General features: G+C 42.9%; 1 protein-coding gene across 1 annotated transcript; it reads right to left on the reverse strand.

Moving 5' to 3' along the window:
• Positions 1 to 412: 412 nt before the first annotated feature.
• On the reverse strand, positions 413 to 45,763 carry LOC147611010 (Protein kinase superfamily protein). The gene is made up of 14 exons (XM_086785652.1): positions 43,941 to 45,763; positions 43,670 to 43,730; positions 43,498 to 43,560; positions 43,339 to 43,402; positions 43,118 to 43,211; positions 42,927 to 43,010; positions 42,762 to 42,851; positions 42,463 to 42,490; positions 19,161 to 19,624; positions 18,699 to 18,996; positions 18,389 to 18,450; positions 18,145 to 18,260; positions 17,895 to 17,982; positions 413 to 1,235 (listed from the first exon to the last, which is right to left on the reverse strand). The coding sequence occupies exons 1-14, from the start codon at positions 45,423 to 45,425 to the stop codon at positions 1,029 to 1,031; spliced, it is 3,204 nt and encodes a 1,067-aa protein (XP_086641778.1). The 5' UTR covers positions 45,426 to 45,763; the 3' UTR covers positions 413 to 1,028.
• Between the last annotated feature and the right edge of the window lie 26,326 nt (positions 45,764 to 72,089).

A 72,089-nucleotide genomic window follows, 5' to 3' on the forward strand; every position in this document is an offset into this window, starting at 1 on the left:
ACTTCAACTAAGCCCCACATTGCTAGATGCAATGAGGATCATTTTTTTAATAGATCTTTATTTCATTTCATCTCTCTCTGTTTTATCTCTCTCTCTCTCCCTATATACACACTAATATGGATGGCCAGTTACGGTTATGGTAAACATGTGATATAGATTTACACACATATATGGATGGCCAGTTACGGTTATGGTAAATATGCAATCGTTTCAACTTGCAGCTTGCTCGATACCATCATAAAGGCATATTTGGACTTGTGAATGTATATATTTGGGAAAGGTTAGCTTACTATTTTTTTATAATTAAGAAATTCATCAGAACAAAAGATCATGCTAAAAACTAGGAGCTGAGACTGATAAGAAATAACAAAATAAATTATCTGAAAAGGACTTAAATCTATGACCACCTTGATTTCAACTTGAATGAGTTGTTAAGTTAACCAACAGAAGGGAAAATGCAAGTCAACTTGCATGCATATAACCTTTGCAACTCTAGAGAGTGCTGATTTTTTTCTCGTGACCCCCAAGGTTTGGAAGTACTCCTTGGTATGCCCTGGTGAAGTCCTTCCACGCACACCTCTGAAGTAGAGGGCCTCTGGGAACTGCTCACTTTTGCAGCAGCTCAGCGTAAAAATAGTGCAGCTGCTAGCCTTAAAGTCTCCTAGCACCCCTTTGCTCAGCAAATCGTCCTAGATATTAGACAGGAAGTAGCAGTCTTTGCAACTTTGACAGCAGGCAGAAGCACTACGAAATGTGGATACATGATACATCAAAATGCAATGACAACCTTGGAAATGTTGCATAATTACCTTACAAGGTGGTGCTCAAAATATGCAAATGGAATTGCATCATCAGTACCTGGGAATTGTTACATGCATATTGTACAGGAGGGTAAGCAAATAGAATTATATTATATCATCAGTACAAGGTGGTTAAGCAACACCAAGAGTAAGAGGTCAAGCTGAAGCTCCTTTATTTGTTTTAGACTCCACATGCGCTTTTTGAGACAGATACCAAAAGTGATGTGGCTATGGTGTAGACTTGCGACAGGAGCTGAAAAAATCATGTTGTAGTGCTTCCTTCGCACTTATTCTGTTTCTAGGATCTATTTGCAAGCACTTTTCAAGCAGGTTGAAGAAAGAAGGTGGCACCAGCGGCAAAATATCTGATCTTTTCATGTTTTTCTCACACCAAAGATGCACAGAAGTAGGCTGCACCTTGGACGAGTTCAACTCCTGCATGAGGCATGCAAGAAAGTAAGATCTATGGTGATATACTGTAACCTTTTTATGAAGAAATAGAGGCACATGTCAAGAAAATATACATGAATTGATGGTCGGATAAAACCCCGACACTCTCCAGCCCAAAAATGTATACAATCACCAGCACAATGGCACAACGCAACAGTTCGGACTTTAAAGGTCACAATAGTTGAGCATTAAAACCAATGAGGTGGGAGGTGCCGACTACACAATAGACAAGTTTGAGTCTCAGTTTTTGCCATCTTCCAACTTTAAAGGTCACCATAGTCGAGCGTTAAAACCAATGAGGGTGGTGGTGCAAGTGTCACCAAGCAGACCCCTTGCTTCTAGATTCATAGAATACAAGCTTGGAAGAATAGATTTTCCATCAACTGTGTTTATGCATTGAGCATGTTTGCCTGAGCATGAATTGGACAAGTGAAGTTGTTTTCTTGTGTGAACATTGCCTCCTATTTATTGCCCCATGGGCACGTGGCTTGTACAATGTAGGTACACAGTTTTCATTAAAGCTTGGGCTGACAACTTATAAAACACGAGGACAATCATCAATGAAGGGCACTCCTCTTAATTATGAAGGACCCTAACAAGTGGCAGTGGTCTGCCAACCACTTGGCACCACCCTCCGGCATGGAGGTGGAGGCTGATTGGGACTCAAGACCAACTAATGAGCTCTCTCCTCCCACCATCACCGTTGGTAATCGATTCTCAATATACCATCGCTTTTGCTCCTACTACTACACCAATTTGCAAGGGCAATCACCTCTCCACATTGTAAGTGACCACCTATCCTCTGTTTGCAAAAATGACCAGCCCCCCACTCCGTCGATTTGGTTCAAGGTGCCTTTCCTAATAGCCTCTTTTTCATGTCTGGCCTGTATTCCAAATGCTCAGCTAGCTGTACGGCCAAATCCGAAACTGCTCCAAGGAACATACAACCACCTGTTTGCGCCTGTGGGCCTATGGTGCTCTATTCTTCCTTTGGTGGCTGCACAACCGCTTTCTCACTCCTTTCTTGTGGAGGTATGGTCACTTTGGCATATTAAGAGCCTATGTATTCCTGTTCAAGCATGGAGTGTCTTTCTTGTGCATTTGAGAGCTTATCTATGAGCTGGAAGATCTGTTGGATATCAATGCTCCACCCTCATATTCACAGGAGAAGGTGGCCTAGGAGGCCAAGTGGTTTAGAGACAGCTTGGATTAGATTTGGCACACTGCCAAATAGGCTACATGCTACACTGGACTTTTATCTCATAACCGGCCACACAGAGAGTAGGTAGACTTTACTCATGGACACCTTGACCTGAAGAGGGAGGTGGAGATGATGTGTAGCACTTTAGTATATCTTTATGGGCCGACTCTACACCGTGGACGGTGGCACCAACTATGATTGCGGACCTATGCAATCAAGTCATGGCCGCCCCATTATATAGGCCTAAAGATAAGTGGCCAACCCCTTCTCCACACAGTTCATCCATCGTCGTCACTGTGAGTTTACTCTCTATGTTCTACCAGCATACAGCCTCTGTTTTAGCAAGTTCTGGATCAGCAAATCAAAGCTCCCTTCACAAGAGCACATGAGCTGCATGTTATCTTGTTGAAGACTCTTGAAGACATGTTAAAGGCTTTGGAGAGTTCTAAGAAGACCACCTCAGGATGTCAAGACAATTCTCTGGGCTCCTTGGAGAGTGACAGGGCTGTTTAAGTGGTTCTAATACTCAAAACTTTGAAGAACCAAGGCATTTCAAGAGGGAGTCCCTCTGCTTATGGATGGATACACTTGGGATTAGAGCTTGAGGACTACCAAGAATACATGCCTAAACATCTCTAGTCCTCATACTACGACTAGACCCATGACGGGGGGCGAATTTGTCTCAATAGAGAGAATGAAATCTCCCTTGGATCTCATAGTAGGGTGGGCATTTGAACCAATAGCTCTCCTTGTCCTCCACCTCACTAGTAGTGCATACTTTGCATATATACGTGCATCTCGTGGGATGCCCTCGACTCTACCAAACTCAAACATAAGGCAATGTGGGCAGTTGCAATTCACATGGCATGCAACATGTGGATTTATAAGTACATTGGGCTTTCAATGAACCCATCCTCAAGAATTCTCAAAAAGTGCACGCTGTAAAACTAAGGTTTCGTGGGTGAGTGCTGGTGGGGACACATGGAGCCCTAGCAAATCCAACCAAATGAGACGTTGATCTCTTGTAGTGAGATCCAAAAATGAAAAATCCATGCTACACTAGAGTCTAGAATAGAAGAAGGCAGCCCATCCGAAGGCCATGCACATCAAACTAATCAGCCACCTCAGTGTACCAAGATCTGCCATGTCCATCCTAATGTAACTGCATCAACGACTCAAAGGCCAATCTAAGGAGGCATTGACGACTCAAAGGTCAAGTGTGTGTACATGATGAATATAAGTGATGGTCTCAAAAAGGGCATTGATGACCAAAGGGGGCAGCTCAAACTCTCCTAGCACAATCTCGTGTGGCACAAATAACTTACTACTAATCATACATGAAAGCGTCATCACCTCGAAAGAAAGAAAGTTATGCAACCCTCTCTTCTCCTAGCAACTATTCTCTCCTTTATTGTACTTTTGGATTTCTATAAATTTAAATTTGAGTTTTTACTTTTTATAAGCTACGTTTCATTTACATTTGAAATCTATATATATATATATATATATATATATATATATATATATATATATATATATATATATATATATATATAATTTCAAATGTAAATGAAAACAAACACATGTATGTGCATATGCATTTACATGTATATGTACATATATAGCATATACATACACACACACACTTTTTTTTAGTAATGATATATTACTAGGGGAAACCTCAGTGCGAGGTGAAAACCCACGAAGAAATATGCACTATACAATGATGAATTCGAAAAGGACCCATACTAGAGTTCCTGAGAAACAATCAAAGAAAAGAGAGAAAGTCTGCAAATCAACATCCTGGCTCGCATAAAAACAATGCAATGTCTGTCGCAAGGAGAGCTTGAAGAAGGAGGAGGTGTCTGACATATGTTGTCTGAACATGACTCCGTTCTGATTGGTCCAAATTGCCACACAGCCCAAAACCATACCCAAGAGAAGAACGCAGCATAAGGCCGGGAAGACAATTCCCAATTTTCCCATGCAAGATTTATCATATATAGCAACGGTACTTTCAATTGGTCCCAATATTGCACAAAGAAATCCACCGTTAGTCCATCCCAACCGGGGGCTTTCCATCTCCCCATATCATGCAAAGCCTGCTGTAATTCTACTTCAGTGAAGGGCATTTCCATACTACTCGCATCATCCAAGGACAGTATTGGATGTACATGAACCAATAAGGCTTCCCTATCAGCTTGCATTTGCAACGAAGGGTGTTGCAGGGCAGCAAAGAATGCTGCAAAGTGAGCTGCATATGCATCTTCAAGTTCTTATTTTGTGGATTTCCATCTTCTTGTGTCCATTTTAACCCTCTTAATGTTATCTTTTTGTCGGGCATGATGAAGCTGTCACAAGAATTGTTTAGAGGAGCTGCCCTTATCCCGCAAGCATTTCTCCCTGGCTCTCACTTTCCATTTTTCTAGTTTTCTCTTGTCATTTGCAACCAAATTTTCTTTAGCAATAAAAGAGCTTAAATGAAAGATAGTTTACACAAACACATGTGTATGCATATGCATTTACATGTATATGTACATATACAGCATATACATACACACACACACACTCCTTTTTTTTTAATTAATGATATATTACTAGTGGGAAACCTTAGTGCGAGGTGAAAACCCACGAAGAAATATGCATTGTACGATGATGAGTCCGGAAAAGACCCATACTAGAGTTCCTAAGAAACAATCAAAGAAAAGAGAGAAAGTCTGAAAATCAACATCCTAGCTCGCATAACAACAATGCAGTGTCTGTCACAAGGAGAGCTTGAAGAAGGAGAAGGTAGCTTGAAGAAGGAGAAGGTGTCCGACATATGTTGTCCGAACATGACTCGGTTCCAAATGGTCCAAATTGTCCACAGAGCCCAAAACCGTACCCAGGAGAAGAACGCAACATAAGGCTGGGAAGGCAATTCCCAATTTTCCCATGCAAGATTTATCATATATAACAACAGCACTTTCAATTGGTCACAAATAAATCCATTGTTAGTCCATCCCAACCGGGGGCTTTCCATCTCCCCATGTCATGCAAAGCCTGTTGTAATTCTACTTCAGTAAAGGACATTTCAATATTACTCGCATCATCCAGGGACAGTATTGGATGTACACGAACCAATTGTTGGATTATATCATCTCCAAAGGGTCTACATCATCTTTTTCATGCTTGTATTGGCCATTTATGAGGCCCTGCATTGGCATATCTTAGCAGAGATTATTCAACATTTTTCTACCATTTTTTGGTATTTTCAAGCATTTTATGTAGCATTTTATGCTACTACCATGCTGTCGGCCTGCTACAACTGGCCAACCAGCATCCTGAGGGAGTATATAAGAGCTAGCTCCCTTTCCCTCAATTCATCTCATTTTTCAGCATTCCGTTGAGGTCATTAGCAACTGCTACTGCTTCTCACCATTGTATAGCACCTACGCGCTTCCCTCGTGCTCAAATTTCAGCAATAAACATCAGTTTCCAGCATTTACAGGTCTTGTACCTGGGCCTACATCTGTGTTTTATATTTGCTTCACTTTCTTTCACCAGTAAGGCTTCCCTAGCAGCCTGCATTTGCAAACGAACGGGGTTGCAGAGCAGCAAAGAATGCTGCTCAAGTGAGCTGCATATGCAGCTGCAAGTTCTTGTTTTGTGGATGTCCATCTTCCTATGTCCATTTAAACCGTCTTAATGTTATCTTTTTGTCGGGCATGATGAAGTTGTCGAAAGAATTATTTAGAGGAGCAGTCCTTATCCCGCAAGCATTTCCCATTTTTCTAGTTTCTTCTTGTCATTTGCAATCAATTGTTCTTTAGCAATACAAAGAGCTTCTTCCTCAACAGGTTGTAATGGGTGTACATCAGCCAATTCTTGCAAGAACTGACATTTGACCTTGGCTTCTGTTACTATTTCCCTTTGTTTATACAAAAATTGAAACATCTGAGCGGCTAGCAGAGGTATGATATCCTTCACCATTTGTTGGAAGCGGTCATGTAAGAGATAGCTATTGTTTATTTGCAAAAGGCGTTTGTTATACAAGGGCATATCATCTATTGGCAGTCCAAAATAGAGACCCATCCATAGTGGAGCATGATCTGATATTTGCAATGCATGATCAATCCACATTTTGCAAACAAAATCATCATGCTGATTTGCATTTAACAAGTACCATCTGTCTAACTTGGCACGGTAAGAAAATATAGCCGAATGCAAGAAAGTGTAACCAGGCATCCTTCGTATGACATGTGGCCATAAATCTAGTGCATGTATTTCACCAACCATGTTTGCCTAAGCAACCTTTTCCAAAGCCAAGATATGTGAGCGTCCCAAGGAATTATCTCCCAACGAGGGTGCCTTATTGAAATCACCACAGTAAAGGCATTGTGCAACCATGGATAAGCTCTAATTTCAGCCCATAAGGCAGCTCGTTTGGCTGACGCTGTGTGTGCATAGACTGTAACAAACTCAAAAATTTCCCCATGTAACAAACATTGTACAACCAACCAATGTCCAGTTAGATCATTGAATGCAAGAGTTGGGTGTAATTCATTTTGGACCATGATAAGCACACCGGAGTAATCCCTTGTGCCTGCATAAAATATACTATATCCGGCGAAGTAACCCAATCGACCAATAAATTCATGTTGATTGTGCTCTTGCAAAGATATCACATCTGGCTTCATGCTAGCAATATAAGACCATAAAAGTAGCCATTTTTCAGGTTAGCACAACCCACGGATATTATATGTCATGCATGTGATTGGTGCAATCATGTATATACAATGCAGTGTATGTACAAGGCCATGAAACTGTAATTATAGGACATCGGGCAGTGTTCATGGGAACATCACCCGGATCCAAAACATCATTACCAAGATCATCTTGAAAGTAAGCATCACAATGCTCCCCAAGATAGGACTATTGTCTTGAAACTATGAGAACATCCCAAGCATCAGCAATGGTTATACCATCATCTCCTTTATTCACATAGACATTTGGCTGCTTGCCATCAAACATAGGAACCATATAGTTTCTTTCAGAGGCTTTAAGAGGCTTTTTGGCAAGGTCTATTGGTGTTGGACTCACTTACTCACACAGAGAATCCTGCAAATTAGGGTTAGGTGCAGGAAGAAGAAGCTAACACAAAAATGAGAGAGAGAGAGAGAGAGAGAGAGAGAGAGAGAGAGAGAGCCAAAGTGTGGTAGCCACAAAATGCAAGTCAACCCTTGCATGTGTGTCACATCCATATAATATAGAAGTACAAAACATTATATGGATAGAGTGTCCTTTCACACTTGATATCCAAGGGAAAAAACCACATGGGAAAAAGTGCCCTTGGTTAAGCCCTGTTCACACATAGCGCTATCGTAAGTGAGCATATGCCTACAAATCCCCCCTGTAGTGAAAGTGTGAGCTTGTACAAGGCAACAGATCACTCTCTATATGAGAGTAAGCCCAAAGCTTTGCGGAAAGCTTCAAACTTCTCTCCAGGTAGTAAAGCCTTTGTGAATAGATCTGCAACATTATCCTATGTAGGGCAGTGAAATAAATTGATCTCCCCTGCATATAACCTCTCTCTGACTGTTGACATAGTGATAATGAATCTCAATGTGCTTGGTACGTGCATGAAATACGGGATTTCATGCCACAACCATAGCACTCTGGCTATCAGTGAGAATGGTGGTGGGTGTCTACTGTCACTCACGAAGATTAGCCAATAATCTCCTCAACCATACACAATCTACTGTAGCTGTGAAGACTGCCCTGTACTCAACCTCGCAAGTAGATGTGGCAACACTGGGTTGCTTTTTGCTCAACCAAGTTATGCATGAACTGCCAAGAAAAAAACAATTCCCACTGGTGGATTGCCTAGTATCATAATCACCAGCCCAATCTGAATCACTGTATACATAAAGCTGCAAGCTGCCCCCCCGGGATAGAACAAACCAAGATCAAGGGTACCCTAAAAATAACGAAAAATGCGTTTGACTGCTTACCAATGCTTTGTGCCTGGGCTGTTCATGAATTTGCTCAACAGACACCCCAAAAAATGTCAAGCCTCGTGTTACACAAGTAAATGAGGCATCCCACTGCCTAGCTGTAAATGCCGGTCTCAAAAGGCTCTCCAATATCATGCATAGTTAGCCGTACACCTAGTTTTACTGGAGTAGAAATGGGCTTACATTCATCCATGTGAAACCTTTTTAGCAAACTTTTTATGTACTTAGTTTGCGGCATAACAATGCCATCATCTGTATGCATAAACTGTATGCCGAGATAGTAGTGTAAAGGCCCCAAATCTAACATATCAAATTCAGCTTTCAGATCTGAAATTTGTGCTTTGTTAGTCCCTGTAATGAGCATGTCATCTACATACAAGATGACTATGAAAATATCGCACCGGTTTTCTTCACATACAATGTGCTTTCAACTGGACTATTCACATAACCTTGGCTAGTTAGATGAGCATGTATTTTATCATATCAAACTCTTGGAGCTTGCTTTAACCCATACAATGCTTTGTGTAACCTACATACTTTATGTTCCTCACCAAGAACTACAAAACCAATGGGCTGATTTACATATACCTCCTGTAAATCCCCATTTAAGAATGCAGTTTTGATGTCCAATTGATGCACTTTCCATCCTTTATGTGCAGCCAATGCAATCACTGATCTTATCGTAGTCATTTTCGAAGTAGGAGCAAAAGTCTCCTCATAATCTATTCCCTTTTTCTGAGAGTAGCCTTTAGCCACAAGTCTTGCTTTGTACCTGTCAATAGTACCATCAGACTTCCTTTGGACTTTGTACACCCACTTTGTTCCAATGACATGCTTGCCTTTCGGCAAGTCCACAAGATCCCAAGTATTATTCTTCGTGATAGAAGAGATTTCATCTTGCATAGCTTGCACCCAGTGCTCATTCTCATGTGCTTCTTCATAAGAAGAAGGCTCTTTTGAATCAAAGAGACCACCCATGGCTAATGCAGACTCCCCATGATGCATATTCAATGCATGGCTGGAACTAGCCCTTGTTCTACCTGTAAGTGGAGCTGTAAGTTTGCTTTCTTGCAAAGTTTTCAGCAACCATCTTGGCACCGACTTGGTTGTGTCTATGGATGTTTGCTCTTCCCTGACAAGATCTTCTACTTCTTCCATAGAAGGGGGCTGAATAGCTGGCTGTTCTACATGAGGATTTTCTTGTGTAGGGGTTGGCTGATCTGAATCCCCCCTAATTGCTATGGGTAATAGCCCATCAAACATGTCTTGTATGCCTGTATCATGAGTTTTATACAAGTTGTACATGGGCTGTACTGAATTTTTAGCAAATACCACATCTCTACTGACAAAAATCTTGCGTGTTGTTAGATTATAAAGACGGTATCCTTTGCTCTCATTGATGTAGCCCACAAAAATGCATTTCATTGCTTTATCATCTAGCTTTGTTCGGAGTTGTTCTGGCACATGTGTATATGCCAAACACCCAAATGTACGCATATAATCCACTTTTGGCTTTCGGCTATACCAAGCCTCAAATGGTGTTATGGTTTTCAAAGCTTTTGTTGGACACCTGTTCAACATGTGAGTGGCACACATTATAGCTTCCATCCAAAAATTGTGAGGCAATTTTTGTGCTTTCACCATGCATCTTGCCATCTCCATGAGAGATCTATTTTTCCTCTCAGCTACACCATTCTACTGTGGTGTATAAGGCATAGTACATTGGTGTTTGATGCCCTTTTGAAGCATATAATCCTTGAATGCATCTAACATGTATTCTCCACCTCTATCTGAGCCGAGTGTTTCGACTTTACATCCACACATATTTTCAGCCATTGCTACAAAATGTCGAAAGCATGTAAACACCTCTGCTTTCGCTTTCAAGGGATAAACCCAAGCAAACCTGGAGTAGTCATCAATGAATGTGACAAAATAAAGATGCCCCCCTATGGATGGTGTCCGCATTGGACCACATACATCACTGTGTATGAGCTGTAATTTACTTTCAGCTCTAACAGCTCCATCCTTGGGGAATGATTTTCGATGCATCTTTCCCAAAATACACCCCACATACATGTCTTGTTGGAGACTCAAGAGGCGGCATATTATCAACCATATGATGCTTCTGCACAAGGATCAAACTCTGAAAATTTACATGCCCAAAATGAGCATGCCATAGCTCTGCATCATGCATAGCAAGAGTGTGGGCAGCCACTGTAGCTGTCCAGCTTATACAAGCCTTTGTATCGTGTTCCAGAAGTGACTATTTCATAACCCTTTGATGGGTCTTTTACCAAACACTTTCCATCTTCAAATTCAACCTTTAAACCTTGATCGTTTTTGGCTAAGACGGAGAGCAAATTTTTCTTTATCCCTGGAACATACAACAGATTTTTCATACATATATTGGCACCATTGGTTGCATCAAGTATGACATTGCCAATTCCCTTTTCTGGATATGTGGTATGATCTGCACATGATACAGTGCCGCCATTTGAAGCATAAACCAAGTGTTGAAATACATCTTTGCATGAAGTGATGTGGCTCGAAGCACCACTATCAAAATACCATGATACATCCTATCTATCAGATGCAATGCAAGACATATCATTGTCTAAAGCACTTGGTGTGTCACTAGTTCATGTGACCAAAAAAGTGTACTCTTCTCGAATTACATTAGCCGATTGCTATGCTTTGTCATCAGAAGAGTCTGCTGCTGCATTGCCTACATCTTTCTTTTTCTCTTTTGCAATCCGCTTTCTACATTCATTGATGTAGTGGCCAGACTTATGGCAACAGTGACATTTTTCCTTCTTTTTAGGCTTGTTTGCATCCCCTTTGTCAGACTTTTCACCACCAGAAGAGGGCTCTCCATGACCAGCCTTACTAGACTGTTGTCCCCCATGCCTAAAGCTCTTTGCTTTACCCTTATCCTTGGCTGTAAATGCCTTGTCTCCACCACGGTTGCTAGATAAGTTTGCTCTTGTTTGCTCTTCCTGCAAGAGTAAACCCACCAGCTCTTCAAAAGTGACGGGATCACCACCTCCTCTCATAGAGAGCCTCTCATAGAGAGGTGTGAAAGCCCAAGTAGGAAGGTGGTAAAGAATGAAGAGTGTTGGTGACCAGATGTCTGTCTGGGATAACCTCATCAATGTTGAGCAATTGTTCCTGCAAATCTTTCACTTTGGTGAGATGATCTACCATGGAGTCACCCTCATCCATAGAAAGAAGATCCAATTGCCTCTTCAAGTAGGCAACTCTTGCCTCATTGCGTGCCTGATACATTGCTTCCAATGTGTCCCATGCAAGCTTCAATGTCTTGCAAGACCGAATGTGTGGAATAATAGTCCTTTCACTGAAAGGGCTATCAAGGACATGGCCTATGCATCTCTAGAGTCACATCTCTTTTGCTCTTGTGTGGGAGCAGGTTCTATCTCAGGAGCTGTTTGAGCACCTCCCCTTTGAGGCATTGTTGGCTATATGGTAAGTGGGCGTGTGTCATCACCACACATGATGCCCCAAAGCCCTTTAGCTACCAGCAAATTATAGATCATGAAACTCCAGAGAGAGTAGTTTGATCCATCCAACATGTCCTCCTGGGTGAGGACACCAAATACATCTGTAGCATTTTGAGCCATGTCGACAAAATACACTTGCAAGCAAACCAAGCACCAATGTGCACTGCCAGGCAACCAAATGTCTTGTGCAAATTTTTACCTGCAACCTGAAGAAAGTACAAACCTGCACCAAATTGTCCAATTACACACAATGTGTATACATATGCGACAAATCACCGCTGTAATCCCCAATTACATGCTCCAATCTTAAAAAGGCCCAATTTTTATGCATTGCAATTGCTTCAATGTGCAATCAATTGCCCAATTTTCACAAAAGCCCCAAATTTCTGCAACCGTTGGAGGCTTAATTTGAAAAACCCCCAAATTTCAACCAAAGCAACATGTTGAAGTTTTGGCAATTCTGTAGCAAGCACACTCTATGCAATTCTGCCTCCTGCAATTTACCATGCAAAGGGGGAATTTTTTTGCCAGTCCCCCAAATTCACTGAACCTGCACAAGAATGTCTGATTTTTTTAGTTTTATTTTGTAATATTCCTTGAAATAAAAGTACCTCCGTATGGCAGGCCAAGTGGAGCATGTGAGCCAGACGGAGCAGGTATGGACGGTGGCAGGAACTGCACGAGCAGTCATGGACGGTGGCATCAGACGAGCGAGTACGGACGGTAGCAATGGTCTCTACTGCACCTAGGCGTGTAGGTGCCAGAATCTGAAGCAGCTCGTGTGGTCTCACTGTAGTCTCTTTGGCAGTTGCTTGATAATTCCCTTGGTGCAAACTCAGGCCTCGCAATATTATTTATGGGTTTCACGATATGGTAACACTATGAAATCAGAAAATAAATGTAATAGATAACATGCAATTGAACTTTCACCCATGCAGAGACCTGCAGTGCCCCTGCGCCCTTGTTCGTCCGCGGCTGCGGAGTATTTGATTTATTGAAGTAGTAGGCCAAACCTACTGAATACTACAAATACCTCCGTGCTCTCTGTCAACCTGTCTTTAGGCAGCCTTATTGGACAGACAATTGCTTGTTAAAAATTTAGGTGGCCAATCAATTTTATCCAATGAAGATGGACAGTCAACTCCCAATTCAGACAAGTGTGCACAATCAAGCAAAAAATCCGAGCTGGCATCGAAGTCATGGAAACCATTTTGCAGAAACATTTCGAGGGGCTTGATGACTTGCAAAATAGATTGTTCTTTCCACCAATAAAATTTTGTTCTATTCTGACAACGATGTTCCAACAAGCTCAAGCAGCACAGTGGCCTGTGTAAAGGTAGCAACCCCAAAGCTGGCCAAATCTGTTCAAATTTAAGCATAAGTCTGGAAAGAGAGCTCAGTAATACTTGATTAAAGTGATGCACAGACCCATGAATGAAGCTGTTGGCTGGATGAACCCTTCTCTCAGGATTATCTGGTTTTATTATCGGCGCCATGCAACGACTGCCTCTTGAGCCACAAGTTAATGGTGATCCATGGGTGCATGCTACTATAGATCTAGAGATGCTATCCACTTTCCATGTAATGCAGTCTTTGGCATTACTTTCATTGACACGTCTCAGGGTCAGGATGGAAAGCTGTACACTAAGAGCAGACAAGTAGATCTTAATGAAGATGTTGAGAAGCTGCTTTAAGTGGCAAGAACTACAGCATATTTTCCAAAATTGTGGTTCACATTCATTGAAGACTATCATGTGCGAGAGAAACTAAGAAGACTTGAAGATGTACCAAGAGCTAGATGGAGCATTGAAGACACAATCTGCCCTCTTGTTCCAAGATAAGCAGGAGGCGATGTCAAATGCATTAGGCATCTATGTTCAGGATTACTAAGGTGTAGCATGCCTTTGTAAGGGTTGTGGCATGGGTACTTAGCTTATCTTTAAGAAAACAACTTCTCCATGCGTAAAACCTTGAGAAAATCTGAAAATTAACAATTAGAGCTAGAGAGCTCTCTTGTCTTTTTACATGTCTCAACAATGAGAGAATAGCTGAATTTATAGTTCTTGCCCAAAAGCACTTGAGAAAAGAGCTTAAAAACTCATAGTCTAAAAAGCATCTTTTTAATAATAAAAACTCTTCTCTTTTTAGTATTTAAAAAGCTTTTTAATCTTTTGCTTTCCGAAAGCTAGTCGCATCATTCCAAGCTTGTAAGGCAGCCTTGCTTTGCTATTGTGCCACTTCTCAATGCTTCGTGACCATTGCCACATCATTAGTGTGCCACATCACTTTTTTTTTTCATTTTTAAAACTTTTTTTTTTTGGGAGGAGGGGGGGGGGGGGGTTGCGCGTTGTGTTTTTGCATATCAACAACCTGTATTTTGATGCTTCGGTGACATCCCCCAAACTTATTAAACCTTGCTTTTTTTCTTGCTGTGGACTTAGCTCTTTTCTCTTTGGCTCTTGAGACATGGTTCTTCATGCAAAATATCCTCCTCTTCTCTTGTGCTTGGCTTTGGGGAGCATCTTTTTCTCACGGTTTTCACCCTTCACATAAAGTGACCTTGGGTTTCTCTCTAGCAGATACTCCCACCTCTAGTCACTCTTAGGCAGAAGTTTCCCAGCATGATTCTCTTCCTATCAAGATCAAGACGCACCCATTATATGTCAGAAGATAAACACGTGCACACATACACAGATATGCTCACAATCATAAATCAAATGAACAAATGAACAAATGAATGCACAAACAATTCCTTGGTTTTGACACCAGTTTCTTGGTTTTGACACTAGTTCCTACTGTAGTTTTAGTAATTAGATTCATGTAATCAGTTTTGATTTTCTTCGTTGATAAAATAGTCGTGCCTCTATGAGATGGCTAGTCCCATAGCTCTTGCATACAAGATTTAGTATCGTTCAATCTCAAAGTTGCCCTCGTTTTAGAATTCTCAATTCCCTGTAGTGGAATATAAACCTTGAGCATTCTCCTTTGTTCTTGGTTCCTTGGATGTCAAAATACAAAGGCTGGTGACATCCCCTTGGCTTCTAATCAGTTTTCCTCAGTTGAAAAGCTTCTTGATATGCCTGTAAAACCTATGGATACTCCGCAAAGAAGTTCTCATCTACCTGCTTGGCATCCATAGCCAAATAATTATTGAACTTGACAAGATACTTTGTAGTAACCTTGCCATGTGATCCCCTTCTTTCCTTATAAAAGACAATCTGCTTTGGTTAACCAACTCCCTCTAGCTCTTCAACTTCCGGTGGATACTCGTTCATTGGGATTCCAAAGGTTCGGGACCTTTGTAAGCTCTTTGTGAATCCTCTAATAATTGGATAATGCTAGTCTAAAGCCACATCGTCCATCTTTTCCAATATTTGGAAAGGTGACAGGTCCATAGTATTTGTTGGACAACTTAGGATAAACCTTCTACTTGCGCTTCTTCTTTCGAAGCCTTTCTTTCTCAAACTTCAACAATACCTAATCACCTTGCGTGTACTCCACCACCCTTCTATGTTTATCCGCAATCTTTTTTTGCTTAGCCCTTGGGCCTTGACCTCTCAGTGGTTGTCAACACTTGTGCAAAAGCCATATCCAAATCTCTGACATACTCATCTAATGTTGCAAAGATCTCATCCTTGGTCCGTAGACATGGTGGTAGTACAACTTTGCCATAAACAACCTCAAATGGTGCCGTTCTTGTGGAACAATGCCTGTATTGCTATAGGCAAACTCTACTAGAGGAAGATACTTCTCCCACTCTGTTTTTTGTTCTGCCACATAGCACCTTAACAAATCCAATATGGTTGAGTTTGCTATCTCACTCTGCCATCCGTCTGTGGATGATATGAGAAAGAAAAATCCAATTTCGTCCCCATATTTTCAAACAATGCTCTCCAAAACAAACTAGGGTCTTGGGATCTCGATCACCAACAATAGACGTGGGCATTCCATGACGTCTGAACACTTGTGCCATAAAAATCCTTGCTATGTGGTTTGCCTTGATGGTCTTCCTTATTGGAATGAAATGAGCTTGCTTATTAAACTTGTCCATAATGGTCTAAATACCATCATTCCCAAACTTTGACTTTGGCAAGTCAAAAATGAAGTTCATCGCTATACTTTCCCATGGCCTCTCGGGCATGGGTAGAGGCATAAGCAATCTTAAGAGTCTTTTGACGATTATACTTGACCTTTTGACAAGTCAACACTCGGATGCATACTTGTCAATATTCTTTCTCATGCTAGGTCAATAGAAGTACTGTTCCAATGCCTACGTAGTAGAAGAAATACTACTACGCAGACATAAGGTGGTGCATGTGACTCTTCAATCACTTTTTGCCTCAAATCCTTGGTTACGCATAACCATGTATCCACCATTAAATCTCTCTTTCAAGGAATAGTGATTAACTATCTGACCATTAAATCCTTCTATGCCTTGCATAAGGTGGTGCATGTGACTCTTACTCTTATGCAAACATCGGCCATCTTCATCTATCCGATTCCCCATGTCTTTTTTGCGTTTGTAGGAGAAAATCCTCTCCGAAGAAAAAGTAGACATAAAAGGGAAACTTGTGATTGCTGCCTGTAGCAAACGTCGACTGGGTTGCTTATGATATAGGGATGAGAACATAATACGCACGTGCGCATGCACGCGCGCGCGCACACACACTCACATACACACACAGTCGCACTTGGTAGTAAAAAGACACAGCACAATAGAGATAACAGGAGGAGCTATAAACAGCAGAGAAAGGCGTGAAGCTGAGGTGGGAGCAGGCGGTAGGTTGTACGCAAGTGGCACTGTAGAGGAAGCAATAAGAAGCCAATGCTGCAAAGGCAACGAAGGGGGCGACCAGTACCTGGCCTTGTAGAGGCTGCAATTGTCTCAGAGGCTTCAGAGGGTTGGACCTTATAGGCATATGCTCACTTATGGTAGTGCTATGTGTGAACAAGGCTTAACCAAGGGCACTTTTTCCCATGTGGTTTTTCCCCTTGGATATCAAGTGTGAAAGGACACTCTATCCATATATTATATGGATGTGACACACATGCAAGGGTTGACTTGCATTTTGTGGTTACCACACTTTTGGCTCTCTCTCTCTCTCTCTCTCTCTCTCTCTCTCTCTCTCTCTCTCTCTCTCTCATTTTTGTGTGAGCTTCTTCTTCTTGCACCTAACCCTAATTTGCAGGATTCTGTGTGTGTGAGTCCAACACCAACAATTGGTATCAGAGCACTGGAAGTTCAGTCTCGCCTCTTTGGAAATTCAGTCTCAGACGACCAGCTAGTCCACCGCCCTTGGATTTCTGTCGACCAGACTCCGTCGCTGCAAATTCCTGTCGATCAGGTGCCAGCCATCGCTCAACCCCCTCCGCCCCCTCAGTCGATGCTCTTATTGGGGAGAGGACCGCCGCCGCCCAACTCCCAGGCGTCAACCGTCAGAACTTGTGTCCCAGTTGGCGTCGCTACTGTGCAGCTCTCTGCCGCCGCCCGGTTCTTGGCGGAGCTAGTGCTGCTTGCACCACCACCTCCTCGCCCGCCAGCTGCTCCGGCCGGCTGCCCAGCAGTTCCGTCCCGTCGTCGGACTCCACGCCATCAGCAGTACATGTACTATGCACTGCTCGTCTAACAACTGACATCTTCGCCTGCCAGGTTGGTAATCAGACAACGGCCATTAGTATCTTCGCCTGCCAGGTTGGTAATCAGACAACTACAGAGGTAGCTTAGCTTCAAGGGCCAGCCCTTGGTGCTACGTCAGCCAGAGCAGGGGATTGCACAGTACCAAAGGAGACTAGAGTGAAACCACACGAGCTGCACCAGATTCTGGCACCTACACACTTTTCATGCCTAGGTGCATAACTCCTGCCTTTTGGAAAAGACAAATAGCAACAGGCATGGGTAATAAATTTGAATTGTAGGCAAAATAGCTACCTTGGAGATGCTGGCCTCCCGATTGTGCTCCTTTGCTAGAGTACAGATTGCATCACTACCACAAAACTGTGCTATATCCAGTAATGATCTGAAAAACAAAATTGTAGAAATGTAATTTGTTTGTAATTGAAATGCTGAACACACAGATATGTGCATACTGCACTACCAACTCTTGTCAGGATAAAACATCTGGAGTGTGTACAATGACATTAATAAAGGTTCTAGACAACAAAATGCTTGCACTCCTTACTGTTCAAGACTACTGGAGGATGAGAATGGTGATTTCCCAAGAAGAAGCTGAAATAGACTGACTCCAGCAGACCAGATATCAATCTTCTCAGTCTGAAAAAGAGACTTCAAAAGGACCTGCAAAACAGACTTCGGTGATTTCACAAACTGCAATCACCAAAACCTTTTGCCACCTGGAATAATACAATTTAGGTGCTTTGAGTGTCTAGACAAGAGATTGACCATAATCTAAGCACATGAAATACCTCTGGAGCACGATAGCCTTTTGTACCAGCACATGGCCCTTCCTTTCTCATTTTTTGTATCCCTGCAATACATTGCCATAAACATTAACTTGCAACTCTCAAGCAGTCAAAAAATGAACGTTTATCTGAATTACATTAGACTGTGTAACTGTATATGGGGAGAATAGAAGCCAGCTTAAAAACCAGAAAGACAAATATGGCATTCCCATCATCCCTGATCAACTGCATGTGTTGCTAAAATGCATACAGGCAGTATTGTGTACAAGCACTACACAATGCAGAAAACACTTTGAAACGTGGCTTTCATTACCTCTAGCTTTAGAAAGATGACCCAGATTAGGTGGTTTTATGTAGGACAATTTTGAAACAGGCAATGAACTGCTTTGAGGCAGGCCCTGGTCCAATAAAGCCCTTTGATGCTTCCTCTTTTGAGGAGCGGCAACTCTTTTTTTATGAGAACTAGGTAAAGAAGCAACCGGTGGCTGTGGACTCTGTTGTGTCTTCTGTACAAATTCCCAAAGTTCACGCCTACCAAACCTTGGCAGCACCTGGTCTCCATTTAGTGTATCGCCACTCTGTGGAAGTTTGCCTTGTTCTTTCAAAGGAGACTGCCAAAGACAAGACTTACAATGTCAAGGCACTATAAACAATACATGAATTTGATCAAACCATATGGAGCATATGGAGATGACAGTACAAGAACACATCAGTACTTTACGGAACACATTTTGTGCCATCTAAACCCTGGCTCGTAAAACAAAATAAAACATACCCAGTGTGTATTTGAGTGAGGCCTTTGTCCTTTCAAAACTGTAGCTGCTTCCTTGGCTGAATGAGCTTTCCCATTTGCAGGAGACGTTCTAGCAGCAGAAAACTTAGGAAAAGCATGTATAGCAATATCCAGACCAGATTCGGGTGTGCGTAACTTGGACCAATGATGATTTGGTGTAGCTTCCACATGATCCCGTGCATGCGACAAAGTTGAATATGTTGCTTGGCTACACAATTTTGCATCACGAGTAGGAGTACCAAATGGAGTGGAAGTCTTCTCTTGCAGTTGTCCTGTCTCCGGATGTTTGATCCTAGTTCTACTCGAATACCTACTTGACATGGACAGATGTTCTTGAAGAGAGGCTCTACTTGCTTGATTTGGACTAGCCTCAGTCCCTTGATGGCTTTTATGCTCATGTTCAAACCTGTCAATTCGTTCCCTAGCATGCTTCCTAGATTTTGACCCTTTTAAAAAGGCAGACAACCGCAAGGTTCAAGATTAAATTTCTTCTAAGCAAGGCTACTCATAGAAAGCAGTCCATTCAATACAAATACAAATACAGAAAGAAACACCACAGTGCATCAGTCTGGAAAAGATGGTGTTATGTTGCATGCAAAGTCTCATCTTGACCTTGTGGAAAGGAATTCCAAAATACAAAATTGCAAACACATTCTAAGATGCAAGAAACAATAGAAAATGTTCACAAAAAACATAAATGCAATTATGACTCCGGGAGAGTCTACTCACAAAGCTTCAAACCTTCAACTCCCATCATGCATACCATAGACAATGTGCCATTCCACTCGTCATCCGCACCCAAGAAAGAGTGCCACCCGCCCGCATGCCACGGAAGAATGAAGGAAACAGGAAAAAAGGGGGTCTCACACCCCAAGTAAGGGGAGGAGAAGGAGAAGGCGGAGGGGGAGGGGGACGGGGTGGCAGCCGGGATGGCTGGCAAGGCTCTGTGGGGGGAAGGAGTGGGGCAGCTGACGGGGATGTGCACGCGGGAGGGGTGGGGGGGGGGCACCTAGAGCAGCTTGTATGCAAGGCTAGGGGCTCACGGGGAGAGGCCGCAGAGGGAGGGGGGCTGGGCACAACAAGCACAGGGAGCTGAAACCAGCCTTCAGAAATCTGACGAGCGGTGGAAAAAACACTCGCACACAAAAACACTTCATCACCCATAAGAACCTGGAAAAGGAAAACAAACAGGGGAGCTAGAATGCTCCTGCAAATAGTACAAGGACACCGATTGGCCCCAAAACGTAGTGGCGCCCCTTGCGGTATTTCTTTACTTGATCAAAAATGAGTACAAAGTACAACTTGTCGAATCCTTTACCAATAGGATCCCTTTTAGCTTTTCACCCAGGACTTTTCCCAATAAGAACTCACTTAATACAGCAAAGCATTCTTTAGAGAAGGCGCACCTATACGACACCTCCCTGCTTGAAAAGGTCTTCTCCATCTCAACCATGGATCCCACAACCCTAGGCTGTACCAAACCATATGTCCTTCCTATAGTCATAGCTTGCATGTAACCTCGAGAAAACTATAACCTATTCACATGAATCCAGAGACATGTTCTCCACACGAAACCAAAGACCTGTGTCTGATAAACCATAGACCTGTATCCATAAACCATGTTATGGGGAGGAGATGCAAGGAGAGGCAAAGCACGGACCCATGGTAGGCACCTTAGGAACGCACTCACGCACCGGGTAGGCACGTTAGGCCTTCCCGAGTGCGGGAGAGGTTCCGTGGGTGCCGAGTGCCCCGGGGATTGCCCTCCCCGCCTTGACGCTAAACGTGGAGTCGGGACCGAAAACGGTGGAAAAACGGCCGACCGGCGGACCAGCGAGCCGTGCCGTGCCGTGCCGTGCCGTGCCAACGGCCAAGACGCGGCCGAGCCGGCGGATCATGGATAGAAGGCAAGACCCGAGACGAGGCCAAGGGAGCCGAGCCGGGCACGAACGCAAGTGATCGGTGAGACCCGCAAGGAAAACGATTGGGGGGGAGGGAAGGGGGCTGGAGCAGCTTGCATGCAAGGCTAGGGACTCAGGGGGAGAAGCCGTAGAGGGAGGGGAGCTGGGCGCAACAAGCACAGGGAGCTGAAACCGGCCTTCAGAAATCTGACCGGCGGTGGAACAAACACTCGCACACAAAAACATTTCATCACCCATGAGAACCTGGAAAAGGAAAACAAACAGGGGAGCTAGAATGCTCCTGCAAATAGTACAAGGACACCGATTGGCCCCAAAACGCAGTGGCGCCCCTTGCGGTATTTCTTTACTTGATCAAAAATGAGTACAAAGTACAACTTGTCGAATCCTTTACCAATAGGATCCCTTTTAGCTTTTCACCCAAGACTTTTCCCAATAAGAACTCTCGCTTAATACAGCAAAGTATTCTATAGAGAAGGCGCACCTGTACGACACCTCCCTGCTTGAAAAGGTCTTCTCCATCTCAACCATGGATCCCACAACCCTGGGCTGTACCAAACCATATGTCCTTCCTATAGTCACAGCTTGCATGTAACCTCGGGAAAACTATAACCTATTCACATGAATCCAGAGACATGTTCTCCACACGAAACCAAAGACCTGTATCTGATAAACCATAGACCTGTATCCATAAACCATAGGCATGTATCCTTGCTACCAAAGTCATGTTGCTTCTCGAAAGACCAATGTCCTGTTTCCATGAGAGATAAATCCTCATATGCACCATCCAATCACGATGCCAAAAACCCATAGACCCGCTTCCATCATGCTGGTCTAAGCCTGTCCAGTATGGCTGTGGAGATGCCTCAGCGATGCGGTCTGCTCCATGATGCAAAAAAACCCACCCGCCTGGCTGTCACATGCAAGTAACCTGCTCCACGACCACCAATACCTGGTCAAATTCATTATTGTGTGCCAATCCTCTGCACCGCTTTCCCACACCTGGCGTCCATCTTGACTGCCCAATTGGCTGTCCACCTAAGTGATAGCTTGCCTAGCTGCCCACCTATCTGGTCGCTGGATGCTGGCAGCCCGTGCATATAGCACTCCTGATATCCATGCACTGGCAACAATCCATCTGGCGCCTAGAGCTATTCACAGCCCACCTAACAGCGCCCAACAGCAACCAACAACAACAGTAGCAGCATCACCCTGTGGCAACAGCAACAACAGCAGCAACGGCCAACAGTAGCGATAGCAGCATCAACAGCGGCAGCGGCGGTGGCAGCAACTCTTGGTGGCGGCGGCAGCAGCAGCAACAGCAATCGCCTGGCTCCTGCGCAGCAGCACCACACACCACCTGTAGCCGAACGTGCAGCAACACCTAGTATAATCCAACCGGCAACTCCCACACGACGATCTCCACACAGCCACCTTCATGCTCACCACCCTTCAATTTATAAGGAAAACGATGCGCTTTTTCTCAAAAACGCCAAAAGCAAAGGTTAAACTAAACGCATGTTTTTTCAAGATAATAATAAGCCTTTAAATCATCAAAGGTTTAAAAACCTTATAACTTTTAAAGTTCCTTTTTGTCCCCTTTCACACTTGGGCTGGCCACCAACATGGGTTTCCTTTTCGCATTCAATTGATGCCTGTCCACACTGTGCGTCCCATGCCCGTGCCCACCTTCTTGTTGTCCAGAGGGAAAAACACAAGGTCGTAACAGGGAGCTCTCTCACTATCGAAGATAACTTGACTAAACCAGGGCTTACAAAGGGCACAATGCATATCACTACCCAAAAACTTGCACAACTTGTCTTGTCATGTCATTGGGCACCCTTGTGCGTGGTGCACATAAAATCTTATAACATTCAGCCATACATATACAAACACAAAGAGTTATGCTTCCCCTTCATCTGCATAGGATTATGCAACCAATTTTCTAACAAAATGGTTTGTGTAGAGCTTTAAACTCAACTTGCATATCAATGATGTTGGAATCCATTGGGAATGTTGTTGGAGTCTATTAGCTAGGCCAAGGTAAATTCAAGAAGAAATACATGTGCAAATGTTATGTACCTGCACACTAATCTATGGAGTAGGAAGCTAATCCAATGGGGTTAGAGGACCCCGGGATTAGGGATTAGCAAGAAGATACTTGGCTAGGGTTCTTGGATTGATAAAACAAGCTTAATGGCTGTTTATTGCAAGTTAGCTATTTAAGACGTAGTTATCACTATATAAGTGAGAGCTTGGGTTATTATGAGACACAATTGTGCGGAGGTATGGCTTGGACCAAGAGAGCAACACACAATCTGCCATGCATCAATAAAAACCCATCTCTGAGAGTATAGTGCTCATGCCGCTGACCCTCGGACATCTGATCGTACACCCTGCCAAAGTCCTCATCATGGGCATATTGCTCTTTCATTTCATCGAGCTCATGATGATAAGCAAGTGAAACTGCAGAGACCTGTGGCTTGCGTGACAAAGCATCTGCCACTACATTCTTTTTGTCTTCCACATGCACAATCTGGAAGTGAAACATAGATAAAAAGTTTGCCCAACGCATATGCTTCTCTGAAAGCTTAGTCTGCGTGAGGAAATAGCGCAAGGTCTAATGATCTGTCTCCACAGTGAAATCAGCCCCAAGCAAGTAGTGTTTCCATGTAGAAAGAGCGTGAATTACAGCCAACATCTCTTTCTCATAAACCTGTAAATGCTTCTCAGCATCTTGCAATATTCTACTCTCATAAGCTATCACATGTCCCTCTTGCATGAGAACCGCACCAATGCTACTTCCACATGCATCACACTGGACAACAAAAGCCTTTCGGAGGTCCGGTAACACCAATACTGGGTCCGAAGTAAGCTTTTCTTTGAGCTTTTTGAATGCTGTAATTTTCCGATCAGCCCATCTAAACGGAGTTGCCTTCTTTGTCAAGGCATGAAGAGGTGAAGCAATTTCAGCAAAGTACCGTATGTAACGCCTGTAATAGGAACACAATTCTAGAAAGCTGCGTACATCATGCACGGTCCTCAAATCTGGCCAATTAAGAATTGCTTCCACCTTTGCTGGATCCATACGGACTCCATGCTTAGACACAATATGCCCCAAGAAATGTATCTCTTGCAAAAAGAACTCACTCTTTTTGCCATTAACAACCAGCCTATGGTTCCTAAGTTCTGCAAACACAATGGCCAAATGCCTTCTATGCTCTTCCTCAGTTTGTGAATGCACAATCATATCATCAAAGAATGTGCCCACAAACGCTCTATGAGGCCTGAAAATCCTGTCCATCATTCTATTAAATGTGGCAGGTGCATTTGTCAAACCAAAGGACATAACCAAGAACTCATACAACCCAAACGTGGTTCGGAATGCTATCTTATGCACATCCTTGGGTCTAATACGTATCTGATGATACCCGCTTTTCAAGTCAATACGACTAAAGACTATGGAGCCCTGTAAGCAGTCCAAAATGTCATCGATCCTCGGTATGGGGAATCGATTCTTGATGGTATTCTTGTTCAACGCCCTGTAATCAATACACATGCGCCAAGAACCATCCTTCTTTTGCACTAAGAGTACAGGTGAACAAAAGGGTGATGAGCTAGGTTGTAGCAACCCTTTATTCAAAAGCTCCTGCACCTGACTCATAATCTCTTCCTGTTGGGCTGCACTAACACGGTAGTGCGGTCTATTCGGTGGAGTACTACCAAGAATCACATCAATGGCATGATCCTCTGGCCTCTCAGGAGAAAGTTCTCCTGGCAATGACTCGGAAAAACAATCTTGAAACCCACATAAGAAATCAGTCCTGTCCTTATCTAACATAGACAAATTAGACTTAGACTCATCATCTTGTGCATCCTTTATATAAATCAAGTACGCAAAAAGATGCTTTTTTATTACTGATGAAATCGCCGAAGCGGATACAATAGGAACAGATTCCCCTTTGAGTTTTACATCCAATACATGTTCTTTCTCTCTATGAGTCAGAGTGATTTTCCTATTGTAAGTATCCACCACCGCATGTACTCTGTGGCACCATGGCATCCTCAACAAAACATCACAGCCATCAAGTGGCATGATAAAGAACTCTTCGCTGTCCACATAACCCTGCAAATGAAGCCGAAGCTTCCCAATGATAGGAGTAACGGGTTCTGCATACTCTGGAAAGTCATGTTAGCCTCATGTAACGGCCCCATCTCCTCTGCACGGATCCCCAATCGGCCAACCAAATCTGGTGAAATAAAGTTGGCTCTAGCACCTGTGTCAAAGAATATCAAGGCATTCTGATCTCTCACTTTGCCCCATGCCCTGCACAACTCTGTCACTTCACCACCTGGCTGTTCCCCCACAAGATCAAGAACTAACCCTACAGAAGGTTTTGGTTTCTTTGACTTGGGCTCTCCTTTATTGTCAGAGTCCTTTTGGGACTTTCTCTTGGGACAATTAAATGACATATGCCCCTTTTCAGTACAGTAAAAACACTTCCGAGCATCTCTCAAAGCTTGTCTTTCCTCAGAAGTCCTCTTGGGCATTGGCAACTTCTTATACTTCGTCTCTGAAGACCCTTTAGCATCACGAGAAGCATGCCCAGATTTTTCAGCTTTCTTGCTCAAGTTCTTACTGCCTTTAAACCCAGATGATCCTCCAGTGAGTAACGCATTAGCTGTCATAGCATTTTCAATCATCTGTGACATGTTCGTTACTCTTGTCTTGATACAATAATCTCGCACCTCCTTGGGCAGCCCACAACAATACTTCTCTACCTGCTCAGACAAAGGCACTGCACGGTAAGAAGTCACTGGGAGTAAAGCTTCCCAAAACTTCTTGTTATAATCTTCCAAATTTTCACATTTTGAAGCATCCAATTTGTGCCATGCGGTCATAACATCCACCTCAAATGTAGATGTGAGCCATACGGAAGAGAAAACCTGTTTGAATTGTACCCAAGTAGTGGGTGCTATGCCCTGCAAAAGAAGAGTAGACCACCACTGCAAAGCATTGCCCTTGAGAAAAGTGGCAGCTTTCCTCACCTTAGAGGACTCTGTGTAATTCCCACTAGAAAAAGCAGCATCAAACTGCTGTAAAAAGGTAAGTGCTTTCAATTTATCTTTGGCTCCACTAAATGTATCAAACTTCACTGCAGCTCCCCCTTCCTTGTAATCCTTCGCCTTTCCCATAGGCGTTAGATTATCATATGGAAGTGGCTTTGCAAGATTGCTACCCCCAACATTCATGCCCATCATTGGGTCAACATTACCCATTCCCACACTTGGCATACCATACATTCCATTATGCATACCTGGCTGCATGCCACCATACATATTGCCTTGCATTCCAGGTTGCATGCCTCCAAACATATTTCCTTGCATACCGGACTGCATACCACCATACATATTCCCCTGCATACCAGGCTGAAAATTAGCTCCAAAAGGCCCATGCATACCCATGCCTCCCTGAGGGTAACCCCCAGTCATGGATTGGAACACCGAGCCACCACCAAAATAACCTGGATGCATATTCTGCTGAGGAATTGATGGCTGTCCAAAGAAGGAACTCTGTGAGTTTGCACCATAAGCATGCTGCATGTTCGGAAACTGGCCAAGAGATGGATCCTATGGGATGGCACCACTATGACCCTGAGGAAGATTCTTAGAACGAACCTTCTTCTTCTTCTTTTGGGGCTCTGTACGGGATCTCATAAATTCAGCAAATCTCTCACTCTGAGTGAGCTGCATAAAACGATCTTTGAACCGAGCATCATCATCCTCTTTACCAAGTACATCTTCTGGCTGTGTTACATTCTCATATTGCTCAACATCTGCAGCCTATTCTCCTGCATGAATATCCTCAGATACATCTCTCTCAGGAGAAGTCTCTTGCTCTTCCTCTTCATGATAGAAGTACTCATCCTCTGTATCAGACATGTTTGCTGAATTTTTCAGCGATGGCTTTCTTCGAGGCAACCACGAGCTCACCCCCTTCAGAAAGTTGATGATTGGTCCCGGCAACGGAACCTTGAAACCGGCCTCTGGTATGAACCAAAGTGCGGTGGACTAGTAGTCACCCGTCCACTTGTAGTCTAGATATGAAAACAAAATAGATTGGAGCTAGAGTGTCCAAATCTGAAAACAAAGCAACAACTGTTGGCCCCAAAGCTTGGCGCCCCTTGCAGTATTTCTTTATTCAATTTCAAACGTATGAAGGGCTAAGTACAACAAAATCAGCCAAGAGATTACACCTGGACGTCCAATCTGACAGCCCACAATACCTCTTAGCACAGAGGATTCACACACAGAGATCTGTGTCTCAAAGCAACACTCTGTGCCTCCCTCTGATCAGCCAAGACCATTAAGCAGGGCAGCCATGAGCATACATCTGGCATATCTCAAGCACATGATTCAACATCTCAGCTCATACATACATTCACTGTTCAACCTCTGTCTCCACCCTTTTCAATCTGCCATACCCCTCCTCTCACAAGGGGCCAGATAGCTCAAATCTGCAAACAGACATAAGGCAATAGAAAGAGAGATAGATGAACAGATGCGGAGCTTACCAAAATCAGCTCGTGGATCTGCACCGGAGGAAGTAACGGTACCAATCTGTACTTACAGGCACTTGTTTCAACAACCCTGCTTCACACGTGTGAGTGTACTTGTCTGTACCTTCCTCTCTGCATCCACTTCAATGCTGTACCTGCAGGCCTTTGATGCTGCACCGGCTGTACCACGATATACACCACTTGTACCAAGGAGAGCGCCGCCTACAGAGCTGTACGGCTCAGTCTGTACCAGAAAGTACGCCGCTTGCAACTGTAATGATGCGCCTGCTCCTGCTGTACCCGACTGTACCTAAAGGTACAGTTCTGTACCTGTTGTACGGCCACCTGTCAACAGTCGTACAGGTGACTGTACCTACTGTACGGCCTCTGTCAGAGCCCACAGCTTCTGTACCTCCTCAGGCTATCAACGCCGCCTGTACCCCACAGAGGAAACTGCAACAAAATACAGCAGCCGTACTGTACTTGCAGTCGTACAGGGCTAAGTCGTACAGGGCTGTACGGACTGCATACGTGGACTGTACGACTGGATTTGCACAGAAAAACAGCAGCAGCACACACTCTTCAGCAGTCGACTTCTTCCCTCTTGCTTTCCACACTTCCTTCTTGCACGTATGCTTCACGTTTTCCAAAAAGAAGAGAGAGAGAGAGAAGAGAGAGAGGCATGCACTCCAAAAGTGGAGTTGCCCCCTCCCCATATTAATCCTAGGGTCCCAACTTTAATAAATATTAAAGTTCCCTAGGGGCCACTAAGGCCTAGGGGCAACCTTCAATAAAACATTAAAATTTTAATGTTCTAGTTCCCCCCTTCACACCTAGGGATGTCCACACATCATTATCTCTGTCCGGGCACCCCCCATGTGAATCATTCAATATTTTGACTCAGCAACCACCATACCCACACTTGTGCTGTTCCATTTTCACAGGGCCATGACACTTGGAGCGATGCTCCTTAGGCACATGTACATACGCCGAACAACCAAATACCCGAAAATGAACAACAGAGGGCTTCTCACCATGGAAAGCCTCATGTGTAGTTTTATCTCTGGAAGAGTAGCAGTAAGAGAGCTGTTCTGAATATAGACAGTAGTAGAAGCTGCCTCAGCCCAAAAACGTCGAGACCTATTCTGAATATAGACAGTAGTAGAAGCATAGCACGGGCCATCTCTGTAATAGTCCTATTCTTCCTCTTTGCAACTCCATTCTGTGATGGAGTATATGCTGTAGTAAACTGTCTCCGAATGCCATGAGTCCTGCAATATTGCTGAAACTCCTGGGATGTAAACTCACCCCTTCTGAAGAGCCCGACCGAGGAACCGGTCTCTTTTTCCACCTCAACTCTCTAATCACAAAAGTGCTGAAAAGCCTCATCCTCGGACTTCAGAAATAAGACCCAAGTATATCTGGAGAAGTCATCCACCATCATGAGCATGTACAACGCCTTCCTCAAAGACGCAGTACTCATAGGACCACATAAGCCTGCATGAACAAGAGCAAGTGATGTCGAAGATCTATGTGGTATCGCCTCCTTCGGAAAGGCGGCTCGGTGTTGCTTCCCTTGTAAACAAGAGGAACAAACAGAAGATGGAGCCTTGATGGTCGGTAAACCCTCAACCAACCCATCCTTCGAAGTTGGCTGTAGAAGCTGATAGCTCAAATGGCCAAACCGAGCATGCCAAAGAGCTGAAGAAGAACTCAAAGAAAGCAAAACGGTCAACTTGTACAAACCACTATCTTGGACTCCCTAAGCCAAGATGCTACCATTCTCCTTATCACGAATGGTAATCTCATAACGAGAGAAGATCACCTTCGCACCCTAAGCTGTAAGAGTACTCACTGACAAAAGGTTAAATGCCAAATATGAAATGTACAGAACGTCAGAGAAGTACCTCTTGTCCTCGGAGGAACGAAAGATGGGGATGGTGCCATGTCCATGCACTGGCACGGAAGAAGAATCACCCAAAGGGATCTCGCCTGTCTTGGTAGTGAAATCCTCGAACCAATCTCGATGGGGTGTCATGTGAGCAATGGCACCGCTATCCACAATCCACGGCCGCTACTGAGAAGTCACAAGAGCAAGTACATGACGAGTACCTGCTAATAGAAGAATACCATCATCCTTCTTGGTTTGAGACACCGCTGTAGAGGAAGAGTTCTTTGCTTCTTCATCCCGCTGCTTCTTATGACATTGGGGCGATTTATGACCTTTCTTGCCACAATAATGACACTCAATGTCCTTGTTTTTAGAAGATCTTCTTTTGTCTTTGTCTTTATCCTTGTCGTTATCCTTGGAGTTCTTGTCAGAACCCCCATTCCCTTTCTTCTGTTGATTCTTCCCTTTATCTCGTGTAGCCAAAGCTCCATCAGAACCACCAGAGGTGCCAGTCCGCTCCTCAAAGCGAGACTCAATCTGCATACTGGAGGGGAGAACTTCCTCCCAAGTAACTGTAACATGGCAAGGAGAAGAAACTTCTCTTCAGGGCGTCAGTTTGCAGCCTGTAGGCAGCCTGACAGGGGTGTTTTTTCTGGACAGCATACCTGTCCATCTAGGCGGCACCTTCTAGGGATTCTCAAGCATTTTTTTTTTCAAGTCTAGACAGCAACATAGCTGTCCCAAACAGGCTGCGTTTTTGGCCTATTTGGGCTTGCTTTCCCAGCCCTAATCTTGGAGCTCTTTGGGCTCCCTTTTGCCTATCCTTTTTGGTTATCTTGTGCCATCCCTCCCACCCCCTGATCGTTCTCAGTAGCAGTTCTTGATCTGAGGCTTCAGCGTTTCCATATTCAGCCCCTCATACCTCTGCGTTTTCAGATTTGCAGCCATGGTTGCTGCGTTTTCCTGAACCGATTTTGCTGGTAGCTCTACCTTCACTTGGGCTTCATCTGTTGGACCCAAAGGTACCTTCTCTTCAGCGTTTTTCCTCGTAGGAGGTGTGGACACTGGTTGGCCTGAATTTTCAAGTTTGTAGCCCTTGTTTGGCTGCATTTTCTTCTCCAGTGGACACAGATCACTTGCAAAGGGGGTTTCTTGTTTGGATTGTGGCTTTGGAGGCAGTTTGGTACTTGAGGAGGATTCTGAATTTCAGATTTCAGTCGGCATTTTGCTGATTTTGGAGCATCTCTACTTGTGTTTTGTTCCTGGCCTACACGGTTTCCCGGTTTCTACATGTTCCTTGCCTTCTGTTGGCAGTGGAGTGCTTTTTTTGCTGGATAGCAGTGTTTTGGTTGTGTTTTGCTTCCCACAGGAGTGTTCTACACTCAGAGGGGGCCCTTCTCCAGCTACTTCACTTGAGGATCAGTTTCAAGAGAGCTGTGTTGTATCTATGGAGACTTTCTTCTTTGACAGGAGTTTACAGTTATTTGGAGGAGAGGAGTGATCTTTTTAGAGATCCTGAGCAGAGTTTATTTTGTCCGAGCTTGTGTTCTTTGGAGTATTTGCAGAATAAGCAGGGTGTTTTGCCCTTTTGTTTGCAATGTGATCCTTTCACATGGATCTTTTATCTGTTGCTGATTCTTGGGATCTGGTTCTACTTCTGGAACAGTCTTCTGCTATCTGTGAAGCTTTTGAGGACTTTGTTGCCACTGCAGTTTATATTCCTGCTTCCTTTCCTCACTGTGAGGAGTCTATCTCTTCATCTCTTTGTGATGCTTCTGAGGATGCCCCTCCCCCTGCCAGTTTTGCTGGCTTGTTGTTTTGGAGGATGGTTTTTTGGACCCGGTGGGATGCTTTGGATCTGTGGTTGCCCCTACTTGCTGGCTTCCTATTTGGTGTCCTACTTTAGCCTCTAGGACTGACCATGTTAGTCTGAGGGGCTGGTCACCCCTCACATGTATTTTACCCATATTTATTCCCCATTTATGGTCCTTGGTATTTTTCCCAGTCGTGGAGATATCACCAATCGACTGCCTTCATGTAGAGGTATATATAGCCGGCATGCCTCCCTCATATTTCATTGCTTGCCTAGCTTGTCTAGCTGCAGTCAGGTTCTCCCCTCTTGCACGGGACATGTATTCCTTTTGGTGATGATATTGAGAGCAGGTTCTCACCTGTGTTTCCCCTCCATCTCTCTCTCTCTCTCTCTCTCTCTCTCTCTCTCTCTCTCTCTCTCTCTCTCTCTCTCTCTCTCTCTCTCTCCTGTGTTTCCACTTTCCCTTCTTCTGCTACACATTCTATCAGAGAGATCAGAAGATCATCAGATTGACATCATGCTAGGAAGTTCGACAAATGGTTTCCAGAGGTGCTTAGCCCATTGCATGTTTCGACAAATAAAGCCTTGGGATCTTTGTGGACCAAAGCTGAAACAAAATCCTTTTGAAGCATTGAGACTTTATGATAGCAAAGAACCAATGTTGAATATTCTAGACATTTTTTTGTGGTTGAACATGATGATATTGCATTGGAGCAGTCTTGAACCAAGCAGGCCATGTTGTGGCCGATGAATGCCAAAACCAACAAGGAAGCAGATGCATTATCTCGGAGACCCTTCAGCCATGTGGTTTCTATGGGTTACCATATGGATTTCACTTTGAGAAAGGATCCTTATGCTACCAAAGAGGATTTCAAAGATGTTTTGGAACAAATTGCGGAATAGAAATTTGGTGACTTTTTATGTCATCAAGAAGGGTTTTCTTATGATACAAACCCAAGTCATGTGTAACACAAGGAATTGAGGCCAAAGTAATGGAAGAGTGCCATGCTTCTCCATACATGGGACATAGAGACACCTTGACTACACTTCAAGCTTTGGAGAGCCATTTTTATTGGCCTAGTATGAGAAAGACATTGAGCTTTATGATTCGAGAATGTTTGTTTTGTCAGAAGGTCAAGTTCGATCGACAAACACCAACAGGATTATTGCACCCATTGAATGATCTATGGGAGAATATTGCTATGGATTTTGTCTTTGGATTACCAAAGTCAGGAAATGATGGTATATGGCCCTTTCAAGATATCAAGAAGATCAACCATGTATGTCATCAATTGGACCTTTCAGATCATTGGAAGATATATAATGTTTTCCGTGATAGTTTATTGAAACCATGTACAGGTTATCCCCAAAGGAACTTGTTTTGAAGAATCCACCAAGGGTGGAAGAGCCAAAATAGATTGTATTTCATTTTGTGAGAAAAGGAGGAAAGACAACGGTCAAAAAGTTCCTCTCGGAATTCAAGAGTTATTCGTTGTTGGACGTGAAATGGATGTCAGAGCAGTACTTCTAGGACTATTCAGATATACTTCGGGCTTATGAGCATTGAGGAAGTGGTTGGTCGAGATGTATTTGAAGTACAGATATGAACGTCTTGCGATCAAGACAGATTTAAGAGAGAGGGATCATACCTCTAGCCCTCTTCACTATATATATATATATATATTGGATCGTACCTCTAACCCTCTTCACTGTATATATATTAGACTAGAATTGATCATTATTCTGCTTATAATGGTTATTTGGACATGCTCTAGTTTGGGTGGCAACGATGCCAGAAAGCCCAAGCAGCAAGATTTGTATATGGACGACAACGATGCCAAAACGAGATTTGTATATGGGAGGCAACGATGCCAGATGATCCATTGGACGACAACGATGCCAGGACTTCACAGTTGGGCAATCATTCCGACCAGATGGCCCAGATGATCGTATTGGATTTCGCAATCAGGCAGTCATTGTGACCAGATGGCCCATATGACTGTATTGGATTTCATAGTCAAGCGGTCAATGTGACCAACTGGCCCAGATAACTATTGATGAACTCTCGAGCGGTCCCAGTGACCAGATGGCCTTGAAGAAAAGTTTGAGCAATCCTAGTGACCAGATGTGCTGTTTTTGATGTATGGACAATGCTTGGATTTATGGCATGCGATAGTCCACTAGGCTCCAATACCTGGAATACCCTGTTAGAAGTCATCTCCTGTCTAGATTTATACACCAGGGCCTTTGTTGTGGGTGTGCCCGCCCTTATGAGGTGTTTTATCATTTTTCCTCACTCCCCATATTTTTCCCCTATTTTTTCCCATTTTTCTGAGGCTTAGGAGGGTGGCCAGAGTGCTGGCCGACTGTATGTTCATCAATCGTGGGCTACTGGGCTGCTGGCCGACTGGATTTCCTCAGTCGTGGGCATTCATCTGCTGGCCGACTGCATTTATGCAGTCGTGGGACCTATTCAGCAGTCGTGGGCACTTTATCTGCTGGCCGACTGCCCTCCCAGGGATGTATATATAGGACCCCAGCCCCCATACCTTATTTGTATCATATTCGGGATCTTCTTGTGTATATCAAAGCAGAGTTACACGCCTACATCTCTCTCTCTCTTGTGCTGTTTTTCTGCCTGCGTTTTTGCTCTTGTGTTCCCAGATCTGGTCATCATCTCCGCTGCGTATTCTGACATGGTATCAGAGCCTTAGGCTCTAGATAGTTCTTGGGATTTGTGTGAGCAAGAGGGGGACTGTTTTGTGGCTGATTTGTGGACTGTTTTGGGCTGATCGGGAAGAGGAGAAGCAAGAGGAAGGCGGGCTGATTTGCTGGACAGCCACTTGCAGGTTTTTAGTTCTTCTTTGTTCCCACGCACCCACCCTTTTCAGAGTACATCCCCGCTATGGCAGATCTGTTTGAGATGGCTCAGAGACATGTGAAGATCCCGACACTCCCCACGTTCCCGGTGGACCGTCAGTTGGACGGGAGCAACTACGGCATATGGAAGGTGATGATGGAATCTGTTCTGGAGTCGTACGACCTCGCCGATTTCATCGTTGTTGGTATTCCACGGCCGGAAGTAGAGGAAGGGGAGTTACCGTCAACCCGAAAGGACCGGGAGGCCCAGACGCAGATGTGGGATCGCGTCAACGCCAGGGTCCGTTCGTTTATTTTCCTCAACTGCACACCACAGGTAATCAATCATGTAAAGCACATGACGCTAGCCAGAGGTATATGGCAGCATTTAGCCTCACTTTACAATAGGGTATCGCCCATGAAGAGGATTTCCTTGGAAGTACAGATGCGGGTTATGAGCCCTGCAAAGTCGTCGACGATGCGGGAGCATATTAACAAGCTGCAGGCTCTTCAGCAGGAGGTTCTTCAAGCTGGGAAGGAGATATCGTCAGAGGACATGGCTATCACGTTGCTGTCACATTTGCCCTCTTCGTACTCAGCATTTTACTCCTCTTTGATTACCAATGGCAAGCTCAGCACCATCACGTGGGAGGAGCTTGTGCCCATGGTCCTGGACCAAGAGGAACGATTCACGAACCCTCCTCAGGGTGGAGGTTCGGAGGCCTTTACTGGCCAACGGTCGAAAGGCCGTAACTCGGGCAAAGGAAAGGCTTCATCAGAGAAGTCTTCTAAGAAGAAGTCCCCGACACTGACCGCGAGAACCTGAAGGCAGAGAGGACCTGTAATGATTGTGGCGAGAAAGGCCACTACTGGAGACAGTGTCCCAAGCGGAAGACCGAGAAGGGTGAAGATTCCTCAGTAGCAATCATGAATGAAGACTCTGGCTTTTGTGCACCTGGAGGTGGTGGACACCGATGTTTCATTTTCTTCAGGCAGGGAGGAGATTGGAGGACTCTCCGCAACGGATACTCGGGAGTGGATTCTCGATAGTGGTGCTTCCAAGCACATGACTCCTTCCCGTTCCGGTTTACAGGATCTCTGCAGGCTTTCTGGTCATATTCTTACCGGGGATACATCCACTATCCCAGTTCACAGTGAGGGCAGGATGGAGATAGTTCCCGATGGCAGAGGGGGGAAGCATTCCTCCCAGGTGTTGTATGTTCCGGCACTTGGTTTTCATCTGTTGTCAGTGCATCAGGTGTGCAAGACTGGCGTACGGGTGGAGTTCGATGAGCATTTTGTTGCTCTCCGGGACAAAGCAACAGGCCAAGTGGTTTGGGAAGGTGGAGTGGAGAATGGAGTTTACAGGCTTTCAGCACTCTCTCTCCCAGGTTCTCAGGTTTGTGATGAGTGGCAGTCTGGTAATGGCCACTTAAGTGTGGATACGCTGCAGGTGCGGGCTTTCCGGGACCAGATGGTGGATAGCTTGCCAGTAGATGGCGTACTTGTACGTTATATATCTTTATAGTTTTGCATTATATTATTTATTTAAATTTTCTTCTCTCAACTTATCCCTACACTTCTCTCTCTCTTCCACTCCCCAATATGTGGCCTCCACCCCTCTCCTTCCTCCTCTGTCTTTGTCTCTCTCTCCTTTGTCCCGACATGCAGCTCCTCTCCTCCCCTATCACACCCCCTTCTCTCTTTCCCCTACCCCAACATTTGACCCTTTTCCAAACACCACGTGTCTCCTTCCCTCTAGAGCTTATGCATAATAGATAGTATATATATAGATAGATATATTACACACACACGCACACACACACACATGCATGCATGCACACACGCATATACACACATACATACATATACATACATACATACATACATACATACATACACACACACACGCATATACACACATACATACATATACACACACACACACATATATATACATACATATATACGTACGTACATACACACACACACACATATATGTATGTATGTATATATATGTATGTATGTATTCCAGTACTGATGTTGGCAGTTCTTGTGTTCGTGAGTCAGAGGAAGCTGAGCAGGTCACTTATGCTCTGATGTCTCGTAGTGTTCGGGACACAGAACCTCCAGTAGATGAGGATGTTCTTTCCACGGGGACCTTTCGGAAAGCCAGGCAGGTGGCAGGTGCTTACTTTTGCAGAAGGAGGTGGTTTCTCCAGGCTTTGTGGTTCCGGATTCAGAGAGGGTGGGTGACAGGTTTCCAGGACTTGTTTGTGCACCGTAACAGGTGGTGATCCCTGTGAGCAGTGTGATCACTCTGTGACTCAAAAGCTGTATGGTTCATGGATCTGGTTGATGGACACCAGATTGGACGGGAGCTTCCTGATGAGGCGGTTGAGCTCATGTCTCTTTGGGAGGCAGAATTGCATTTCCTGTGGTTTCTGCGGCATGCGAAGGATCATGGACTCTTGTACACAAGAGGGGGATTGTTGGATGGAGTCCGACTCCACGGTTGGAGTGACTCGGTTTGGGGAGGAGATCTGGACACGAGGGGATCTACTTCAGGCCAGGAGCAGTTTTACGGAGCAGTTGGAGACAGTCATCTTTTGCCTTGTCGAGAACAGAGGCAGAGTATCGGGCTGTTTGTGATGCTGTTTGTGAGGTGGTGAAGATGCAGAGGTTGCATGGTAGGTTTGGGCTTCCACTGGAGGAACCCATTGACATCCAGAGGCACTTTGTTCGTGAACAGATCGTTGCTGATGACATCTTGCTAGAGTTCTGTTCGACGGAGGACGGTACGGTGGACCTCTTCACGAAGTCGCTATCTCAGGATTTGCTCAGGCGGACCCCAGCTCCCAGTGGTTGGTTACACAGCCAGGAGCTGAGAGGGGGTGTTAGAAGTCATCTCCTGACTAGATTTATACACCAGGGCCTTTGTTGTGGGTGTGCCCGCCCTTATGAGGTGTTTTATCATTTTTCCTCACTCCCCGTATTTTTCCCCTATTTTTTCCCATTTTTCTGAGGCTTGGGAGGGTTGCCAGAGGATGCCAGGAGCACTCCAGTGCTGGCCGACTGTATGTTCATCAGTCGTGGGCTACTGGGCTGCTCGCCGACTGGATTTCCTCAGTCGTGGGCATTCATCTGCTGGCCGACTGCATTTATGCAGTCGTGGGACCTATTCAGCAGTCGTGGGCACTTTATCTGCTGGCCGACTACCCTCCCAGGGATGTACATATAGGACCCCAGCCCCCATACCTTATTTGTATCATATTCGGGATCTTCTTGTGTATATCAGAGCAGAGTTACACGCCTACATCTCTCTCTCTCGTGCTGTTTTTCTGCCTGCGTTTTTGCTCGTGTTCCCAGATCTGGTCATCATCTCCGCTGCGTATTCTGACATACCCAACAGACGCGAATGATGCATACTTGTTTGTTGATGAGCTTGTGTCTAGTTTTTACAGGAGGTAAGTATGCATTTATTTTATCTAACACATGTGACAGGCCATGAAGATGTACCATCAAGAACAAGGGCATCGGTCAAAGAAATGGCATTGAGACATTGCCAGATGAGCACATGACACCACAGATATAGGGAAAGACCAGATGCACAAGCTCACCAGATGGGGCTAGTACCTTCAAACATATGGAAGTACTTCATGTACTTGGAACACACGGATATACATGGAACACTTGCAGTCCACAGTTGAGGACAACTGCGATGTAAGAGAAAGGGAATGTAACTATTTGGCCCTCCTAGCTCTATTTCACATAATGAAATCCATGCTCGGACACTAGACACGTGGAAGAAGACATGGAGACAAGGTCCATAAGGATTGATTAAGAAAAAACACCATTCTTGGTCAAAAAGCAAGAAAAAGCAAAAAGTCAAACAAGGTTGACCACGAGCCAAGGGCACCATTGGCAAGAGGAGACTAAGCTGGACCAAAAAGCTAAAAGCCGCTTTCTCAAAAAGCAGCTCTAGGGCCAAAAAGCAAGGCCCTAAAGTTGTAAAAGCACAAATCAAGAACTTTGGCTATTATTAATAATATTTAATAAAAAGACAAAAGCAAAGCAAAAGCATTGCTTTTTGGCAAAAAGCAAGGCTTCACCAAGTATAAAAGAAGCATGAGCCTCTCTTGAGCATCAAGTTGAAGAAGAACCTCTTCATGGCATTGCCATCTTCATTCAAGCATGGAGATTATCTCTTCATCATCATCTATGAACCAAATCATGGAGTTTTTCATCACTACTTGCCGCTGATTTCAAAGCGCCTCTAGCAACTACAATGCCATGTCACCATCTTTCCATGCGACTGTACGGATCCATACAATTGTATGGACAGAAAATTCAAGAAATCCTAAAACTGCTCAAAAACCCCTAAAAACTGCTTTTTGGAGAGTTTTATCGCCCGAAAACCATTAAAACACGTTTTACATCAGTTTTCTTGCCAGAAAGAGCTTCTCTAGGGTTTTCATCATCGACAAGGCTATAGGAATTGTGGAGATTATTCATGGGATGAGCGAGTGGATTTAGAGCTAGGACATGGAACTTGGACATACAGCTTGGACATGGAAGCTTGAACTTGAGCATAGACATGAAGAACTTGGACATAGAGCTTGGGCATGAAGCTTAGACATGAACATGGAACATAGAGCTTAGACATGGAGCTTGGATTTTGGATTGGGATTTGGACTTGGACTTGGACTTGGATTTGGATTCATTGGACTTGGGATCCATTAGATCTAGTACTAGCCCGGTGAGAGATACTTGTGGGTCATCCCCGTGGTGTGCTCGACATCAAAGATCTTGTGCGTCAACATCAACTTGGATATCCTACATCGGCATATTTGTTTATTTTGTATTCATTGATTGTATTGATCCTGGCCAACGTGCCCGTGGATTGTTCTTGATGAATAAATTCCTGAAAGGGGGCGAGGCCTGTTCCCCGCTCAATGTGGTGTACTATGCAAGATCCCCATTCTCTTCTCTCTCTCCCCTCTCTCTTTATATTTTTATCTCTTGAACACATGGTTAAGTCTATCATTGCACGCCCCGCTAGGCTTACACTATCCTAGCCTAGGGAACCAATAATTTTTCTTTTCTTTTCTGACACCTGTGTGCGTTGACTACTTGGATAAGGTAGAGCACTTTGATTCCAAGAGTACACAAGTTCACGTTTGGAAAAAGTGAATATTTGGGTTCTCTTCATTGCACCTTGGTTAATTGGGGTATAATGTGCTTCCTTGCCCCACCAAACCCTTACCTCATTGTGCAGGACTGAAATCCCTCACCCGGTCCATGATCACTATTTGTTATGGATTCACAACCCACTGATTTGCTTCTCAGCATGAAGGCATCCATGGATAAGCATGCAGCTAAAATGGAGGCTATATATATCTACCCATCTCGACAGGATAGAGTCGGCACCTCGAGCCATAGTCACAACAAACGGGGGAAACGGCACCCCGAAACGGGGAAACGCCATTTCCCCACGTCGAACCCAGCGAAACGGCAAGAAACGGAGCGGGTGGTAGACGTTGCCCGACGTGGCATATTTTAATAAAAGAAACGATGGCAAAACGTAGATCGCCGCCTGTGATATGCACTGCCAACGTGGCATAAAATAATTTTTAAAAAAACATTGGCTATGCGATGCCGTTGAAACACGATGGCTGGCCCAAAAAATAACGTAAGGCTCCGCCTTTGATGATGGCAGCCCACGTGGCATAAAATAATTCAAAAAATGCGTTGGCTGGCCCGCCCTGCAATGCCCATTGAGAAGAAACGATCACCGTCGCATCCCGCCCATTGCTCTCCTTGCAACTTGTCTCAACTCTCAACACACCATATAATCTATAGTACGAAGCTTGTTTTGTGCAGTGTACTTGTCTTGTACACAAGACTTGTTTCCTGTGCCTGTGACACAAGTCCCTAGAGCTGAGATTGAAATCCCCAAGCTCTAGCACGGTCCTCTCCCCCCCCCGTTTCCTAGCCGTTTCCATTTCCCGTGGTTGCTGTTTTCATTTCCGAGGGGGGTGCCGTTTATGTTTCCGTTTCCCGTTTCTGGTGACTATGCCTCGAGCACCTAGTATTCCGGATTTGAAATATACAAGGGCTCATGCTTGAGAGAAAATATTGGACCATGGACGAAGTGGCAAAGCTTTCTAGAGGAGGATTCCAGTGGATCATTGATGACGGTGAAAACTTGCTAAGAGTATGAAAAAAATTTGTAGAGTGTAGAGTGCGGAAATGATATTTAGCGAGAATGCAAAAATCGATGGTGATTTTGACAATGTTGATGAAGTTGTTGAAGATGAGCTCAAAGATGTGATGTCGAAGATGATGACATCACTGTTTGGCCACGTTGGTAGGAGCAAGTGTTCAAATATTTTTCACCTCCATTTGGTGCATACAGCTTTGATGCGTGCCGCTCTCTTTTGGTGGGAAGATCACCTTAGGAACCACTTCATGACTCGCTAGGATGGCTGCCCGCAACGCAATCTTGAAGTAGTTTATTCCCATAGATTACCAGCATGAATTGAAGAAACAGGGGGAGCGTTTTATGCAAAAACATGGCGAATCAATAATGGACTATCTCGCTTGCTTCTAGAAGCTTTTGCTCATGCTCCCCAAGATTGTTCGACAATCGAAGCAAGTTGGGCGATTTGTGGATGGTTTGAAACCATCTTGGCATGCAGTCGTTCATGCACAGCCCCATGATCTTTCAGATGCGGTTCGTCTTGTTACAACCCTTGAGATGCAGGAGAGGGAGTCTGCAAAACAGAAGGAAAAAGACAAGCGTAGCCAATCCAAGGACAAGGCAAGTCCGTATCTTCACAGACTACAGACTACAGTACACAATTCTTGGAGATTGTGCCGACAACAACAAAGGTTTTGACTTCAGAGTGCAAGCAATTCTTGTGCTCCTAAAAATCAATGCATTAGTGCTTGGAGTTTGGATAGCAAATTTTTGCTCGGCCATTCTTTGGAATGTTCTTCAAAGGATGGTGGTGGTGACATGGCATTGATGATGTGGCAAACAAGTACAACTCACCAACAACTATACTATTGGCCGACTAGGAGCATTTGTGCATATATATGTGGATAGCCAAATCGTCATATTCATCTACTTTCCTTTGTGTGGGACTTCACAATGAGTTTCTTTGTAGGCGAAGTGTGAGCCGAGCTATGATTTTTGATGACTTCATTTTCACCCACATCTTGTACTTGAATTTCAATTGTATTACTTCTTTCTTGTACATAATATAGAGCAATAGGTTAGGACTCGGAATAAATAAGAGAACCAAAATTCTACAAGACTATGGAGAGGAATAGAAAGTGTAGAAATTAAGAATTAGAAATCGTATGTATGATTCTGTTGCACTCTTCTATCTCTCAAAAACCCTAGCACATAGGTGAAGTGTTCTACAATTTGTATGGTGTATGTTCAAAGGTCTAGAGGGCTTTATTTGTATGGTGCATTGATGGAATTGTAAAAGGTTGACAAATAGAAGAAGTAGAAAAGGGTAGATTATCATGTCACATGTTGATTTGAGAGAATCTCGGAGTTTGACTGCTAGATGCTAGGTGATTGAGAGAATCATGGAACTTGATGGAGAAAAATGATGGTGGACCTAGATGCTCTTTTAAAGGCTATAAATTGATGTACTCCTTACTCACATTTGTGAGAATTTGAAAGAAAACTAGGTGTGATTTGTGAAGCTCACTAGTGCTAATCTCTTTCATTATCAAATTATGTGTTTGATTTACTTTGATCCTCCTTAGATCCAAGTTTCGACTATTAGTACTCAAGAGTAGGTGCAAGTTCAAGTGAAAAGAAATGTCCACCTTAGTGGTATACAAGGAGCACAAAAGTGAGCAGCCTGTCATGACACCACATCCGGGAGCAGCTGCAGGGTAAATATATGAAGATGTGTTCACTTTACTAGAGAAATCTTCAATGCAAACCGCTAGGAAGGAGCTAGAGGCAGTCTAAACAGATCATTTAGTAGCCTGATGAAAGAAAGCGGCATAAAAATATCCATGCAAAAAAGTCCACGTCAAAGCAAGGACTAAGCTGAACAAATGTATGATGTGCCTTTACTAAAGCATGCAATTTCAAACTAAAGCTTCGTTCTTAGAATTGAAATTATCGAACGAACCAATCATAACAACTGTCTGAACTTGTGAAAAGGTAACAACAGATCTTCAAAATTACTGCGCGTTATTCGATACTCACCACCAGAAGAAGGTTGTTTTAATTGAACCTGCATCGACACACCCAAATCAAGCCAAAGGTTTAGATTTTACGCGAGTGTAAAATCACCTTGAGCAACAACCACCACGCAAGCAATTCCATTACAGATACGACTACAATAATAACGTTTATAAGAGACCTTGATTATGCATGACTTCATACCTCTGAGTCCTAACAATTTTCAATGTGAAAACTTGAAAACTGTAACCCCTAACCATCTACGGAATTCAGCACTCAGAGAGAAAAAAAAGCCAGGGATAAGGCCCAAAGAAATACCGCACCGTTGCAAGGTTAAAATCTATAAGCCAACCACATTGCTTCTTTCGTGAAAATAGAAAGTTTCCCGGCTTTACATCCCTGTGTATTACTCCCTGCACGTCTTGTAGAGCATGAGAACGGTATATAATTAGTCTGCATGTCAAAAAGCAAAAACAAGATAGCAATACCTTGCCATGTAGGTACTCAAGTGCTTTGAAAAGGGAAAAGCCATACAACTGCAACTCTGAAATAGATATTTCCTTTTTTAAAACCTGCAGATGGCCAGCAACCCACAACTTTAGCAAGAAACGATAACAACTAGGAGGTTAAAAATGCAAGTACAGAGTCTGCATGGAGGCAGATCCTCTTAGCTACTTACCTCTGGCTTCTCGTGCTCAACATATTCTAAGACAAGACATTGTCTCCCGGACTCCTCAATGACCTCTAGACATTGAGGAATATAATTTTGACCCCTGCACAAAGAAACAGTTTGAAGTCAAAAACTATCCAAGACAACGAAGATAGTCCTTCAGGACCTACAATTGATGAAATACAACACAACTTGCAGAAGCGTGAGACTTAGACTCTGCCACAACTCACCCATATTTTTGTAACATCTTGATTTCATTTTGCACATACTTGCCAGAGGTTTTCTCAAAGGGATCTGAAAACAACGGCATGCACAGCTCAGACATAGACTCTCATAACCTCAATGCTAAGGTTGTAAAAATGTCAAAGTTTGTATTAAGACCTACTCACATTTAATAGCTAAAAGCTTCCCATCAATTTTCCTGACAGCTTTATATACTGTACCATAGCCACCTGCACGTTTCATGTTGGCCATGCACATTTGCACATCAATAAGATGTGCTATAGCTTTACTATGCAGTGAAATGAACAAAAGCGGAGTTGCTTGCATGCACCTACAAACCTGACCCTTCGACAGCTTCCACGGCAAACCCTTCAAAGGAAGGGAATTTATCTTCAACTGGCTGAAAGAACAGGAGATGAAACAATCCATAAGAAGGTGAGCACACCTGGCGTGATGCAACAATGTAAAGCAATCTTCCTGTAAATGCTTACATGCGCCGCTTTTTCAGTTAGGATATAATGTAAAACTTATTGAACATGTGTAAAGTGGGGAATAAAAAGAAGACTGAGTTCCACTACCAGAGCGCTGCAAAACGTGCTATGAGGAGTACCTGGTTTGAGCATGCTTCCACGACCATTGAGCACGCAGCAAGTGCAGCGTGGTTTGTTGTGCCGCTTCCTTTCTTGATTTTACATAACCTGTTCACTTGCTTCCCATTTTCCACTCTATGCCGTGAGCCCTTTGTAATCTTTCCCCTTGGCTTTGCCGGTTTTAAAGCCAGAGGGTCAGCCCCATTGGAATCACGTTCAGCAAAGTTGTGCCTGGGATTCGCTTCCATGTCCATCCTATCGTACTGCTTGGAAGAACAAGCAGTGGCTTCTTTCCTGGTAATGTCAAGAACAGACACAACAGTAGCTCCTATTTGGTCCTTGGGCAGCTGGTCTGAACTCATTACTTTAATGCTAGGAATACTGTATGCACATAATTTGTCTCCACCCTGGTTTTCATCTGCAAATAATGTGCTCATTGCATTCACCCCTGTTTCAGCAGCTGCGTCTTGCTTTTTCACTATGCATGTGACATCCACAGCTTCTGTAGCTGCAGGGCTACAATAAACCAACGTATCATTTTTTTTATCCAGCTTTATAGGAATATCAAGCCACCATTTTTTGTTGATGACTGCACAAACTTTCTCCCCGCCTTCCTTCTCAACAGTATGCATGGCATTCGGTCCATTAGGCACTAATTCCATAGAGACATAATGCTCGATCTCCGTCTTAATGTCTGTTGGGCATGTAGCTATGCGTGTCTTTTGGGAATAGCAGCTTGCACCTTCAGTAAGTTGCTTTGTTTCCAGATTTGCAGGGATTTCAAAACATCTTTCTGCATCCAATGGTAAACTAATTGCAGGTGATTCCTCCCCTTCTGTTTCGGTTGCGGAGCACAAAACTGCGGATGAGATTAGTCCAGATTCATGAAGAGCCATCTCTTTCATTTCAACGGCACGCCAATATGTGGTGTCATGAGAGAGATTTTGCTTCTTATTGGGACGGAGCAATGTACCCTCCTTAAGTCTTTTTCTGACATAATGTTTGGTAAGTATATTGATGGGTAGATTCTGATCTTTACCACTGGAAGCTTGTTGATGACCTAGGAGAACCTCAAGGTGTGAGGGAAGATCTTGACTTCCTGACAAGTTACAAGACGGTTTAAGAGGGGACGACTCATCAGAAGGCCCCGGCAAACTGAGTGTCTGAGAGAAGAGGAGGGGGATTTTCTGGTTTAGTGTGCTCACAGAATCCGGAATAGAACAGTCTTGCAAGACAAAAGCCATGGAAGGCATTGCATACCTCTCTTTGGCACCATCAAAGAAGTGGAAAACGAACTGCGAGAAGGTGACTTGCCCGCACTGGCTAAGACTTAGTGGGGAGAACGGAAGCTTGCAGAGCGATTCAATTTCAGAGGAAGTAAATCTGAGCAGGTGACAGCGATCGGAGAGTTGAGATGGCGTGCAGGAATGGCCGTTTCGCAGCAGCATACCAACGAGAATCCACACCTTGTCACTAATCATCAGATTATCCTCGATAATTGCCATGCTTAGAGTTCTGCTTACGATCTTTCCAACAACCGTGACCTGAACCTAAATCAACTCCAAGGAAATGCCTTCCTAATGCTCACGTTTGCTTAGAGGCCAGATTAAAACAAGTTTAAAGGACATAAGCCTCGGGTTTGCAAAAACTCACATCATCGTCACGTTTCACGCTGTGCCTGGTCAGGGTCCCTGCTTTTCCATGGCCATCGTACTTGAGAAGCTGTGAAATCGAAATCCTAAATTCTCAGGCAAGTCTTGTCTGAAGACGTCACAAATCACCTCTACACGGACCTGTCTGGTTATGGCGATGAAGAGCAGATGCTGGCAAGGCATTCTCTGGCAGATGGAGGAGGGTGAAGCTGTGAGTAGTTCATGAGAAAGAGGACTCCTGTAGCTACAGGCTACATTGAAAAACTTGGCGGGAAATCATCTCTGCCGTTGGATGTCGGCATTTCTCTCAGGACATTTCACACTTATCCTCTAGCCCCTTGTCCACCCAACCTTGTTTGAACCTTAGGTTAACTTTCTTCGTTTATTCCAACAAATAAGAAAGGTTTTGCTAAGGGCTCTAATAATTTTTATTTTTAGGGAAATGATGAAAGATGGGCTCGTGTGTGTATTGAGTCGATGGGTGATTCTACTAAAAGGGAAAAGGGTAGGGATTTGTATTCATGAGGAAATCTCTCCATGAGTAATGTGTGCGCTTGTTCATGTTATTCCATACTCTATCCGGCTTGACAAAGGGGGGAGGGTTCTCTATGTGGGAGGAGAGTGAGCTGGGACCATAAGAAGATGTGGGCGAGGGGGAGATGCTTGTTGATGACGAAGACATGAAATGCCCCTGCAGAAGTAGAAGTGGAAAATGAGCATAAAAGCACCTCAAATAGATCCAAAAGTATTTGGAGATTGTGGGAGAAGATGTAATTTTGTTGTGGTTTGGGCCAAGAATCGGGTGATGGAGTTTGCTCGGGTCAATCTTCAACCTCTAATGCCAATGGGAATTGTGATCATCCACATGTGCTTCTACCTCGAGTTTGTAGATAGGCAAATAGAGTTTGTTAGAAGCATATGTCCTATTTGGGTGGCTTATCTCCCTGGAATTGGCCTTGCTATTTGGTGAGTTAACTAAACAGTTGGTGCAACCTCTATGTGTTCCTATTGACTTATCTCCCTATAAATGGCCTTGTTATTTGGTGAGTTTACTAAACAGTTGGTGTAACCTCTCTGATTTGTGTCTGTTGAATATTTGTGGGATTAATTTAATAATTAATTGGGCTTATATTTTCAGGTGATGAAGACTATGGGAATTGAAGAGTTTACTTTGGAAGAAATGTCTTGGTTCATCACATTTCATTTTTGGCAAGCATAGTAGCTTGCAACCTTAGCAAATGATTTTTCCATTTTGAACTTTAGGAAAGATACATTTATTATGTGGAATTTATTAAAGCCTATGGCTTTACCCTAGTCCCAATATTTGACACTCTATTTTTGTTAAAGAAGAGTGCCGTGCTCTCTAAAAAGCACATCTTGTATATTTTGGGGGCTATGGCCTAATTTTGGTGAAAAGAAAGCTAATAAAGAAATACTCTTGTGTGGGGGAGAGGCCACGCACAAGAGGGGGGGAGATTACACCCAATATGGTCTATTGAGCTAAGTATTTTAATTTTGTTAAGTGTTTGAATTTCAATTGATTTGATTTAGTTGAAGCTTTCAAAGCATTGGTTTTTATGGTTGAATCAATTCTTATGAATTCTCTACTCTTTCACAATCTATCCTAGAATAAGATTCCGGTTGCAGTGGTATCAAAGCTTGGGCTAGGAGATTTGTGGAGAAGGTAGGAAAGGGCTTCAACTTCTCAAAAATCAAGAAAGTGCAGGAAATTATTCAGTGGACAGAAGGGTGTTTTGTAGGTCTTTACCCAAAGGTCAAAGATTCAAAACTAGATCTACTCTCAAACCCATTCACCACCCTGCAAAACCATCCCTCTTTATCAAAAAGTGGTTTTTCCAAATACTCAATGAAATCAAAATCTGACCGCATGGATGAAATCCCCCTAGCCAAAAACCTCACAGTATTCTCTCAGAAATCAGAAAGCTTCAAGCACGAGTAAATCCATAATGGACGGAGCAGATTAATCAGTGTAAAGCCATCAAAAAAATTCTCAAAAGAAAACCCAAGGAGAAGGCGCACGGCGGCAGCCTGTCAGCGCAAAACGGCGAGTGGAGAAGAACTAAAAAAACCATAAGCTTAATTATCATAAGCTTAATCACTTTGTTAATGAAGTCTTACTTTTCCCAATCCCCATACAAGTCACATCATATTTTTTTTTAGCCTTTACTTCTCCTATTTTCAAATTTGAAGAGAAACACAAAAGGTTTCCAAATCTGAAATTTCTGGGTGCAGAAAAGTGATTTACAGGTTTTAAAAGGCTTAAAAATTGCCTAGAAAAGGCCAAAAAATTCCGAAATCGCTTCTGAAAATTTCCAAAAAATATTGCAGAGATTGGGCAAGGTTTACAGGACTGTTTCAGCAGGTTTCAAAGTGCAGAAAAATTATTTCATCAACAATTCGACTAGCCCAAGTCTCTTGAATCACGCGGAATCATTCGGGATTTGTTTGAGGCGACGAGAATTCAATTCAACCATTGAACAGCGTCTTTGTTCAGCTTCAACCAAGATCAAATTGCAGGAGGATCATAGTATTGACTTATTGCCTGGAAATAATCCGCCTTGTAAAGCTCCCTATAGAGTCAATAATTTAGAGCAAAAAGAAATCCAAAGCCAAATAGAAGACTTGCTAGAGAGAGGCCTTATTCGACCTAGTAGTTCACCTTTTGGAGCTCCAATACTTCTTGTTAAGAAGAAGAACGGAACTTACCGAATGTGTGTAGACTACCGTGCATTGAATAAGATTACTGTCAAGAACAGATATCCTATTCCTAGGGTAGATGATCTTCTTGACAAGCTTAGAGGATCAAAGGTCTTTAGCAAGATTGACCTAAAGTCTCGGTATCATCAAGTTCGTATGACTCAATCTGACATTTTCAAGACAATTTTTAGAACCCAAACTGGTCATTATGAGTTTTTGGTTATGCCATTTGGTTTGACCAATGCTCCAGCTACTTTCAGCCGTATAATAAATCGTATATTCCTTAAGTTTCAAAGTTTTGTTATAATGTTCTTTGATGACATTCTTGTTTTCAGCAAGGATCGACAAGAGCATGAACAACACTTGGAACAAGTGTTCAACCTTTTGAGAGAAAATGAATTGTATGTCAATCCTGAAAAGAGTTCTTTCTTTCAAGAAGAGATTGAATACTTAGGTCATATAGTGTCGGCTGAAGGGATTCGTGTAGATCCTAAGAAAATTGAGTGTATTGCTTCTTGGCCTACGCCTAGAAACATACATGATCTTAGATCTTTTCTTGGCCTATGTAGTTATTATAGGAAGTTCGTCAAGAATTTTGCTTGTATTGCTCATCCTTTGACTGAACTCCTTATGAAAGCTACAAATTTCAATTGGACTGAAAAGCAAGATAAATCTTTTGCAACACTAAAGAATGCTTTAACACAAGCACCAGTTCTAACACTACCTGATTTTCAAAGACCATTCTTTATAGTAGTGAGACTGATGCTAGTGGCAAAGGATTTGGAGCTGTTCTTATGCAAGACAACCATCCTATTGCTTATCAAAGTAGAAAGCTTAAGACTACAGAGTAAAATTATAGCACATATAACAAGGAATTAGCAGCAGTAGTGCATGCTTTGAAAATCTGGAAGCATTACCTAATTGGCTCTGAATTTCTCATCAAGACAGATCAACAAAGCATTAGGCATTTGCTTACGCAATCTCTTGTTTCAGATAGGCACATCAAATGGACATCATTCATTCAAAGTTTCCAACCTATGATTCAATACCAACGTGGAAAAGAAAATGTTGCCGATGCTTTGAGTCAAAGACCAAATATACAACATTTCCATTATTGAAAGTGAACCATTTGTACTCATGAAAGAAACTTATGAAGTTGATCCAGATTTTTCTGAAATATGGATCAAATTGCGTGAAAACAATTGGACACCTCACGGAAGTTATTCTCATAATGATGGCTATCTTTTCTTTGAGAAAAGATTGTGTGTTACTCAACCTTATAGACAACTTGTCTTGGAAGAGATGCACCAACCACCATTTGTGGGACATAGAGGAGTTTCCGTGTTAGATAACCGTAACGCCACTACGGGCGTTACCACGAGAGGGGACGGCCTCTGGCTCACCACCCAGCCACCCATAGAGGAAGAATGACGATTGCCCCTCGTCCCCCAGGCTATATAGTGTGTGGCCTGCCGTCCACACTAGCCTGGCCGCCCATGACTCCGCATGGGCGTCCTCTCCCACTGAACCCCGGACATGGCCATTCGGTCTGCCCGTCGGTCACAGGCATTACAGCCTACATAACATTACCTCCCCCTTAAGAAGAGTTGTCGTCCTCGAAAACAAACTGGGGAAACCTTTTGGAAATTGCACTACGGCGTTCCCAGGTTGCTACCTCCTCATCCCTATCTGTCCATTTAACAAGTACCTCCTGGTACACTTTATGTCGGGTTTGTCTATCACGATACTATAGAATCTTTTCAGGTTCATGTGGTATCTTTGGTGGCTCTATCAAGTCCACCAAAATCTCTAGAGAAACTGCGTTCTCTAACCCATGAACTGATTTCCTCAATTTATTGACATGGAAGACAGGATGGACTCGAGAACTCTCCGGTAACTCAAGTTTATATGCTACGTCCCCAATCTTCTTAAGGATTTTAAAAGGACCACAATATCTTGGAGAAAGTTTATCACACTTTCCCGTTTTCATGGTTTCTGACTGCGCAGGAACCTTGAGGAATACAAAGTCACCTTCTGCAAAGGTCACCTTTCTACGTCCTTTATCCGCATAAGTTTTAGCGCGATCCTGAGCGCTACGAATGCTCTCATGTGCGGCTCTGAGCATATCATTCATATCTTCAAGGAAATCCTTGACAGATTGAATCTTCTCCTTTTCTAGGCCTACAGCCATCAGAGATCTCGGCTGGAATCCATACATTAACATGAATGGTGTAAATGCAGTCGCTGAGTGTTTGGAGCTGTTATAGGCAAACTCCAATAAGGGCAAGTACTCTTCCCAAACAATTAGATTGCTTCTTACTAACATAAGAACACAACATATCCTCTAGAATTTGGTTAACTCTTTCAGTTTGACCATCAGACTCCGGATGATCTGCCGTACTCATACTTAGAGTAGTATCCAACTTTTTGAAGACTTCCCTCCAAAAATGACTGTTGAACTTTCTATCTCTATCCGACACTATATCTGCGGGCAGGCCATATAGCTTGTAGAGATGTTCAATAAAGAGTTTTGCCAACTCTGGCGTTTTACATTTTAGTTAACCTCTCCACTACCACCCACACCGAGTCATTCCCTCGACTCGTCTTGGGTAAACCGGTAATGAAATCCATGGAAATGCTTTCCCATTTCCCTTGAGGAATATCCAGCGGATGGAGTAGTCCTCCAACCTTAAGACGTTCATGTTTATTGACCTGGCATTTATTGCATTTCAGCACATAAGTCTGGACGTCCTTAAACAAACTAGGCCAATAAAACTGTCTTTTTACTAGTGCATAGGTCTTCTGCATCCCAAGATGACCCGCACTTGGACTATCATGACTTTCTTTAAGAATTTGGGCCCGAAAGTCACCAATAGTTAGTACACATATTCTACCCTTGTAGAGTAAGTACCCGTCGTCAATGGAGTAATTAGCATATTTCTCCCCCTGATGAAGTTTATCACTCCCCTTTGAAGCCGTGGCAGTCAAAGGTGATGAAGGGCCTACGTCAGAACTCTCCGACTCCAAACTATACCCAGAAGACACGGCTAGTCTCTCCGGACTAACTCTCGCTTCCCTTCTCGTTGCACCTTCGGCCAGTCTCTCCGGACTAGCAATACGTGCTAACGAGGGAGGTGGTCGCGTCTGTGAAGAAGTGCGTACGCGTACAGCGCACCAGACCTCTGTAAAAGGTGAATCATGCTCACATAAACCACGTAGTGACTCCAAGAAATCATTCTTGAAGACTATGAAACTAAGTTTATTAATCTGTGGCATGCGACTAAGTGCATCTGCCACCACGTTATACTTACCTTTCTGGTAACGTATCTGAAGGTCAAACTCCTGTAGAATCTCCGCCCACCGAGCTTTTCTACCCTTCAGTTCATTTTGACTTGAAAGCCATTTCAGACTTTCATGTCATGGTTCATCCGGACCTCAAAAGTAGCACCATATAAATAGTGTCTCCACTTTTTCAGTGCATGAACTATCGCTAGTAACTCTCGCTCGTAAACCGAGTAGTTACGTTGCGCACGATCTAACTTTTTACTTTCAAATGCAATTGGGCGTCCCCTTTGCATTAGTACGGCCCCAATGGCCTCATTATTAGCGTCTGTTTCCAAAACAAACAGCTCATTTGGATCCACAATAGTCAAAACAGGTGCAGCTGCTACGGTCACCTTAAGCTTATCAAAGCTTTTCTGTTGGGCTTCCCCCCAACTAATGTTTTTTGTTTTTGACTGTATCTGGTCAATCAACGGGACTGCAATCTTCGCGTAGTCCTTCACATACTGTCGGTAGAACCCCGACATGCCAAGAAAAATCTGCAGTTCCTCGAGATTCTTCGCATTTAAGAATAGCCTCTACTTTTTCTGGCTCCATCCGCGTACCATCGGCGGATATAATATGGCCAAGATAGTGAATTTCTGTTTCAAAAAATTCACATTCCCTCTTCTTCACAAATAGTTTGTGCTCTCGCAATAACTCGAACACTAGAGGCAAATGCTCTATGTGTTCTTTCTGTGTCTTACTGTACACAAGAATATCATCTAGGAAAACTACTACGAATTTTCCCAGATATGGACGTAAAATGTTGTCCATTAGCGTCATAAACGTCGCTGGAGCATTGGTTAGCCCAAATGGCATGACCAAAAACTCAAAATGCCCGAAACGGGTCCTAAATGCTGTCTTCGCAACATCTTCTGCTTTTATTCTAACCTGATGATACCCAAATCTCGGGTCTATTTTTGTAAAGTATCTCAATCCATAGAGTTGATCAAACAACTCATCCATGCGTGGCATTGGATACTTATTCTTAATCGTTATCTGATTAAGAGCCCTATAGTCTATGCACATCCGCATAGATCCGTCTTTCTTCTTTACCAGAAGAATAGGCGATGCCCACGGACTTGAACTAGGCCGAATAAAGCCTTTGTTTAAATATTCCGTTAATTGTTTTTCCACCTCCTGTGCCTCGGAGTGGCTTAATCTATAAGCAGGTTTGCTTATAGGTTTTGATCCTGGCATAACTTCGATGCCATGGTCTACTTCTCTAGATGGTGGTAAACCATCTGGTAAATCATCAGGAAAAACATCATGAAATTCCTCTAGTAAATTCATTAAAGTATCTACGTACTTTTTCTTTAATATCTCATTCACCTTGGATTTTTTCTTGTTTGAATCACATGCATGCCAAACAAGGTTTTCAAACAGTGGGTCTCGTCCAAGGTTATTTTGTTTTTCTTGTTTGTCTACGCAAACATCATTTATCGTTTCATCTACGGAAACAAAATTCAAAAGAGGGTAACAAGCATATACCTCTGCTATCTAGTCTCTGCGGACCGCTGTACACAGCTCCATGGAGGAAATAAGTGGTGTTGCAGGGACAGTACGGTCGCCCTGCAGGGTAATGACTCTACCTCCGTGCTCAAAACATAGCGTATTATGTAAGTAATTCCGAGCTAGACTAGGGCCCAAGCCATACAGCCACTCCCTGCCTAGATATACGTCTGCTCTGGCTAAGTGCGTGACCTGAAAGTCAAGCGGAGCCTCATAGTCCTGCATAGATAATGGGACCCCCAATACTACGGTATTCCATACCGTTTTATCATATCCGTTGGCCAGGCCAACAGTATACTCATGATCACTCCGGGTCTCAGTCAATCCCAACTTCTTGACTAACGAGTAGTTCAAGAAGTTGTGGCTAGCTCCATCATCAATAAAAACTATGACTCTACGGCCACCTATGGTGCCATACATGCGCACCATGTCATGCGGACCTACAATAGACTGCCACATCGCTGGTGTCACTGAACAAGCGTGATGCTCATCACAATGACACACTGTCACCTCTCTGAACTCTACGGAACTGAGAGGGAGTCTCTGCACTGTATGCAACTGCCTAGAAGATTTACCATCTTTTTTGGGCTCGTTGCCACTCGTACTGGCTTTAGGCTTTGGACACTCAGCCTTCGTGTGCCCTACTTCATTGCAATTAAAGCAGCGATTTTCCTTTCGCGCTTTAATATACTGCTCTTTCTTTTGGATTTCAGTCTCTTCTCTTCCTGGATGGTCGCGGTTTTTTTGACCAATGACCACCCTGTCCTTCCTGGTCCGTCCTATCCCCTTGTTTATCACTGCGGAACCCTTTTCTTTTGAGGCCTGACCTTTTCTTTTCACTACCCTCGGCCCTGCTAGAACCACCACGTGCACTACGGCGCTTGATGTCATCGAATATCTGTGCATATTGAATTGCCTCTGCTAAGTCTTTAGGCTATAGGGGTTCTACGTACTCAAGGTAATCATCTTTGAGGCCTCTCTTAAAGCCTCGCAATGTCTGGAATGCATCGATTCCCTTTAGCTTGAGTACTATCTCCCTGTAGTTTGAGATGTACTGAGTTAGGGATTTGTTCTTCATCGAGCACTTGTCCCATAAATCCCAGCTTCTCTCTGCCTCATTAACAGGCAAAAATTCTTTTCGAAACATTGGTAAAGGTAAAACGCAGCATTCATATTCATTTACAGCATTCATACTCAGTCTAGAACAGTCCCAAACAGCCCCTACATCTCAAGCAAATAGGAAGCGCAAAGATTTTTCATTTCAAGAAGGTGATTATGTACTTTTGAGAATTGAAAAACGTCGATTAAAGAGTGGAAAAATTCCCTATAGTGAAGCTAGCGCCTAGATATTATGGGCCATTTAAAATCCTTCAAAAGATTAATGATGTGGCCTATAGGCTAGAGCTTCCATCTAATTGGAATATCCACAATTCTTTTCATATCCATCTCTTGAAACCTTTTTGAGGAACACTTCCTACTCTCCCAACATATGAGGAACCACCTCTTATTGAAGGAGAGGAAGAAGTACTAGTTCCTGATGCTATCATTGATCAAGAGATAACAACAACAAGAACAGGTAATCAATACTTCAAGTATCTTTTGACTTTCAAGAATCATCCTCAAGAAGATGCTAAATGGATGCCTGAGAAATTTTTCCGAGTTTACCCTGAAATTCTTCATTCTTTTCAAATCCAGCAAATCCGTAATTGAGGACAATTGCAAACTCAAGCAAGAGGGATGTCATGAGAATATATTTTAAGTCCTCTAGAAAAATATTATTTATCCCCTCTTGAGTAATTTGGGGACGCCTAGGTTACTCTTGCGTCATGCCGGCTAGGTTAATATCGTGGGTGATACCACCATAAATATTAATACGTGCGGTATATGACGTATGTTTGAGGCCACCTATGATTATTTCAGTTAGGTTTATATGGCAGGGTGATTCCTGGGGTACTTACGCCTGGTAGTCACATGAGTTGGTTATGATTTGTGCCTGTTGAATATTTGTGGGATTAATTTAATAATTAATTGGGCTTATATTTTCAGGTGATGAAGACTATGGAAATTGAAGAGTTTACTTTGGAAGAAATGTCTTGGTTCATCACATTTCATTTTTGGCAAGCATAGTAGCTTGCAACCTTAGCAAATGATTTTTCCATTTTGAACTTTAGGAAAGATACATTTATTATGTGGAATTTAGTAAAGCCTATGGCTTTACCCTAGTCCCAATATTTGACACTCTATTTTTGTTAAAGAAGAGTGCCGTGCTCTCTAAAAAGCACATCTTGTATATTTTGGGGGCTATGGCCTAATTTTGGTGAAAAGAAAGCTAATAAAGAAACACTCTTGTGTGGGGAGAGGCCACGCACAAGAGGGGGGAAGATTGCACCCAATATGGTCTATTGAGCTAAGTATTTTAATTTTGTTAAGTGTTTGAATTTCAATTGATTTGATTTAGTTGAAGCTTTCAAAGCATTGGTTTTTATGGTTGAATCAATTCTTATGAATTCTCTACTCTTCCACAATCTATCCTAGAATAAGATTCCGGTTGCAATAGTACTCTAGCACTTATGGTGGGTTTTTGCTTATCTTTTGTAGCCTTCTTTTGAGAGTGAGAAGAAAAAGAATATTTTAGCTTTTTATCGTTATGTGTGTGCTATCCATTGTTGTGTAAGTGTGTGTGTTCTTGAAAGAGTGTAATCTCTCTCTCTCTCTCTTCCCCCAATCTTATCATGGTATTAAGAGCCCAGTTTAAGGTAAGGATCTGAGCGACAAGCAAAGGAAGCTACGAAGGCAAAGGAAGTGGTACACAAGTAAGAGCATCATCATTTCTTTCCCTTTTTGTTTAGGTACAACACCCCTTAGGTAGCTCTATGGGAACTACACATCTTTTGAGAAGCTATCTTCATAGGCATGGAGGTGCATGTGTGGTATGAATACCTTGTACTAAGGTTTTTCAGCTAGATTTACATTTTGGGCATGTTTTGGCTTGCATTCGTCAACCACGTTAACCACTGCGCAAGGTGTTTTCAAGCACTTCTAGAAGGGTCCAATTTGGAATTATTTCTATCCGAACGCTAGTTATTGCAGTGCAACAATGCATTTTGGGTGCCCAGACAGAGATTACACATGTATTGTTGATTGTGGGTGTATGTACATGTACTCTAGTCACGTGTTGTGACGACATACAGGTTATGTAGAAGTATCACCAGGAGCTATAGTAGTAGATATTGCTATGCTGCATACAATAATTATCTGTTTGCAGATTTTTTATTGTTGTAAGCAAAGATGTCTGCTGACAACATCAACCAGATTGTCAATGAGAAGCTTGACAAGAACAACTTCCATGCATGGAAGTTCAAAATGACCAATTTACTGATAGAAAAGGTATGTCATTGCTCCTTTCGTTTGATAGGATGGGAGAGTCCTTGAGAGGTCTTGCTCTAAAAGTTACCTTGTGGCTAGTCTTTAAATCTTCCTTATTACTTCATATACTGGCTTGATCAATAGTTTATGTAGTTGCATCTAGAATTACCTGAAGAGAACGCAACTCCAGCAAACATAAAGGCATTCAAAGACTGTAACTAGGGTGCAAGGGAAGTCATGTATTGGCTTTCAATTAGTGTGACAAAAACTATAATAGGACATATATAGGATGCTGACACTCCAATAGTTGCATGGAAAAACCTGGCAAAGAAGTTCTAGACAAACACAAAGGTAAAGAAGTTGTAGCTAAAATAGAAGCTACATACAATAAAGAAGAAGAAAATTTATATCAATGAGTATGCATTGAACATCAAGGGAATTATTGTATCCCTTGGATCTATTAATGTCTTAGTGGAAGATGATGACTTGGTAAGCGTCTGTTTGAATGGGCTTGGCAAAAGAATATAAGCCATTCAAGATCTCTATTGTTGTAAGAGAGAATGTTTCCAACTTTCGAGATTTGGTGTCTATGCTAAACATAGAAGAGAAGTCTTTGGGTGAAGACTCTTCCTCCCAAAATAAGAACACTTCAGAACCGGCCTTCAACTCAAACTCAGGTAGAGGTAGAGGTAGAGGTGGCCAAGGTGGTGGTGGTGAGCGTTTTGGAAATCAAAATTATGGACAGCAGAGCAGCAGTCCATAATTTTGATTTCCTTGGACAAACACAAGGTAAAGAAGTCATAGCTAAAATAGAAGCTGCATACAATGAAGAAGAAGAAAATTTATATCAATGAGTATGCATTGAACATCAAGGGAATTATTGTACCCCTTGGATCTATTAATGTCTTAGTAGAAGATGATGACTTGGTTTGAATGGGCTTGGCAAAATATACAAGGCATTCAAGATCTCTATTATTGTAAGAGAGAATGTTTCCAACTTTCAAGATTTGGTGTCTATGCTAAACATAGAAGAGAAGTCTTTGGGTGAAGACTCTTCCTCCCAAAATAAGAACACTTCAGAACAGGCCTTCAACTCAAACTCAGGTAGAGGTAGAGGTAGAGGTAGAGGTCATGGTGGTCGAGGTGGCCAAGGTGATGGTGGTGAGCATTTTGGAAATCAAAATTATGGACAGCAACAGCAGTCCATAATTTTGATTTCCTTGGACAAACACAAGGTAAAGAAGTTGTAACTAAAATAGAAGCTGCATACAATAAAGAAGAAGAAAATTTATATCAATGAGTATGCAAGGGAATTATCGTATCCCTTGGATCTATTAATGTCTTAGTGGAAGATGATGACTTGGTAAGCGTCTGTTTAAATGGGCTTGGCAAAGAATATAAGCCATCAAGATCTCTATTGTTGTAATAGAGAATGTTTCCAACTTTCGAGATTTGGTGTCTACACTAAACATAGAAAAGTCTTTGGGTGAAGACTCTTCCTCCCAAAATAAGAACACTTCAGAACAGGCCTTAGAGGTAGAGGTAGAGGTAGAGGTCATGGTCGAGGTGGCCAAGGTGGTGGTGGTGGGTGTTTTGGAAATCAAAATTATGGACAGCAGCAGCAATCCAATGATTCACAACAAACACACATAGGTGGAAGAGGCCAGACTCATAGCATGGGGAACTAAAGAGGCTAAGGTAATTGGCAAAGACAACAATCGGGATCAGGTTCAAAGGATTGCTTTTATTGTGGCAAACCGGGTTACTTTGCAGAGCAGAATGTCACAAGAATAGAGTGACATAAGAAGTGGCAAGTTGCAGCAAAATAATTATGCATCTTTAAGTGAACTGAAGATAGATGTGAGCAGTTGTTTGTTATACAACACATGTTAAGTTCAGTGCTACAGATGTATCCATAAACAGTGATGATGTATGGTATGTGGATTCAAGAGCCTCTAACCACATGACTTGTCATGGTGAGTGGTTTAGTGATATCAAAAATTTGGAAAAACCAGGTTATATGTAGAGACGCGGGATGGCATGGCTCATCCTATTACTCACGTGTCATTGGGGCTATGTAGGATGGCAATATGAGGTACTTGGTTGATGTATTTCATGTATCTAACATAACAAAGAATTTGGTTTATGTTCGGCAAATGGGTTGAGTAGGGTTTGCAGGTATGCTTTAACCTTGAGGGCTGCTATGTTGAGGACTTCAAAAACAAATGTCATTTGGTTGCAAAAGGTAAAAGAGTGGGTAGAATGATTACTTTGGATGTAAGCATGCATGAGGTAAAAGTTGCTATGTTTACACAAAAGTGCATGTATTGTGGTGGTTGATATATATATATGACACAAACATATTAGTCGTGAATGAGCAACAATTGAAGTCTATACAAAATTCAAAAATTGCTATGTTTACACAAAAGTGCTTTTATTGTGGTTGATATATATATGTGGCACAAACATATTAGTCGTGAATGAGCAACAATTGAAGTCTATACAAAATTCAAAAATTGTTATAGGTTTGCCAAAGTTTAAGGTGGATGGAATGCATAAAGTATGTGAAGCATAAAGGTGGATGGAATGCATAAAGTATGTGAAGCATGCCGGTTTAGAAAGCAAACAAATAATGTATTTTCACATGACAGGAACGTGAGTAAGAAAGCACTCAATGTGATGTACTTATATGTGTTGGGGCTCACAAAGGCGGCATTAATGGGAGGGTGTCGTTACTATCGTTACTAGTATCTTTCATTGATGACCACACAAGGAAGGTGTGGGTCTATTTCATCAAAGAGAATAGTGAAGTGTTTACTCACTTTTAGAATTTCAGAATATGTTAGTTGAAAAGCAAATAGGTTTGCAAATTAAGTGCCTAAGGTCAGATGGAGGGGGAGAGTACTTCTCCAACGAGTTCAATGAGTACTTAAGAAAGCATGGAGTTCATAGGCAATTCACATGTAGAGGTGGCTAAGAAGAGCATGCCTCATCATTATTAGGCTGAAGCAGTTTTGTGATTGCAGTTTACATTATGAACAAGACCTCCACAAGCATGGTGCGACTCCAAAGAAGAAGTATACTGGCAAACAACCAAATTTGTCACACATTACATATGTACACATTCCTGAGCTACACAGTAAAAGTTGGATTCAAAGACTAAAAAATGTGTGTTTATTGGTTGCTCCCTTGAGAAAAAGGGATACATATATTATAACCATGTCACACATGAGATGAGGGTGAGCATGGATGTTGTCTTTGATGAGATGAGCATTTGGTATGATGTTATAAAAGACTCGATTGGGGCTAATGCACCGGAGCAGGTGGTTGCATAGAATACAGATTAGCATTTAGTCATTGAGTGGACTGAGAGAGTTCTCTAGCAATGGGTTTATTGATAGACCATGGAGGGGCAGGCTGCGTCAAAAAATCAATCTTGCAGGTTCAGCAAGTGTATCACATATAGGCAAATAGAAGATAAATCAGTCTCTTGGTATGCTTGACATTTTAGTGAGGCATTCATATGTTGATGGAGAGTCTAGTGTGGCTTAGATGTTAAGAAAATAAGAATCGTGCTAAGCCTAGTACTAATTATATATTAAACATACATATGGTTGAGGAGGCTCATAGTAATCAAGAAACTCTTTAATACTAATTACACAATAATGAGAGGTAGACAAGATAGTCACCCTTGACACCTTGTATTTGCAATATGTTATGTTAATGTAGATAGTCTCTATCCCGATCTTCTTTACACATCATCATACCATGTGGCAAAATCTTTCTCCACAATCTTTTATGTGGCTCTCACCATTCACACAATATCTTATGTGGCATTCTTATCTTTCCACAACTCTTATGATAATGTCTTGCACCTCTAGGGTGTGTTCACACACTCAACCAAATAACCTGTTTATTTTACATTGCACATTTCAACACCCATCCTGTAAAATTAGATGTGTGAACTAATCGTCTCTCCAACTAATTTGACTAGCTCACCTCTCAACCTCAACAATTTGGCATTACCGATCTCAACAATTTGGAGTGTTCAAACAAGTGTGTGCATGTTTCGAGTACCATTTTGCTCAGATGGAGCCACCTAAGTACTTTTTAGACACCCATGTCCTCGAGAGAAGGAACCAATCCACAAAGCGCACCCATACATGCACAACTCAACATACACCACATTACAAACCGTTTCCAGCATCCGTGAGCTCGGGCAAGGGACCCTCATAATTAGGTGAGAAAATACAATCCTTTTTATGCACCAAGGCAAGGACAGGGCACCCATTGGATATGGTCACAAACACCATGGCTTTTGTGAAGCCAATGTTTGCCTTCTTGTTTTTTGCACTAAGGAGAAATAAAAATATACACCATGTATGTCTCTAGTTGGGCATCTTCATTCCAATGACACTTGGCATGTATGCTTCCATAACATACATCATGTAGATCAGCCACATATGAGTTGTTTATAAAGCCCCATGCAAACACCCTTAGAGAAGTCCTTTTTACACCACTTATTTTAAATTTCAAGGCTTAAAAAAATCGTAACTTTTAGTTTTAGTGTTTTTTAAATAACTCACACCACATGGAAAAGTTAGGTTTATCTTTATGAGCACATGTATTCTGCTTCTAGTTCATGATGAGCACCACTTATACTGCTAATGGATAACATTGTTGTGTTGGCGATGGCAAGTTCCTTCTTTACAGGCAAGGGTGCCATCTCTTGCTTCTTCCTGCTATGCATTGTCAATATATGAACACAGATATCTAAGGTCATTGTGTCTCCAGACCATTCCCACTTTACTTTTTGGCCTTAATCTTGAGTCCAATTGCCTCCTTTATAATATCCCTTTGTATTATGCTAGCTATTTCCATGCTGCACAAAATTGCCATGGCCTGCTTGTCGCTACCACGTCTATCCTCTAACTACCCCTCTTGCTTGCTCTACAAGTGAATGGACACTTTGCTGATTAGGAACTTGGTGCTAGGGCTGTGAACCATTCCAATCGTTGCTCTCTATCTTCTCCATCTATTGTATTGCCTTTATGCATGTCGCTTGCTGCTACAGATTTGTTGCTCGCTACATGAAGGTAACAAAAGCATTTGGGTCCCTAAAGTCACACCAATGTTACCTCCTACCTCTTCACAAACACAAAAAGTTCTAAGGAGAGATGGCGATTGAGCTTTCAACACCACAGAAACCCCATGTGCAACCCGAGCAAATCATAAGGTAAACATGATATTTTTTCCACCTCGAGCTTAGAAGCCTATGATGCAATTAAAGGCCTTGAACCACCCATTTCCCTACTACAACCGACATCCCTCTCTCAAGTCTCACTAAGTGGGCCAAAAATAGGTATCTCATCCTCGCCCATGAAGAGGGATACCAAACAAAAAACTCATGAAAAATGTGGAAAAAGGAGTTAAGGAAAGCAATTGAGATGGGGCAAAGAAGAAAGAAAAAGCAATCGAGATGGGGCATAAGAAAACAAAAGGATGGAGAGTTGTGAAGGAGAGTCTGCAAGCAAGCCAATACTATTTATGTTAAATGATTCTCACTAGCCTTCTAGGTACATCTCAGGATGATGGGGGGGCCATGGTGGGTGAAACTTGGGCCATGGTACAGCCATTGCCCTAATTGCTAGTGATCAAAACACCACTAACTAAGGCACTCCCTCATTCTTAAAAAGACAAAAAACCTGTATAAGACACCCATGCATGTTCTCATCTATGCATACACATTTCCACGTTTATATCTGCATACGCATATTTTCACGTTCACATCTGTGCGTGCACATTTCCATTGATGCATGCTGATTTTCACGTTCATATCTATGCACATACATTTTTCACGTTCACCCCACCAAACCCCCAAAGAGCAGGCAAGTTCGGTGGCCCATCCCAAAGATCCTTCCCTATGGTTGAGAACATTCCAAGAAGTGCCCGGTGCACGATCCATTTTGAGGGAAGCATATTATCTTAAGAGGCACAAAATCTTGCAGAGATCCATAGGTGGATATAGGAAGGGCATCTCGCCTCGGCTGTGAAAGCTTCTCCCAGGCCATCTTCAACAATTGACATAGAACCACTTATAGGAAAATAGATAAAATAGAGACTTGTAAGAAAATATATTATTCAACCCAATAAACTCATAAAAAGCCACAAGTTTAACATATTGAAGAATTGAATAAATAACATGTAAAATACTTAGCTCAAGAAAATGACTCAACATTAGGTGCAATCTTCCACCCTCATGTGCATGGCCTCTCCCCACACATGAGTATTTACGTAATTTGTACTCTAAGAATAGGTCATAGTCTCAAAAAATACAAAAGGTGCTTTTACTTGCATGGCACTCTCTTATGCTCAAAATAGAGTGCCCATAAATTGATCAAACCATCACCACACACATTTACTAGGCGTAAGTAACCTAGGAATCACCCTTTGATATAAACCAGCTATAACAAACATTGGAGGCCCCAAACACACATCAATATACACCAAACCAGCTATAACAAACATTGGAGGCGTAAGTAACCTAGGAATCACCCTTTCATTGGAGGCCCCAAACACACATCAATATACACCAAACGTATTAATATTTATAATGGCATCACCCATGATGTTAACATGGTTTGGAATGATGCAAAGATAATTCAAGTGTCCCCAAGTTATCTAAGAGGTTAGAATTATATTTTTAAGAGAGCTTAAAATACATCCTCATCTCAGGGCTGACTGCCACACTATTCTTATAACATCAACTCTCACGGATGCTTTCTCCTCTATGATCCAAAACCTCACCGAGCACATGATTGAATTTATGGCATGACAAAAGGAGAAAATGGATGTGGCCCAGCAAGCACTACTCCAAGTGTATGGGAACATTGCGTAGCTGGAGACTAAGAAGAAGATTGCCATCACCCTTATTGATAGGTTGCATGTCTAGGCCCTTGAAGCCAATTCCTGAATCAATCGTGCGTGCTAAGAAAACATGGAAATAGAGGGAGCTCGAGTAGCCAAAGCACAAACACATGGAGAACTCACTGTAACTATTGTTGCAATACCAAATAGGCAGCACCTCATAGGACGAGGTCCATAACCAGATGTTCAAAGCAACACTGAGATTTTTGGAGGGCAATTAAAGCCAAGGACCAAATCTATCATTAGCAAGGCCATTCAATGGATACACATACATGGCTGGCACAATGTGGATGAGGCCTACTATCATCTCACAAGAGAGGCAAGCATTTTCTACGCACCCATTGGCATTGTTGTCTTATATCATAGAATTTGGAAGCAACTATAACTTATACACATCGGCAAGTGCCACCTCTTTGACACTGTGCATCCTACCCCCAAGATGTATCAGATGAGGAATACAACAAGACACTTGAATTTTATCGATCCATGAAGCTGACACTCGAGGTAAAGGACATGGAAGTAGATACCATGAACACTACCAAGGACAAGGCTAACAATGATGTGTCCGGTAGCAAAAGACATGTTTGAAGAAGGCCCCCTAATAGGATTAACAGGTGGTCCAAGCGAAGCTTCCCAAGGCCCTTCAACATCAGGCCCCTCTTTAGCTGCACATGCTTTGGGAACTTTTACCAAAGGTAAGGCCAAACAACATGCCTTAACCTCCCTACCCCTAGACCAACCCTCTACATTAGCTCCCCCTCTCCTCACCTTCACTTCACCACCTGCCCCTACTCCTTGGATTACCCCACTTGCATCTCTAACACCATCCTCACCCCTCTTATCTCCCAAGCTTCCCCCACCACTTACCTCTCTAGGGGACCCCCTAATCTTCCAACACCCCCCATTAGAGATATGCACCCCCTTTACCACCTATTCAACTAGCATGATCCTTTCTAGGGGACCCCCTAATCTTCCAACACCCCCCATTAGAGATATGCACCCCCTTTACCACCTATTCAACTGGCACGATCCATTTAATGGGATTGACATTGAGATATGCACCCCCTTTACTACCCATTCAACTAGCATGATAATCTTGATGGGATTGACATTGACAGTGCCCTTCGAATCCTGGACTAGTGGCAATACCTCGGTCCTACCCCTGACACAGGATCATTGATCACCTTTTCAAGATTTATTTAGAATAGAAGTTCAATCAATGGCCGAGATCTCATCACAAGAGGAATAGTGGGGGATACAAACAACCATAGGCTAGGGAAACCCCAATAACGCCTGCATGATCTGAGGGGGAGCAACTTATGTGGTAGGCGATGACTCTACCTTCTTAGGCCAAGTGTTGGAAGGAGTACTACTATGCTCCAAGGTATCTCATGATCAGCCCTATTTATTTCCCAATCAAATGTAGATGGGCCTAGGACCTCTTCAAGCAAACCTACAAAAGCAGCAATTTAATTTCCCATGGATACCTCCACCTTGACCATCCCTAATCCTACATGAAGAATGGATTGTTCGCATAATGCAAAAGTTTATCCAAGATTAGTGTCGGACCCAGATATGGTCATCACACCATTTGCTTTCTTAGGCTCATCATTGTCCTTTTGGTGGAGTCCCTTGATTGGCATGATGATGAAGGTGGAGTTCCTTGATTGTGGCATGACGATGAAGGTGAACAAGGCATGGCCTTTGACATCAACAAGGGCCCAACTCTTCACCAAATACTCAGCTACTAGATGTGATATGTGAGACCCCTACCTCTTACAATGAAATGGATCTAGAGTAAAATATTGAATCAAACACATCAAAGCAAGAATCTAGTATCCATTAATCATGAGATTAGGGGCTCATTACATGAATATACAAGAGAGAGAGAATATACAAGAGAGAGAGAATATACAAGAGAGAGAGAATCTATAAGTGCATGTAGCAAGAGAAGATGCACAAATAGCCTAAGTGTGTTTAACCTCTCACCAAGAGGATGGCTTTCATGTTAGCCATGAACTTGACCATGGAAGGCCAAATCTCCATTGACGGAGCCCAAAGGTACAAGATGACCAAAATTAGTAAAAGTGTCAAAAGATGTCAAAAGATCCTACCAATGTCCCCCAAGTCCTATTTATAGTCACTTTCTCCTTTTGCCCATGGGCCCCTATGTACATGTGGAAATCAAGCTCTATGGTTCATGAGACAAACCATCCCTTCCCAAAGATTTTGTCCTCAAAATCATACAAGATATTTACAATTGAATCGCAATCTCAATGTAAACCCATGGGAAGTAGAGAGGTCTTCAAAAATGTGCCTCGAATACATTTGGAATAGGGAAACCAAATGTAGTGAAGCCGGTAAACTCCTTCTCCAAAAATAGCATGTAGGACTGTTATGGTGGCAGCCATGTTGTCGATGAAGCTTTACTTGGAATTCTTCATGAAACCTCCATAAAAATGAGCTGCAAATGATGCGTAGCCACACCCAAAAGGGTACCCACATATTTGTCATCGAACCAAATGATCTTCCAAGTGTGTTGGAGTAGATTGGTAACCCCAACAATAGATCCAACTAAAGCTGTCCAGAAATTACAGCACATATAAAACCTCATGATATGCCCATTCTTCACATAATAATCATGCCACTTGATCAAGGAATACTTCCATCAAGTAAACCATGTTGTTGAACATACTCCATTGATTGCCAAGTAGCCTCATCTATGGGCAAGCGCTTCCATTTCACAAGGAATTCATCAATGTTCCGGTTCCTCAAAACCTTTATCCTCTTGTCCACAATCCTCTCCGGCTCATAGATAATCTCTCCTTCTTCATCCAATCGGTGGTAACTCTTCAATATCTTGAGGAAGAGATCCCACAAACCTCTTAAGGTTGGATACATGAAACACATTATGAATCCTTGTAGAAGGAGGTAGGTCAAGCTTATAAGCCAAATCACCCACTTTCTTGACTACCAAATATGGTCCATAGTATCTATGTGCCAACTTGGAATCGGAAGACCCTTTGAGAATATTGCGATGGCTCTTAGGACGCTTGAGCAACACATAATCACCTTCCTTGAACTCCATTTTACGTCTATGCTCATTCGCATTTGCCTTCATGACTTCTTGTGCCTTCTTCATATTATCCTTGTATAATTGAAGAAGCTGTCTCATCCTTTCCAACTCTTCCTTGGCTAAAGGATTAACCATTTTATCCTCATGGAAGGCAATGGATGGCACATGCACTTGATACCCATAAAGAGCCTCGAAAGGTGACATCCCAATACTCAAATGCTTGCTTGAATTATGACAAAATTCAGCAAGGTAAAGCCATTCATCCCATGATGCTTGCATGTCATGACAATAGTGCCTCAAGTACACTTCGAGCCATTTGTTTGTGCACTCCGTTTACCCATCCATTTGAGGGTGATAGGCTGTAGAAGGAGTGATTTGAGTCCCCAAGTTCTCATACAATGTCCTCCAAAAAGTGCCCATGAACTTGGTATCTCTATCTCACAAACTATGTTGAGTGTGGCAAACCATGTATCTTGAACTTGGTATCTCTATCTCACAAACTATGTTGAGTGTGGCAAACCATGTATCTTGAATACATGCTCCATAAATTTCTTGGCAATGTGAGAGGCCCCATAAGTAGTCTTGGAAGCAATAAAATGAGCTGATTTGGTGAGTCTATCCACCACCACAAATACTTGATCCCATCCATGCTTCGTCTTTGGCAAGCCTGTGATGAAGTCCATGGAAATGTGAGTCTATTTTCCATCCGAAATAGGCAAAGGATGAAGTAAACCACTTGGCAATTGGTGACTATCCTTATTCCTTTGGCATGACACACATTCCAAAACAAACTTCTTGACATTGGGAGAAAGATTGGGTTGAGAGAGGAAAAATTTCAGCACCCTATGATCACTTCTCACCTTGAAATGAGCACCATAAAGATAGTGATGCCATTTCTTGATTGCATGAAGTATAGCCAACATCTCTTGTTCATACACATGCAATTCCATCTCCTTCTCGGAAAGCTTCCTACTCTCAAATGCAATGACACCATGCTCTTGATACAAAACTGCTCCAAGACCTCTTCCACTTACATCTGCTCTCACATAGAATGTCTTTGAGAAATCCGGACAAACAAGAATAGGAGCTGATGTAAGTAAAGCCTTGAGCTCATTGAAACTCTTGTCGGTAATGGCATCCCAAAAGAAAGCTTCCCTCTTAAGTAGATCGGTAAGAGGTGCCGCAATTGATGCATAGTGCTCCATAAATCTTCTATAGAAAGAAGATAGACCCAAAAATTCTCTCAATTTAGTTGCATTAGTAGGGGTTGGCCATTCTTTGACACATGCCACCTTCTTTGGATCAGCCCTAATGCCATTTTCTCCCACCAAGTGTCCAAGGTATTCAACCTCATTCACCATGAAAGTGCACTTGGTCTCCTTTGCAAACAATCTATGCTCCCTCATGACCTCAAAAACTTGCTTCACGTGTACCAAATGCTCTTCTTTGCTCTTGCTATAGACCAATATGTCATCAAAGAACACAAGTACAAATTTGAACAAGAAAGGAGCCAACACCCTATTCATGAGTGCTTGGAAGGTGGCCGGGGCATTCGTGAGACCAAAAGGCATAACCATGAAATGAAACAATCCTCTTTCGGTCCTAAATGCCGTCTTCTCTTCATCACCCTCGTTCATCCTTATTGTATGATATCCCGATCTCAAGTCAATCTTGGTGAAGAGCTTTGCCCCTTTTAGCTCATCAAGAAGATCATCGATGCGAGGTATGGGGTATCTATTCTTGATGGTTACCTTATTCAAATCACGGTAATCTATGCACATACGAAAGGAACCATCCTTCTTCTTCACCAATAGAACGGGAGGTGCAAACGGAGATTGTGAGGGTTGAATGAGACCCATGGAAAGCAATTCTTGCACTTGCTTTGCCACTTCTTCCCTTTCCACCTTTGACAACCGGTAAGGAGGTTTGTTCACAACCTTTGCATTCGGCTCAAGTGCATGGCATGGTCGATTTCCCTCTTTGGTGGCAAACTCTTTGGCACTTGGAAAATGTCCTCATAATCCTTGAGAAGAACTGCCATATCCTTGTCTATGTGCTGTCCATTGCTATCCATCCCTTCTTGAGTGACATGCAACACATAGACTGTACCAAGAGTTTTGGGTTTCTTCTTGAGTCTCTTTGGAGTGATCAAAGAAAGCTCTTTTGGTGGATTTCCAGCCAATACCACAAGCTGTCCATCATGTGAAAAGCTCATAACACCTTGTTGAAGGTTCATGTGAAAATCACCAAGAGAAGCCAACCAATCACATCCCATAATCACATCAATGGGCCCCATGTCCAATACTACCAAGTCACCTTCCCAAGCATATGAAGAGGATAAACTCACTCTTGTTGAAGGGCAAAACAATTTGGCTTTTTCATTCTCTCCATTTTCTACTTGTACTTGGAAGGTTATGGGTAGCTCCGTCGCCGTAGATAGTTTGAGAGAGTTGAGGGATTTGGAGTTAACAAAACTATGAGTACTCCCTGAATCCACCAAGATGTGTGCAACTCTCCCATTAATGGTACCCACCAACCTCAAGGTGTTCGGACTCTTGCAACCCGCCAAAAGCTCTTGTGAAATGGAACATACATGGGCTGCATTTTTTGCATTTCCTGCATCTTTTAGCATATTGTCCCTCAAAATGCATGCATGATCCCTTCCACCGGGGTCGAAAGGAAACTCATCCTCTTCTTTGATAAAAGAATGACCCTCCAAGTCTTCTTCATGTGTCTCCTCGCTGCAATCTTCAAACTCTTCCACATCATGAGATGACTTGGAATCGTCATCCTCATCCATAATGATCATAGTAGCCACCACTTTCTTTGATTTGCAAATGTGCCCGGGTGACCACTTCTCTTTGCATTTAAAACATAGGCCTTTGCTCCTCAATTCCTCAATCTTATGATCATCCATCCATTGAGTCTTCTTGAATGGTTGAGGAGGCTTCTTGACAAACCCATTGCTCTTCTTAGCATCATTATGAACTCTACTTGTGGACTGTCCACTTCCAAAAAAGACGTATGGAATTTGGAAGTGTAAGTGGATGTAGAAGAAGGTAGACTTTTCCCCACATTTGAAGAAGTGTGAAATGGCTTATGAAAAGGTACATTGGGCTGAACCCTCTTATACTTTGACTCATATAGCTCCGCCAACCTCATAGCCTCTTTGATAGTGCTTGGTCTTTGTGCCGAGACATCCGCTTTGATGTATGAATCTAGACCATGTACAAACTTCTTCAATCGCATGCCTTCATTGAGTCCATCCACAAACATAGAGAGCTTCATGAACCTCTTGATGTACTCCCTAACCGACAAGCCCTTTTGTGTGAGTTCATCATGGTATCGGTCAAGAACCAAAGGCGACACAAATGTCATATTTATTTCATGCTTGAGTTCTTCCCAAGTATGTGGCATAACTCCTTCCTTGAGCATATGTCTCCACCATTGATGTGCATAGTCTTCCAAATGCAAGGATGCAAAATGCACTTTGTCCCTTTCACTCTTCGAATAGAGCTGAAAGTATGTATCCAACTTATTCATCCATTCTTCCAACTCATGTGGGGCTGAACCATCACCCTTGAACTTAGAGAGTGAAATCTTGTCCTTTACATCCTTTGACATGGTTGACGATGCATTCTCATGATGGTGCGAGGGCTTGTGCTTTTGCATTTGCACAAGAGATCCAAGGAATTGTGCAAAATCCTTGTACTCCCTCTTGAGGAAATTTGGCATTTCGATCCACCTATCATGAGCTTCTCTTTGTTTCTCAATGAATGACATATGTTCCCAATCAAGCTCAACCACATCATCCATATCATACACCTCCTCTTCAAGCATGGAGAACTGATTTGCTTTGGGATGCAAAGGTACTCTCCTTGGATCCCCAAAATTTGACTCCTCATGTTTGAATGTAGGTGAATGTTGCTTTCCATCCAATTGAGAAGAACCCGCTTGGAATGTAGTAGGCTTCATCTCCCGCATAGAAGGCCTCCTAGCATCCGCCACATGAATCCAAAAGTGACATTCTTGGTGGAATGCTCATGTGTTAACCTCTTGTACCATGGGTAGCTTGCCTTCCCTGGCCTTCAAAAGCTGTCCCAAATTGCTTGCCTTCATGTAAAGCACCATGACCACTATCATAGGAAGGTTGGCTCATTGGCCGAGCGACCCTCTCTTCCCAAACTTCCATCCTTGTAGCCATAGTGTCAAGCCTACCATTGACTTCCACCCTTGTAGCCATCGTGTCCATCTTAGCATTCATTTCCATCAGCATTCGCGTGATCGAATCGATGGGGATGGTATGCGAAGATTGTGGGGTGTGCTTATGGGCACTTCCGACATTCAACTCCTCATTCCCTTCTCTTGAAGTATGCCCAAAAGTATCCCCTTCTCTTGAAGTGTTCCCAAGAGTATCCTTCGGAGCATCCGAAATTCCTTGTTCCATCATTGCCTCTTCACCCTCTACCTCATCGGAAGCCAAAGTGTTGCGCCTCGGTCGCCCCTTTTGGCTTCGACCCCATGGAAACCTTTGGTTTCAGAAATTTGGCTCTAAATTGAGGTAGGGATGTCTGATTGAAGTGATCTAAAGCTTGTTGGAGAGCTAATGAAGTGTACTAGACCACTATGCAAAGAACCGTAAGAGATGAGGTGTGCTACTATTCTCTGTTTTAGGGTTTATAAGGTTATAGGCTAAAACGATATTTTGGATATAACTTGAGCTAGAGATATCCAAATGCAAAACTTTTTAGCTCAAATCGAAGCCTTCAATGAGTACTACAAGCCTATGTAATTGGATCTAGAAGACCTTCAATGAGTACTACAAGCCTATGTAATTGGATCTAGAAGACCTTCAAATCCCCCGTGAGACTGAATTAGGGTTTACTATTTTTACAAAAACCCTAAATTCTACCCTAAAGAGATATCGAAATGCGGAGGTTAAGGGCTCGTTAGGTAGCTATAAGGAAGCACTAAGAGCTCATATGGTCTCTTTTATTTCAGTCCAAAAGGGTTGGGACTGAATTAGGGTTTTTGTGAATCTGCAGATTCTTGCCAAAGTGACCCCTTTTTGTGCCCAATTGATCTTTGTTTGCTCCCAAACCAATGTCAACACCTTCCGCACCTCATTGGCATCCCAAGGTCTGTAAATTATGCTCCACAAGTTTCAATTGTCCATGTATGACTAGAAATTTGAGAAAATTTTGACACAGTCTCCTTTGTTTTAGGAGCTAAATCTCAATTTTTCTCAAGTAGCAATGCAAAAATCCATAATCCTCTTATCAATTCCCATCCATTACATAGCATGTGCCTCAACTTGCATCACCAAAAGGCATACAAATTCCTTGCAATTCCAAGCATTCACCATACGTTTCCCATGGCATAATGCAAGATCAAATCCCATGAGATGTCCATATTAAGGCGCCATTGCCATGTACATAAACCAAGAGGATGATTGTGCGAAGAAGATCGTCGGTGTAGCGCGTTGAAGCTTGCCGATCTCCCGGCCAAGCTCTTCTCATCCCCGTACCTAGTCCGAACCAAGGCACGGGTTGAGGCCAAGTATTCACCTCCACACCTAATCCTCCACCGTACCG

Source organism: Cibotium barometz, chromosome 48 (assembly GCF_041138505.1).
Source record: "Cibotium barometz isolate CiBa-2024 chromosome 48, ASM4113850v1, whole genome shotgun sequence".
NCBI lineage: Eukaryota > Viridiplantae > Streptophyta > Polypodiopsida > Cyatheales > Cibotiaceae > Cibotium > Cibotium barometz.

Bases quoted from the DNA above. Each gene is read 5' to 3' on its own strand.
- LOC147611010 (XM_086785652.1), bottom strand. From the start codon at position 45,425: ATGGCAATTATCGAGGATAATCTGATGATTAGTGACAAGGTGTGGATT. The intron at 43,731-43,940 runs GTACTCCTCATA...CTGTTCTTTCAG, and splicing joins TGGAAGCATGCTCAAACCAG to CCAGTTGAAGATAAATTCCC. The intron at 43,561-43,669 runs GTTTGTAGGTGC...TGAAACGTGCAG, and splicing joins GGAAGCTGTCGAAGGGTCAG to GTGGCTATGGTACAGTATAT.